This window comes from Varroa destructor, unplaced genomic scaffold (assembly GCF_002443255.2).
Source record: "Varroa destructor unplaced genomic scaffold, Vdes_3.0 BEIS01000001.1, whole genome shotgun sequence".
NCBI classification, from domain to species: Eukaryota; Metazoa; Arthropoda; class Arachnida; order Mesostigmata; family Varroidae; genus Varroa; species Varroa destructor.
Window position 1 is genome coordinate 46,653,986 of NW_019211454.1, and position 72,089 is coordinate 46,726,074.

General features: G+C 41.4%; 1 protein-coding gene and 2 long non-coding RNA genes across 7 annotated transcripts; 2 read left to right on the plus strand and 1 right to left on the minus strand.

Annotated features, from left to right (window-relative positions):
* The first annotated feature begins 6,899 nt into the window (after window positions 1–6,899).
* On the plus strand, window positions 6,900–32,321 carry LOC111255542 (uncharacterized). Of its 4 annotated transcripts, XM_086985069.1 has the most exons (4): window positions 6,904–9,396; window positions 23,589–23,659; window positions 29,016–30,429; window positions 30,811–32,321. In XM_086985069.1, exons 3-4 carry the CDS (start codon window positions 29,016–29,018, stop codon window positions 31,620–31,622), a joined length of 2,226 nt encoding a protein of 741 aa, XP_086841195.1. In that variant the 5' UTR covers window positions 6,904–9,396; window positions 23,589–23,659; the 3' UTR covers window positions 31,623–32,321. The 4 variants fall into 4 exon arrangements, with proteins under 4 accessions (XP_022673352.2, XP_086841195.1, XP_022673351.1 ...); XM_022817617.2 differs by lacking the exon at window positions 23,589–23,659 and having other exon boundaries at window positions 6,900–9,396; XM_022817616.2 differs by lacking the exon at window positions 6,904–9,396 and having other exon boundaries at window positions 23,260–23,659.
* Window positions 13,188–15,309, minus strand: LOC111255543 (uncharacterized). Of its 2 annotated transcripts, none has more exons than XR_002675542.2 (3): window positions 15,018–15,309; window positions 14,656–14,714; window positions 13,188–13,548 (listed from the first exon to the last, which is right to left on the minus strand). It is a non-coding gene; the product is annotated as an uncharacterized LOC111255543 (long non-coding RNA). The 2 variants fall into 2 exon arrangements; XR_015324881.1 differs by having other exon boundaries at window positions 13,188–13,560.
* Window positions 32,322–65,713: 33,392 nt separating the features above from the next.
* On the plus strand, window positions 65,714–67,387 carry LOC147758723 (uncharacterized). The gene is made up of 2 exons (XR_015318389.1): window positions 65,714–66,266; window positions 66,540–67,387. It is a non-coding gene; the product is annotated as an uncharacterized LOC147758723 (long non-coding RNA).
* Window positions 67,388–72,089: the final 4,702 nt, after the last annotated feature.

The window sequence follows — 72,089 nt, forward strand, 5'->3', positions numbered from 1 at the left end:
GCGAAATTCTAATAAACAAAAAAAATTCGCCTGACACTTGCGGTAGTGATAAAACAAACACGGTTTAAACTCTACCGCGAGCCGAAAAGAAAGTAGGCGGGACAATGGCGCCATTTTTGAGAGAAGCTGAATTCAATAGTAATAACGAGAAGCTTCCGACGTAAGTTAGTAGTAGTAGTACTTACACTGGACATGAGGGGCTATCGTCAACGGCAATCATACACGGCGTACGGCCTGGTAACGCTAGATCTCACCGCCATGCCCCAATTACGCCCTAAGTTCAGCAAAAGAAACTATGAATCTGTATACAACGCTGTGACTAGTTCAAAATTCCGCCAATTTCGCTTGTAATAGTTTTTAAATATTTTGTTCGTTAGCACCAGTATATTTGCCGACCATGTTGTGTGAATATTCAAAGAGGTATAACGCTTACTCGATCTTGTAGACAGAGTCGCTTGTTCTTCTGGTATAGCCCAATACCGCAGACAAACCTTTCTCAAGACTAACAAATAGTACCAGGAAAATATCACTTTCTTGGTAGCGTATGCCAGTTAATTAACGAAAGCCACTTGCATACACAGATTATTTCAGCTAGCGCAAACCCACACTGAAGCTTGGCTATGTCCATCGTTCAGCATTCGTTAGACAGAGTAAAGTTCAATACGATCAAAGTGGGCATTCAATTTCAAAGTAAAGCTCAGATCAGTTCTATACGTTCGTTTCCATGCCACAGGTAGGCAGTGTTATACTTTCAACACAACAGTACGAATTACATATCCTAAATCGATATTTATTACATAGCAAGGAGATAAACCCATGCAGAACAAACTTAGCACTTTGAAGAATTATCAATATACTCGCAGAAGATTGATGTAATTGATTGATATACACAAACGCTTTTTTATTTAAAGCATCCAAGTTCAGCGCTACTCTCGTGATTTGTATTCGAGTATTACGATTCTAGATAATTCTGTTTGTCCTAAGATCTAACTATCTAGCCGGAATATATATAGTCGTATACATAAATATACGACATCTTCTCACCGGACATACTACAAAAGTCTCATGCAAAAAAGAGATCAAAATATCAGTAATAACAGTGAGAGTTTACTCTTCTCGTTTAATAAAGGCTGCACTTAAAGTAACTGAGAAAAAATTGTTGGGTGAACGTGTCGAGCAAACTGTGATTACAATAGCCTCTTTAGCGAAAACTACACACGAATCCTGCGTTTGAAGCAATAATGAAGAATAGCGTAAGCTGGCGAAGCGCTATACCGCTTACTTAGATCGTTCCACCATCGAATGACCCATTAACGGTAAAGGAATTTTTCTTCTTTCCAAGAGCCTTGTAATCGACCTGAAACGATCCCGGACTCAAAGTTCATGAAATATTAAGTCTTTTATATTAAAGCTGGATACACATTTGGTACAGGCCAACGTACGTATCACTCGACCGTTTTCGTCGACCGTATTCCAAGACGTATTTTATGTTCATAGACTGCTTAATTGTCTATATATTAGTTGTAATAATTATGCATCTCAGCATCGTGTGCCCAGACTAAATCGAGATACGTGCATTATATCGTTCGTTTAGGTTTCTATGAAATTTTTAGACAAGCTACTCGTATTCGTCTTCGCATTTCAACGAAGAACTTTTCTCCCTTTTGGCTCTTTCATATCCAGTCAATGTTAAGCTCTTGCCATTCATCCATTCACTGGACAACCCGAAATTGGTGAATTATGCGAGCCGCTTGTAATCGGTGCAGTTGGTAACGTTCAATATCTTAACGATCTCTGTAGGCTGCCGACCCATAAACCAGTGATATTCCTGCGTCCCTTCGCCCTTGCGTTTGGCTTTTCTCGCTCCCTGTTCTTTACTCTCTACGTATACGATGTAAAGGACTTCTCTTGTCGTTTGAAGCAGCTCTCGAAAGCAGTCACTTCTTTCTATCCCGGTCCGGCTGGCGCAGCGGACGTGCAAAGAAGGACTAGCTCTCCATCTACTATAGCTAGCCTTCATTCTTGTCGTAGTCGCATTTCAGCGACGTGCACTGTCATCCGCCCCCGTGAAATCGACCACGGTGGGCATGGCAACGAGCATGCTATCCGGCAGTGGAAGAGCTTGTCGGGACGTGAGGCGACTACCGTGGGGCCGCCCGCGATCAGAACGATGGCGAAGTGCGCTAGTGATGGCCTAGTATCTTTACTTCTTGTCGGCGTTTTGCTTGTTCGCTCCCTTTCGTGCTTGGGACGCTCACGCCCCCTTTCAGGGACCAGTTCGCACAAAAATGGCAATAGGCACCGTGTGAAAGCTTGCGTGTGTATGGATGGCCACAACTGAGAGTTTGCATCTCAGCTGCCCGCCTATAGCAGCCTCAAAAGAGTGCATGTGTGCGGTTAGATCTATGTTGTTGACAGGTGTCGGAGGCATGCGAGGATGAAGTAATGAAGACGAGGAGTGTTAGAGAGTGAGAGAGAAGTAACGGCAGCGACAACGACACTTCGTAAGCTGTGTGATACAAATCTTCATTTCGTATATTCTTCCTACAGACCGCGTTGGCTGCAGAAGAGTAGATCTGATCCCTTTCAGTTCGGACGTAGGGGGGCGGGAGGAGAGCGGTCCAACCGAAAGGGTCAGCTTGACGCAATTTTGCAACAAACCGACAAAAAGGTATCCACTGCCTCCCAGGGTGTTTCTTTCCCAACGAAAATAGTGCTTCCAGGTCACCCGCATAAACGACTTCGCAATTGCCTAGCATCGCCGCGGATTATGAGCCAGGGTCAATGCACTACTGTTAAAAGTAGCCTAAGCTAGCGTTAAGCCTAATGGGTATGTGCTAAACTTTTCTAGCTACCAGGTGAACACCCTATATATATATATATATATATATATATATATATACCTATGTAGTGGAATTATGTGGACTGACGACTTCTTGTTTTCTGTGTACAGATACGGATCTAATTGATTTTTTTTGGTTGGCCTGTTAATCTGCACTAGTAAACGATCTGGAAACAGTTAAAAGCAAATAACGAAGTGAGGCATGCGGTAGATGGAAAAAGAAGTAATTATATTTACCGAATTCGTAATTTTGTGAAAAAATTTTGTCTCTTGCTACTTATTTCTATAAATTCGACGCTACCAAAACTAGCACTCTCACAATCAGACAAATCATGCCGTAATGCAGTGGTCTATGATACTGATAAGCATCCTTGATGCGCAAAGCGCTGAGAGCGGAGCTCTTCGTATTTGGGGTACTATGTTTCATGGCCTAACCTCAGTCCAACAAAACGGAAAGACAGATTTGGTTCGCGAATCAAATTCGGCTTATTTCTTCCCCCGCTGGGCCAGTCTGTTTCATGCCTGCCTATGGCATCGACGCCTGCCTTTGAAATAGAATGATGTCTTTCTAAGCGCCATCCGCAAGGGGAAAAGACAATCTGCACGATGTTTCTTAATGGAGCGCGATTGCAAAAAAAATTTGTGTTATAAGATTTTTGGTGATTTCACTCTTTCTGACGGAGTTTTGACGAGCTTGTTCATCTATTCCGACTGAACCATACGGATTCCACGCAGAATGTTTTATTTTTACGGCATATGGTCTACTACCTCAAAAGGTGCATTATCTTTGTCGTCGACCCAAGCAGGCGACCCATCCTATTAGGTTTTATTTGTGCGTTTGCATATTTATGCATAAATGAGCATTTAATATAGCACTTCAAGACAGGATTTTAACAAAGCTTACAAAATAAAGCTTACATGCTTCATCTGGCCGGGGCAATTCTGCGACAAAACTCGGTTAGTATAGACGCGACAACGGTTCAGCTGGAGGATCCAATCAACTTGCGTAGCACGGAATAATAACCTGTGCCCACGGTTTTACGCGCTGCTAGAGGATCTGCTGCCCCGTGTTAAAAATCAAACAGACACGTAACACCGCTGTTTTATGCCGACAATCTTATTATCCTTGGAAGAAATCGATTTTTCACCCAGCAAATTGTCGCCAGGTCTTTATTATAGGCGATCGAAGCAGGACCAATGACCAGTATAAACAATGCAAAGGACATGAAATGCCGTCGTGGAACCCGCCTCCCTATTATTAACACTCCGGATGTGAGCAAAACGGTCCCAAAATGCGTGACTAGTTTGTATACCTACTTATGATTTTATCTAAGCACGACCAAGTCTTCACAAATGCACAGCACGAACGAGCGATTGTGGTGAATATAGGTATACAAACTTTTCCTTAAGTGTACAAACAGGCTTCCCTTAAGAATAGCGCTAGTCTCTATTGAAATCAAGGTGGCTTCAGTAATTTTCTACGACTAAAAAACTAGATCGAAATAAACTTGCGCACCATGGAACTTAATCGCTCCTTTTTGAGCAACATTGTAGATTTTTAGCGACACGCTGCTATTTGTAGAGGATCTGAAGTGCAAATTCAATCTTTCCTTTACTCCTGACTACTTGGAGTTTGAGTATGTGGAAGAGGAATATGGTGGCGCTCGGTCCCGACCTTTGTAGCACAGAAGCGATGACCAATTAAACCTAAAGAGGTACAGACAGGATTTTGCAGTTTGCAGCATATAGATTTCACCACATGCTAAGGGATACATCGAGTTTTCATTTCATAGATGCTACGTACGTCTGGTGAAGATGTGGTGGAATATGCCTCAGGAATTATACGGTGTCATGCGTTGCTTCGTTGAGTAGTCTCTCTGGCTGCGCACAGAAAAACTTATAAAAATTAACTTCTTAAAAAAATACAAAATAATATTAAAAAAATATCAAAATATAAATGTATTTGTCTTCGCATATAATGTAAAATTTGATTATTGCCCTCGGTGAAGGCTACCGCTATATAACAAATCAACTACGACGCGCGAAATATACGATAATTAGGAAAGCTAAATTTCCATTGTTGACTCTTCTTCTTTGAGGTTTATTGATATACACAGGGAAGAGATAAGCTTTCATATACGTACTTTTTGCATAATGTCTGGCCGAGACGAAGCATTTTCAGTATTTTCCTAAGACAAGAATTAAGACCTTAAGACAAAAAATTTATTTCGTTAATGTTTCTCTTGAGAATTGCACCGGAGGCTGTATGCCTATTAGTGATCCAAAAAACTAGATTCGAGGAGATATTCATGTAAAAAGTCCGCACATTCGCGTTCCTCAAATACTATCAACTTCAAAGATTGTCTCCTTGCAAATTTTCGATTGATTTTGATAAATTACTTTAGGAAAGCTGATCTTTCCCTCCCGATTAAACGAAGAACATACCAGTCTTTGATCCGAGATACAAACGAATTTGATAAATCCAAATTCGATTGAAAACATTTTAAATTGTGTTAATTGTCCGAGGAATCGGCAAGTTGAAAAGAATAATCAGTCTCAGGAAGAAAAAGAAGCCGTTTGGGTAAACGAATTATTGATATTCATTGAAAATTTAGATTCAGATTTAGAAAAGACGGCGTGTATTAATTGCGTAACATATGTAGCCTGTTAATTGACGGTTAGTGACACCAGCTTTAATGAAACCAGTTTTACTGGCATTTAGCACCATGGGTCTGACATAGATGAACTTAACTATACCTTTTGCCAGAAACACAAAGGGTATATATTATTTGAAAGCATTGCGACAAAAGCCTAAAATTATAGGGCGATATTATGTGTTGTAGGGTACAGTTGGAGTGATTAGAATTATATTGGGCACTTATTTTTATATTCGCCGCCGCCATGGTGCCAAAATGCGACATTTTTTAAACATGGCACCGTATTTCGGCTAACACATACGTTCGTTTCTTGTAGCTGAAGTGCAAACAGGTGCTCATCTCAGGTCTATGAGGGCTATGGTAGAAACCAGTCAGCTAAAGACTGCTTAGCTAGGTCACACACGAGCAATGATTAAAACTAGTTGACACTTACCTGTTCCGTTCGAAATGGTAATCATATGTTGACACAGATATCAGCAGCTGTTCAGAACAGTTGCACCAGGACTGACAGGATCAGCTACACGAAGCTTTGCGCATGATCATTTGGTACGCAACATGGTACTTTTGCGTTTGAAATTCGCAGAATCAATACCGTTTGAAGTTCCAAACGATTTTTCTACCGATGATGTACGTCAGCTTCTTGAAAATCGAGGTGCCACTTGCCTGATAGGTACATTCCAAGGTCAACGTGAACTTGAGGCAAAAATGAGTCATAATTCGTGTCTCTACTGTCCCCTAGTGTTGTTTCATTACTCTTAATGGAAACCAGATGTATGTATTAGAGGATTCATGAAGATACTGTGAAGCTGTCGAACACCTAAAATGTTGGGAACCGCATTTGTTCAAGGTACTTAAAAGCGTCTGTATGACTAGTTAAAAAAAAAAAAAAAAAACAATGTATTTGCCATCTTTTTACCTTCAAACCTCTAATTTTACGAAATAGTAATGCTTAAATTGCTTACGCTGGTGCCGTTGGAAACCGAACTCTTTGAAAAGTAATCATCTGAAAAAGTAGAATTTGACCCAAAATAGGAAAATTACATTGCATTTTTTTTAATTTTAGCTTTATATCATCGAGACGTTGCTAATTTCTTCATCACTTTTCTAAACAGCTTTCGTGTATATATATATGTATGTATTGACTGTAGTAGATATTGCTGAAGGTTTCCTTAATCAACGAGTGTAGTATATGCTACTTGGTATTTTTTGCATTCTACATTAAACAGAATGTTGCAGTGTAATCAGGAATGCAGGATCAATAGCATGTAAAGCACGGCAGAAATTTATCAAAAAAAAGCAGTCATAGTATGTAACGGCATTTATGGATCAAAGATACCTGAGAAGACTGCTTTAAATTTCATTATAATTAACGATTGTCATCGAATTATATGCGCTTACATTGTTAATAATAAGTATAATTAGTGAACTTTATTGGCAGATAAAAAAGTATGAGAGAACATGGATGCGCCTGATCGGATTAGAAGCGGGAACCCCACGTTCTCAGCTTTCCATATTTGTCGCTATGCCACCCTATGCAATAATGGTTTTGTTACTATAATAATGCTGTTTCAACTAATCATCAGTCATCTTAATCCCTTGTTTTTGAAACGTTAATCGCTTGTCGTGAATGGTGTCGCATCCGATGGCCCTGTATATTTACAACTCATTTACATTTATAATAATATAATCATGTGGAAAATGATGCTTCAGCAGACTTTCCACTCTTGTCCAAGGGTGCATTTATTTCTGCAATGCTTTATGATATTCCAGCAAAGAATCCGTTTGAGTCACGATCTGGTCACATTAAAAAGGTCAAATGCACTTTGCTCGGTGCCTTCAAGCATCTCCAGATGTACTCAGTTCAGGCACTAGGAAAGAGTTTTAATAAAATCGCACATTTTGGTTACTCAAATAATAGAACATTGCATGAGCTGGTGATAACTTGGAACCTGTCAACCAAATTAGCTCGTTGTATCGCAATAAGACCACCGTCTCCTTAGATACTGGTACCGAATTACATAAAAATACATACAATAAAAATAACTTTATCCAGGTTACATCAACCTTTGGTGCATGAGTACACTAGAATTCCAACCTTCGCCTCCATTTTACGTGTAGCTGGCCAGAACTTTGTCAGTTTGATCGTAGCATGCCCGAATTTGTGAACGTTTACAGCACCACTTCCGCTGTTCACACCCATAGTTGGACTTCTTAAGTGGGTGGGCTTTCTTTTCGAACTTCCTTTCCTTTCGTTTGTTTACGTGCATGTCTGCGTGATTGACTCCGTCCACAATCCCTTGACCCCTTCCTCGTTGTGTTTTGGGAACTCATATGGAATGAACGTTGGCATCGGAGGGCAATCGGACGGCTCTCGGCAAGTGGCTCCTCTCCTTTGTAACGAACAGCCGAAATCCACGGGCAGACCTCCGTCTGGCCACTTATCCTCTTTCCTATTGCTATTCCTGCATAATATTGGCCTAAGAGCCCATAGGTACTCATGTATTATCCTGCGACGGTTATGTGTCACAGGTTATGTGGTCGTCCGACTCCCTGCCAAGAGTTTCTGTGCGGATAATGATGGCGGGAGGTATAGTTGGTTGTTGTCGCCTTCGCTGTGAAGGGCCAGCTCCTGATGTAGTGGTGCTTTGCACGAATGCTTGGTGGCCGGCGGCGCTCATTTGTAGCTTGCTGGTGTCTATCCGTGCGTGTTCAGATGTGTCCATACGTAGGTGTCTGTATGTGGATGTCGCTCTTTTCTTTCTTCAATGTGGGGTGTATAAAAGTTCAGCTTATGTCTACCAAGAGCGTTAGAGCGATATGTCATTCGCTCCGGTGGAGTCGCCGAAAACGACGACAGACAGAACCGATGCCAACAAAGAGGAGATTGTCATGTGTTCCGATAGCAGAGAGTAAGGCGGGCGAGAATGCTGGGTGTGACGCGGGAATCTTTTCGGCTCTGGGAGAGGGCTCATCGCGCGACGTTGTGTTGCAAACGGCCAGCAACGACCGTGGCGTCGTCTGGAAATAAACAACGTCTAAGGAACGGCGCTGTCAAGAGGGACAACAGCAGGAGCAGCGACGTCGACGGTACAGTAGCACCCCAAATAGTAATACACATCCAACATCCAGGCGCGCACACAAATACAGCAATTCCTCGAATACGCGTAAGCTCGCGGAGGCCTTCAGGGGCAAAACGACAATACACCTGCCATCATCGACACGCATCGTCCAAAGGCAACCACATGGCGGCGCCTGGGCAATGGCGGCAGTTGCAGAGCTAGTGGAAGAGGTTTGTCGATGTGATATGTGGCATCTGTATGGAGAGACACATGGTTGAAGAAGCAGGGGCGAAGAGGCAGTGGCCGACACAAAAAGAGAGTGAATGAGCAAAATGAGCGAACATTATTGCGGCAAACGACGTGTGGTCATTCTTACGGCGGGTGTTACCTCTAGTCCTTAGGATATACCTCTGTTTTCCTGTGTTCGTTGAGGACTAGTGAATTATGGCGTCAGCTGCAACAACATCTTTCACCACCGTCAGACGAGGCAGCACGCTGTAGGGCTACTATCCGTTTTCTTTCACTTGTATTCTGTTATTATGACAATTTATAGGCGTGTAGTGTTCCTCGAATGTAGTGAAACCTGGATTAGACAATAAGCCGCTTCAAGTAAAATGGAATTTTTATGTTGTCATGCGACATGATACTCAAATAAAGTTCAACACAAAACGAGTGTATCTTTGAAAATCGAAGAGTTCAACGGGACTTTTGTAAACGCCATGTAGGTCGAACCATACAATTAACAATGGGTGCCAACAAACTTCTAAAAAGGACTGCCTGTGCTGTGAATACGGTCCGCGAAGGCAATGAAAAACCACGCCGCCACCATCCAGTCTCGGTAAGCATTAATTTAACGTTTCAACAAACGAATCGTTATTTTTTTCCTAAATCGTTTACAGTCATTTTGAAAACACGCAGTCTCGTTTCATAGGTCACCCTAGAGAGAATTCTGCTACGATCTTGGTGTACGTCGCTTGCTATACATTATAGTTCCTAAAGAAGTTTTCTAAACTTCGATTACGGCATGATCTTTTCGTGAGTGGGCAAAAGTTACTCTGTGTCGTTCATGTACCAGGCGGTGGTACCAACTCGGACTAAGTAAATGAGTCAATATTCTCTCTGGAAGTTCGCCGACGAAAGCCCTTAGGACAGGTCCGTTATCTCAAGGAACATATCGTACAGTTGGTGGCTTGCTTTGAAACCAAATGGAATAAATAGCAGAATATTCGTTTATTCAAAGCCGTTGCTGGGTTCGGTTGCATCAAATCACAATGGGCCGATAATACCGTACTACCAAAAAAATCTTAGCTCAGACTGACTCTCTCAGGTAATGAGATCATTTTAGTACGTTTCAGTAGTTACTACCATACACAATTACCTCTTGTTTTTATGATGACGTTTCTGTGATCGCTAATGGGTTTGAAAGTTCCAAATATGTCAGTCCATAGTTGAAAGTTTATCTACATTGGACATATGGGTGAACAATGTAGTCATCAATATCTGTATTGCAAAACAAAAGGCAAAAATGATTAATTGCACACGTGTACAGAGCTCAAGTTGCCTCATCGATAGCCAACCTATGGATCCCGGTTGTGATGGGACGCGCCCCTAGTGGCATCTCGAAGACGTCCAAGACAGCGGTAGAAATGACTGGCCGTATAGTAGTATCTCGAGTTTCTCTTGATCTCAATATCAGGGACAGGACACGAACAAAGATCAGCAGCAAACGCAACCCGACCCTGGCCCACGTACGGCGAACGATATGTTGCATGCGCTGCTGGGTTAATTCATCACCACACGACAAAATGGGAGTATGCTTATCTACATTGGACGACTTTTATGGGCGGAAAATAGTATTAAGTTTCAGATTCAACGAACAAGCCAGCGAGAAATCGCTCGTTTAACCTGGCACGTTCCTATATGTTATTACCTGTACAATGATAAGATGTGTTTGTTTAGGAGACCGTTTGCGCTTAATGAGGCTGACACCTAATGATGTTGCGTGACCGAATGAAGAACTAACCGTATGTTGCGTTGAGCTCCGCAACTGATCTACCTTCCTGGAACGGGGGGCAGCCAGCCAACGTTTGCCACAAGATTAACGAAGTGCTGCATTGCAAACGCTTTAATACATCCTTCTTTTGACAATGTATTTTTCATAGGGGTTAGAAAGCATTCGCAACTGCTGATATGCTCGCACATTCATTCTAAGAGTGGGTCGCAACAGAGTAAGGCTCGCATATAGTAGTACACTGAAGAGCAAAAGTGGGCTTATAACTGAACTAAGCGTTGCGGTAGATTAAAATTAACTTATACTTAGTTTGAACTTGCATCCGAAAAATGGATGCTGATGATCCTCTTTCGAATATGTTCATTACGTAATATTCATGGCGTTAGTAGTTGCACTGACGATTAATCACGATTTTCGGGAATGATTAACGGTTTTAGTAGACTAGTCTACATAAAAAGTATTATTTAGGACAGAAGTGCGAGTGGCTAAGTAAATACAGGCAGGTCTATAAAAGAAGACCATAAAGAGATGTTGCTAGCAGTAGAGACCGCGTACACAGTAATGAACCTAGCGCGCCGAACCTTAGTTATAGTTCTGTGCGCCTTGGCAGCACACAATCGCTGTTAATGTGCTTACGTGTTGGCGGGTACACATGTGGATGTATGTGATTCAAATTATCCTGTACGGTAGTATATTGTCTGTTCCAGCACGGATTTCTTGACTCCAACAGCCTCTCAGTCCAGTCCCGGACATACTTGACGTATCATTGACGTAAAAGCCTAATTGCTGCTCGGCTAAGGCCAGCCGAATAGGTAGTTGGCCACTGTTTAGACTCGACTGGTAATTACTGGTGATTTCCATAGATTACTGGTGACTAGTTGGTTTCTTTTTCTTTTCAGCGTTGACCTTAGGTGTCGCTATATGTTCGGTGTATTTTCTATAATGGGTCGACTAGTCTAATACACAGCCATGTGCGCGCTCGGTGAACTCGAGCACAAAAAAAAATAGTAGACTCCTTTCACATGGGTGGCATAACTCGGATCCATATATCGTCTATTCAGACAGATGGAATCGGCAATCCTTAGTTTCTGAAACTACAGGACTCTCTGAATGGTGCTGAGTTTTTTTTTCTCTGTGACTGACTTATTGACAAAGTTCACCTAAACATTGTTCGTTTCATAAGATATAATTCACCTTCTATCATCTAGTCAGTCTCTATGACAAAAGCAAGAATAACGAAGCTAAATGAGTAACGCTCGGTGACATCCGTGCTTAGGTGGGTTTGTTTTTGCTCGCAAGTACGCTTGCCGTCTGATTGATTTGCTGCAACATTGAACATTTATATATAGAAATTTTATTAAAATATATATAAGCTGATTTCTTTTAGGCACCACTAGATTCTAAAAATAGTCTCACACCAGAAAACGACACGCGTCAGAATATGGGTAGAACTGAACAAACTGAAGGCCCGTGAAATGAGGCCTAGTAAAGATAGGAGATGCTGCGGAATTTTGAATGAACATCACGACTTACAATAGTCATTAATATGCTTCGATTTATAGTGACTGCTCCAATTCGAACAGTCGTTATTTGAGCAGATATTTATATATGAGTAGTTGTTTACCTTTTGATTTTTACCTTGAGTTCAACGGTATTGTTTACTTTTCCCTAATTGTACACTGAGTACTTCATGTACGACGTCCAGAACCACTGCCCGGCATTGCTATAGATAAACCTAATGGCGAATCTCCGCTTTCTAAACTGTGCATCTAGCTTTGCGCGAGTATGGCGTACATGACATGAAGCTAAAATGTCATGTATTGTTGTTGGAAACCGGCGCTAGGGTACCGTAAGTTTATAGGCTCACGGTGTCGCTCATATTGACAGGAGCGCAATCCGCTTGATTGCCTCGTCTAAGTGCATCAGTAATACGGCTGGTTGGGTAAACTCAGCATATAGCTACGACGAACTTTGCTGAGTACATTAATACTTATTGGGGCACCAGCTGATGCCTGCTAGACTAATATCAACCTACCTAGGACAGCAAAGTAGGCAGTGGTCCTATAAGGCGTTCTCATGAATAAGTCCTACCGCCAGCACCGTATCCGATCCGGCAGTTTATATGTAAACTACTAAACAGCTATGTGGTATTTGTATAATTCTACAATGCCATCGCCTGCGGGCCGAGGACCGCAGAGTTTTCGTTTGCCACGGTCTCACGCTCGTTACAGGTCGTATTGTAGGTTATACGCAGTGCCTATATTTAGCGATTGCTATTTACATGTACCTACGGTGACTAGCGGAAATTGACCTCTGTAAAGAATTTAATCTTATTGAATATCACTGATTGCATAAAGAACGAGGGTAGTTCATCTGAGTAGACTGCCATCAAATGAAAAGAGGTCACAAACTTTTGGCAGAGGGTCGTGGGGCTAGCGGCAGGTAGGAGTCTAAACGGATAAAAGTCATTTAGATTATTATTTATTAAGAACCAATAAAGTCATAGCGTACTCCCCACTATTTCAAGAACGAACTACACGTACTATCTCGGCTATATGTATAGCATGCTGCCGATTAAACAGGTTAGATTTGCAAAAAGTATAAGGAACAAACTTCTAACCAAAATGGGAACCCGAGAACTAGAAATAACAATTTTTAGAACCTATACTTCTTAACTAAAATGCTAAGTTGTGTGATTCCAGGTTAGTTTACATGTTATCGGTTTTGAAGTTTCATACATAAACAGGTCTTCCTTTGAATTTTGACACTCAATCCATCAACAGCATGGTTCCAATAATCTTCGAAGACAACGCATACGGGTTTACTTGCAGTTTGAAGCCATCATCTGTCCTTTTTGACACATATGAATAGGTAGGGAATAGCCAATCGATAAAAGATTTAACTTCTCCGACGAGTGACGTGCGTCCATTGTGAAAAAGGATCTGCTTTGAAAGGCGTCACCTGACTTGTTCAGGCACCCTGAAACCGGAGCTCAGATATGCATTTTCATCTTTGTACTCTTCGCTCTATGAAAACATGTTCCCTTGCTTGGGTATATATATATATATATGTTGGGGTATGTATATACGTATAGCAGAAGTACACTGAGCACATAAAAGTAAAAAAATTAGTAAAAATATAATCTCAATTGCGATATCTAAAAGTAGTTTCCCATTCAACATTAACCGGTTGCTACTGAGGGAAATGTCAGAGTACTGACGAATAGCAGTAGTGGGTGGGGTCATATTAGCCCAATTAACCGTCATCAACGATATGACTATCGACAAATATTTTTCCCCAACCCATAGCGAAAAAGAACTCTTGCCTCCTGGTTTTATAAGAAACACTTCAAACAAACAAACAAAGCCGTTGTTTCGTATTTTCCTTCGTATGCGCAATGTATTATGGAGCCAACTAGATTCATAACTGCTAGAAGAAGGCTGAGCCTTTTTAATATCTTTCCGTGACAAATTTACCTATAACTGCAAACAGTAGATAGTTTATTTTCTGTATCAAGTGAAAACATTTCGGTTTTGAAACAACATTGAATTATTATATTATAACCGACCGCTTGGCTGTTTGAAAAGCATATTGAACGTATCAATGAAAAATGCCACACCCTTAGACCTCCGTGAAACCGACGTAGAATTAAACACCCTCGATGGAATCTCGTCAGTCGCCTAATGGTAAAAAAAAACTAGATTCCTATAAATTACGTGAACGTTCATCCTACACTAAATCGTATATTTTCAAAAATGTAAAGCTTGAACCTCGATCAATTATTAATAAACATATACGCCTTTAATAAAGCACTTAAAATCCACATTTTACGATGTCGTTCACTGAATATATGAGTGTTACATAAAGAATTCTTTAACATTTGGCCCCCTGGTAGCTCCTTTCCAAAAAAGAATCGTTAATATTTGGTATTTAAGCTGTTGGGCACCCTTAAGGTTCTTGCTAAACCTATTTGGATTTTACTTCAATGAACTTATGAAACAGCGTGGCAAAAATATGCCATAGTGATAATTTATCAACGCTGAAATTTAAATCAGTGCGGGTAGCGTGCTTGTTAGTTATGCTTACCATAATAACGCATTCAGAGACGCGCATTAGCTCCACAGATCACGCCGTAGTCCTATGCGCTAATGCAGCAGTATGTGCATAAAAAGCAAGGAGGAGACGATTATCAGATATTAACAAATAAATAATTAAGGAAAAATAAGGCATTATTATTATTACAACTAATAGCTGCTTTTATGGCTGTCGGTTGTTTCATAGGTCTGATATGGAAACGCTAGATAAGTCTAGCAAAGCTTATTCCGGTCAGCTCCTGATGAAGGCCGCTTCTTGACGCTATATTTAGAACTAGGGGACTCCGGGAACAGGTGCACATAAAATAAATAATCGGTAAAGTTAGATAGAAAAATCAGATCAAAAAATATTACCGTATTTTTTGCACCCAGCGTCGAAGAGCAACACTCGTATTTGTTCCCTGTCAGCCTCTGCAGCTACTGGTAACACCGCGGCCGCCGTATCTGGATGCCCCTTTTTGCTGCTGAAATAGAGGAGCGCGAGACCATACCATACTGCAAGTGCTTCTTCGTGTGGCAGACACCTATTTTTTATTCTAGCCGCTTCTTCGCTCTCATCTGCGGGTTGGCCCCATTAAATGTAATCAAGCTGAATCGGTTCGTTTTCTTGGTGCGCTAATGAACTCAGCTAGCAGCACAAACAGTAGCAACGGTTGCAGCAATGGCGGCAGCGTCAGCTTGCAAGAGCTCTACCGAATTAGACCCCTCTTTTCTCTTACCATCGTTTTATGCGAATTGAAGCTTTGACGTTCTACCGACTTCACTCCGACCGAATGCTCTGATTTGCCACTCCTAACGATGCGTCCGTTCAACTTCCGCTCGACCTCCAAGAGGCAAATGAGTAACGGATGGTGGTTTCTTTCGTACTTTTGGCCTTACAGATGTGGTCGTCAAATAAGGGCGACGTTTACACTACTAGAGTAGAGAATTCTGCAGTCATGCTGACGTTAATACGACGTCACTTAAAGCAATTTCCAGATGTCCAGCTCTTAATTCGATGAGCTGTCGAAGATGTAAAAAAAATTATGTTTGTGCTTTCTTGCTGGCATCTATCAGCTAATCATTATATATATTCAGTTGGCGCTGTGTATAAACGTTGTAAATGTAAACGCTCTAGACGTTATCCTTGACCTCAACGCTGAGCAAAAATTCAGGTGCCACCAATCGACCATGCTGGCCTGCCGACTGCTGGCCAGCGTTCGAGTGCGAGATGCGTCAACAACAACAAAAAATCCGTCTTCTTAGTAAAATGAGATTTCGTTGAAAAGGTCCAATATTTATGAGTGTAAACAAGTCCACACTGGAATATTTTCAAGCTTGCAGATCGGGCTATTCGTGCTACTTTTACTAACATAAATGGTAATAATTTACAATTATGGTTGGAATAGATATTTACATTCCAGTGACTGTGCGAGTGGGTATTCGGCAAATATGTCCTAAGCAGTATATGCATATTGTGTACTCCCATTAGCAGGAGCATGCTTAATAGCATGGTTATTATCATTTTTGGCAGTCGACATAATTTTCGGTGAAGGCTCCTGCAAGCCACTTCCAGCTTTTACGGGCGTTAAAGAAATTACATCCTTCGGTAGTGCAAGCACATTTGCGAAGGCCATCGAATAACAAGGTCAACAATTCCGGCCTTATGCGGCCCAACGGGTCTCGGGAAAGATTCGTTGTAACGCTCGGAATGACTCCCATTGGAGACAGCTGGGCTGTGTGGAAGCGATTTCGCAGCGAACGGTATTTTCTTCTAGGCATCCAATGAATCGTTGACACTGGGGCTCGTCTGCACAAACCAGCCTCCATAAACCAGCCCAGCTAGCAAACTACCAAGGTGCATTTGGCTATGGACACGAGACTAGGAGAAATGGTGGCAGCAGTCATCAACATTTTGTCCTTACCACATCGCTAGTTATTCAGCACCTTATATCTGACGTACCTGAGGCGGGAAGCGGTTGTATGACATCAGAGGGCCTGACTACAGGCATCAACTTGCGATAGCTATCTGCTTCCTTGTAGCAGATGAATAACGGATTGTTTTTTTTCTATGAATTACATACAGCTCTAGCTGATTTACAACAACGGGATAAGATTAATCAAATCTTCAGATTAGAGTTACACAGAAGTATCAAATGTAGTTGTGGGGCACCTTCGTACGGACAAAAACTATGGTCTCTGCTTAGTTAGAAAATGAGTGACACAAAAACCCACGTGTAGGATGTCGTCGATTGGAAGTGAAATAGAAGCGTTGGGTTGGTCGTTCGCTTTTTATTTAGGTAAATTTGGTTGTAAAATTTTTCTATGGTACTTATGCAACGCATATGGTATTTATTATTATTATTATTATTTTAATTATGTTTTAATTATATTTTAATTATTATTTATGGTTATTTTAACGCATATGGCAAGGTTATTATATAGAATTTAAGCGCTAACGATACTGATTCTCAAAATGAAAAGCTCATCCAGACTGTGACCTCTACAAACTTCGGTAGAGTGTTTCCTCCTGCAATATTACGCTTTTTTCAGTGTATCAAGCAGGTGTTGCTAGTTATAACGTGTTGATGACAATTCAAGGCCTGCTGTGGCATATGAAGAACCATCCGTTCAAATTGTACAATTCATAAAATTGATGGGAGAAAAACACTCTGATCGAACGCAAAGTGGTAATAGTTGACGGAACCAAATGCTCGAATGACACGATGAACATCGAATACAGGCAGCAGGCTTCACCAAAGCAGCTGTAGCCTATTTTAGAGGCTGCCTCATCATTGATTTCATGGATTGCGTACGCACATTGCTACATTGCTCGACCTATGCGAAAACCGTTCTGCTGAGATATACCTGCCTGTTTGTGGTCGAGTCCTAGTGCAGGATCCAATATGTAGCGTGTAAATATGCTTCGCGGAAAAATTCTAGCGTTTCATCCACAAACGCAAGCCACAAACAAAAACGGCTTATCTAACTTGTATTTATGTTGTAATGGCCTGACTAAGGTTCGGATTCCTAAAAAAGTCGCCTAATTAACCTTTCCTCACGGAAGACTCTGTCTGGGAAACACTTAGGCGCTTCCAAGGTTCCTGGCGACCTTATGTAGCTTTATGAACTTTATTTTTCAAATGATTACTATAGTGTTAAGGCACTTGCGGGTCCTGAGCTACAATTAAATATAAAACACGCGCTAGAGCAATTTTCCTAATCAGATTTCAACGCTCCGCGGATTGCGGCAGTGATGGGTAAAGCTATATATTGACGCCAGCTGTGTTACACTGGTTAAGTTATGCATACATAGACAACTTCATGAAGGGGGTACTTTTTTACTTGCAATACATTTTACGCCATTTGTTTATTTAGAGGGACAGGTACATTATATTTCGCGGAACTTAATACGTTTCTATTGTACTATTGATATTAGTTTTGGTCCTAGGGATTTATTTAAAGCAACCCTTTTTGACCCCTGAGGAAGACTTGTGCATCCTAGATATGGCAGCATTTGTTGTCATTTTTTTTTATCTTTTTAGTAATCTGCCTTGAGAGCATTCTTATAAAGCATAATCTCACCTGGTCTGAGATCAGCAAATAGATAAGAAGCTTGCGAACTGAAATACAGCATTTTTTATGACACTGCTGGCTTGTAGTTCCGATCGTTTTAGCCGTTCTATCGAGGCGCCTTCTAGGACGTGTTTTGATGACTTGCATAGACGGTTTCCAGGTGGGGGGCAGGACATTTTGTTGCCATCGCGTTTTCCAAGCTCGAACTGGTGATCATCGTATATATATATATATATATAATCTTTCTTTAATAGGGTGCATGTTTCAATCAATAAGATCTACAGTCCCTGTAGCATAGGAACGACGGCAGTAAACTGGCCTTTCGCAAAATGTCATGATCAACAAGCTTCATGATCAGCAAGTCTGACAGAAAACGTTGTTATGCTGCCAACAGTAAATAGTCAATAGGCACCACAACGACAACCCTTATAATCATAGTTGCAAAGCTCTTTTTTGCAATACTCCCACTTACCATATGCCGGTCGGCTTCATGCGTTGACAATTCGTCGCAGCGCAAACTCCCTCTACAGGAAAGTCGCCTGATGGACCTCTAGCTGCCGATAGAGTCCTTGTTAGCCTTTTTGTACTGGGTAAAAGTCCCACCTAACCACTTCAAAGACAATTCTATTTTTAAGAGCTGTCACTATTGAAAGCTAATCAAACAACTCAACACTAATGGCAGCAACAGAGATTCCTAACTTCATAGGATAGATGCATATAGCATGTACTTGATATTTCTTGCTAACAGCAGTAAACAGTTATACAACTGAAATTAAAGTAATGCCATCAGGCAGAAATAGATGAAGATAAAACCTGTATTTCGCGGTGTTTGCTCATTGAGACACAAGTATTTAAAGACCCCTACCTTCGAAGAAAATATTCTCATCATTAACATAATAAGCCAAACCGATAGAAACGGCTGATTAATATTGAAGAAGTAACCGAAAATGCTATTCTCCGATGAAGTGCTTCTGGAGAGAGGTTATCATCGAAAAAGTAGGATATAACGAAACAGCGACGAGACATGTTCAGTTTTGGCGTAAGTCCAAGATGATGTCGAACGGAACAATCTAAATCGAGCGAGACAGCAATTTGAAACAATGTCGCTTCTTCCTGTGATATCCGTGCTCTCTCTGAACCTACGGAAATCCCCCAAATTAAGGCAAATGGCCTGTTCTTTATTTTCACCGCATTCGTAGATGTCTGTGAGGTAAAGCTAACTGTCGTCGACATATTCCGGTGGATCAACAACGTCTATTGACAAAATGAGTTTCGTTGCATTGGACACGTAAAAAGCTAGTGACTGTCTACTTTCGTCAAGCTTTACCTAAATTCAACTGGACTTCTACTTTTTAGGCCTATTATAAGAACGTAGTATTTAATTTTGAGACGGTTGTTAGCGTAAACATCGAAAACCAAGTTGGAAGATGAGAGAAAAGAAATTTCACTATGGAAAGTAAAATATCATGTGACTGAGGTGATTTTCTAGTGTTAATATAACATATCGTGATTATTTAGAGCGACGCGAATATACGTTACTGTAATGTATGAAATTATTTAGATTTGGTGTAATAAAAAAAAAAAACTGCGATATCTTTTTTCGCCATGTACGCAAACATGGTTTCTAAGGGCTATTCACACACTTAGGCCTTGTTATGTCATGCATGAGTACGCGCCCATTTTCAGCGGGAGCTTTTGTCATGCAAAGATCACTAAGTCCGCCCCCTTCTCTGGGCACCATTTGGATCAACAACCTGGTGACACAATGCCGCCCTCGGAGGAGACGAACAACAAGAACGCTATTATTTTAGTAGTAAAACTATATTTTACGAAGCTTCTTTTACGCTGCGAAGACAATTCGACACGAGCAATGGCACAACCTAAATTATCTACATGCGTACTGCTGTTACCGAGACTTGCTTCTTATGATCTTAGACGAGCCTTCTTCCATAAGCTTCGTATAACAACGGAGTACTGTGTATTGTAATTGTATTACGACGACATACACTACACGCCAAGTGTGATTAAATAAAGAAGAACTTGCAAAATATATGATGATAGACTTAGATTTTGGATTTTAATTAGCTGCTTTATTTTTTATAGCTATAGTTATATGGAGTACCGTTATAGCTAATGCTAGCTGGGCTGGTTGATACCAAATATTGCTATTGCAAAGCTACGTTCCTTTTTTATAATGGCTCAAAAGAATTGTTGTTCCTTTTAACTACGGCCATTTGTTTGCCATCAAAATATATATTTGTAATAAGAAATGGTACACTGCAGTTTCATAGGTTTTTTTTTTTGTACAATATGCACATATGTACAGGCGAGTGTTCGTCGACCGGAATGTGCCCTGCATACTCAATATTTAAATTCTACTCAACCGCGGCTTTAAGCTACCCGTGACTGTAAGAAGGTATGTGCGAAAGATAGAACTCGTGCGGACAACTCCAAAGCTGCTTAAACGCATTGAGGGATATGGAAATTACTTAGGTACCATATCATCACCGTCAGACTTATATATATATAATTCTTTAAGAGTTTTATCTGCGTAAAGCCAGAATGGACGGATGAAAGAATTGAGCAGAGGAGATTTTAATATCAAAGGCTCGTGGAGAGCACGAAGCTAGTCCGGTGGAAACCCCTAGACACTTACCAAGTTAAAGTTCTTTCGGATATGAACCGCGATAATATCTGTTCACCGAAGCATTTTCATATCGCACACGTGTCGAGATGTCCAGATCTCTCTTTGCAGTTCGGTAGATATATGTATCTGTGCAGTTTATACAATTATGTGAAGTTATTACAAAAAAACGAAAGGGGAAATTAATAGTTTCCAACATTTTACGTCTCTCTTATCGGGTATTGTTCACACACGTTTGAATTTAAGTCTTTTCGAATTGTAATTAGCGTATACATTATGTAAAAGTTGAATGAATTATCATTCAACTTCAAGCAAAGAGACCTTTGCTTTGTGAAAACGCATAAAAAAGCTTAACAAATAGCTTACCTTTTTCGTTACTTTGTAGGAAGTAAATTGGGCTGACCTGCAACTGCAAAAATAACAAAGTTGCCGCAAATACACATAATTCTCTTAAGACACACGCGGATTGTGATGCGTAGCAGCTTTATCGACAAATGTTCAACGGCGTACCTTGTTATGCCTACCAATTTCTGTTTCTCTTGCCCGATTCAAACGGAATTAAGATAAAACGAGATTTTTTTTTATATCAACAAGCGTCATGGACCTTTTTTTGGCAGGAAAGCGCTTACTCATAACATGTTTCTAACAGCCCTACTTGCATTGATGTTTAACACCCAGTTATTTCTACGTGGGTTAATATCAACTTGCTAAATCGGCTCATCAGTATGAGAATCAGGCAGAAGTACTCTGGCATGACTCGTACTCTGCTTTCACGTTTGTAGACAGCCATTAATATTTAGATAGATATTGATTTCAGGTTTTAGGTATGGCAAACGTGCGCGAGCACACCCTTAACGATGCGCCATTTTACCACTGCGAAATAATTATATAGTCAATTTATGGGTGTACTGCACGTAGTTGTTTTTTGTGACCGACAGCCAAGTCTTTCCTTCTGACGTATACAAGAATCGTATCCCTAGGGCTCCCCTTGCATTCGACCAAAGGCATTTGTCACAGCAGGCTTTTTGGTAACTTTTGTGCTCTAACTTCCATATTCTGCATACGTACCTTAGGTTATTTTAACTAACGAAAGCTATTGTGAATGTCATTTCTTTTATTTTGATCCCAAAAATATACAAGCTGTGCTGTATAATGATGTTAATTTGATACGGCGTTTAGATATCCTATTGATCAGCAGTTCTCTCACTACGACAGGCTTTTTATATCACAATAACATCGCGCCATTCCTCACTCGAATCAACAGGGCGGTGAGCCCAATGGATTGTCTCATCGTGCAGATCGTGCCGTAGCCACAACTAACTAGTGAACATATTGTCTGATGCTAGCCAGTCTAGGCCTGCCTACTTCGCATTTCTTCCTCCCGAGGTTCGGGACTTATTTATGCAGATTTGTAGCAGACAGCTGAAGTAGCTGATAGCGCAATATGCATATAGATGAGGAATTCTCTTTATGTTTATCAAGACCTATGTGTCCTCGTTGGGAACTCACAGGATTCAAGACAACTGCGCTTTTGTCACAGCGATTTGCAATCACCTTCCCATCCTGCTCCAATCACGACCGCACCCATATTTACGTCGGCTCTATAAGCCTAGCTCCCTGGGCTTTTAGTAGGGGCTATGTTCTTAAAGTCAATGGGTAACGGTCACTTACGTGTAGTTTAGGGAAGTTCACGTTTGACTCATTTTTGAAGCAGGATTTTTGCCCGACACTATATGGTTTGTGTTCTAATAGTTTATTTGGAAAGATGTCTGCCTGTGCAAGCGGAATCTTCGCTTTTCAAGGCTGTAACAAATGATCACACATTTTTTTGTTTATGAGAATCATTAATATAAGTCTTAACGTCAATTCGTTTGGAACCGTTTTTATCGTAACGACCAGTTCTTAGTACGTTCCACATAAAAAGCGCATTTCTATATGCTAATATACAGAATATATATACCCCTATAAACAATATAAATCTCTAATTGCTAGAATTCGCAAAAAAATAGCATGTTAAAGGCAACTTCAGACACATAGATTATGTTTGCCCAGGCAAAAACGTCCAGCGTAGGTTTATCGTTTCTGTTCAGGATAAGTTTGCAACAAAACAAACAGTTACATGCTTGCAAAATAATGTCAAATTTTAATATCTTCTTTACCAAACAATCGTTTCTCCTGTGCCGTCTGTACCCTTACCGCTATACCTTAAAAGCATGCGCTAAAGAAGCTTATACACTCCTGAGTGAAGCAGGATTAAGGATATTGGACGGAAAGGGCAATGGGCTGCATCGGTGTTAGGGGATGTGTCGCTGGGCAAATGCTCCTAGGGCAAGGGTAATTGAGAGAGGGAATATAGGGAAGAGCAAATGGTTCAGGACGACCTCAGCTGGTGGTTGGTTTTACGCAGCAGACTAGAAGGAATCTGAGGAGTGGTAACACGTTGAATGGAAGTAACGGACCGTCTAGAAACTGCGTGAAATTGGCGACCCCTATAAACAAAGCGTTTGCCGTTGTGGTAACTTGGAAATCTCCTCGAAAGTACATTCCTTCGCTACAGCGTACTATTACGCAGGACGATAAAAATGAGGAGCTTTGTGCGTACAATTTAGTTAATGCAAATGTTAGAATCCGACTTTTTGCATCGCAAAGTGTACTAGGGCATCTGTTTTGTATGATAACATAACGTTATATTGGATATTAAGACAAAGGGCAATATGACTTTACAGAACTTGTGCGAATAACATTCGAACGGATAACGAAAACAATTTCCACAGCTGCCGCCTATACGCGTTATGAGGTAAGTGATCATCATTGATAACTGCGCTTGGGCGACAAACTTTTTCCTTTTATCTAGTAATTTATCAAACAAATGTTTATCTAATTATTATTTTGAGAAGGGAATCTGTTCGACGAAAACAACAGCAATTTTCGGGTTGATTTCTGCTATCGAGCTTCGCGCCATTTTCGAAAAACCCATCAATCAATATGAATCTGTATGGTTGCTGGGACGTGCAATACGTAATAGCAACGTGCTATAGAACGTCACAGATGCTTTTCACTCGTTGTATAAAGGCTTCAGCGTACGTCCATTGCACAACCTACAAGTTCACCTCTCGTGAGACCATCGATACATAACAAGTCGTAAGAAACCTTGCACGAGATTTTTTGAGAACAACCTGTTTTCTAGATTTTATCCTTTATTACGACTACCACCAATGTGTTTTGTATCCAGAAAAAGTCAGTAGTCAAATAGGCAAGACCCCATGTACCCCCATCATTCAGTGACAAACAGGTTAATAATTAATTATATTCGATCCAGCCCAATACTATATTTAGCAAAGTAAGACTAGAACATTTCTTTCTTTAGATTCCCGGAATAAAAGCTCTTTTAATAAGCTATTATTATTATTATATATTACACATGCCCGAGGTTGCTTTACCATACATTCATATAAAAAAACTTATCTGCTTTAAGTGTGATAACAAAACGCATCAAGACCTCGATGACTTTAGAGACTCTCCGAGGAAGCTTGCTCTATTTGTTTTTAGAGAAAAATAAATTTTTTCTTCGCAAATTGAGCTTACAGACAATAGAAATTACCAAAATGATTAGCCAAACTTTTAGTCGGTCCTGCACGTAAATTTCTGCTCGTCTTAGGTACAAAAATTGTAATTGATTTTAGAAGAGCTTGTTTCATTGCTTTGTCGTAGACCAAGCGAGTTCCCTAAAGTGAGCACAAGTTTGGGATGAATTACATGAAAAACAGTAATTACCTTTGTCGGAGCCTTGAAAAAACGTTATTTTTGTAAAAAAAAAAATACGAAAAGTGTCTTTTCTAGTTTCTGCTACTTTTCTGTTATTATGCACTGTACCGCTTCCGTTCGTGCTATCACTGACCACTGGGAAAACTCTTTGCCGCGTTTCGTATTGTTCAGTCGGAATACGCCAAAGGAAAGAGCCTAGTCGGGGAGAAAATAGAGAAGAACCTTTCGTCCTAATTAAAAACTTTTCAGGCATTCCTGTGTGTATAGCCGCTAAATAATTGAATACTCAGCCGCTCTCTCTGTCGTGCTCTGAACGGCGTTGAGTTAAGCTGAGGCGAGACGTTCTTTTGTACCGACCACCCATGCGCCTATTTATGAACCGACCAGCATAGAAGAGCTGCGTTTGTACGCTAGCAGACAGACGGGCAGACTAAGCTAGCTGACTAACTCATATTTTTCTTTCGTTTTTCTTCTGTTTCCATTCACTAGCAATAGCGACAGCAATCCCATTTCTCCCTCTTTCTTTTGCTCTCAGCTCCACCGTCTCACAAACCCTCTAAAAATGTTGCCGGTGTGGCAGAAGACGCGCGCTGTTCGCATATAAAAATCGACGTTTTGAGGACAGACGACCGCCCGCGTTGCGCCTGACTCCCGACTAACACGGGGTGTTCTAGTACAGGCAAAGGAGTTCGGATGAAGCGTGCATAGGCCGGAGACTGGATAAGGTATACGACCACCGACAACAGGCAGATGTTCATAAGCTAATGTCGTCGGTAAAGCTCAACTGTTGGTACTTCTTCACGTTAAGTAAGAGGGAGCGAAGAATTCCACGCACTGTATACAGGCCAAGCAGCAGCAGTCCAGCAACGACATTGCGATTTTCGCGCAGCGTCCATTACCGTTGGCTTTTGGAAATAAAGAGAGAGCCGGCGTCGATAGTCGACTGGAAGAGAGGCAAGCCAAAACGCAATGAAACGTGGAACGAACTACATGTGCAATGAGCTAGCAGCGACCTCAGTGGGAATAGCAAAAGACGCAGCGGCAGTAGCGTTACACAGCAAAGTGGAACCGAGCAGCAACCGATGATGATTGTGATTATATTGACGGAAAAGCGGAATGTTGCACGCAAACAACCAACAAAAGCCTGCCGCCGTTGCCGCGATAACGACGAATGCTAGAAGAAGAGGGCGAAGATGAGAAGTTCGATAAGAATGATAGAGGGAAGAATGACGGTGGCGTAGATTCGAAGGTATTACGAACGAACGAATGTACCGGAGTGAAATAGAGTAGGACGTTGGGGAACAGCGACGACAACGGCCATGGTAACATGACCGGCTCTAGCGAAGCCGGTGGTTGTGGCGGGGCGGTCCTTGCAAAAACCGTTGAGCGTAGAGCTCAAAACGAAGCTAGATGAACAAAAAAAGCAAAGCCCCGCAGTAGAAAATAGTGCTACTTTCCAATGATGCATACCCCATACTGTCGAGGATAATATGACGATTATTTTTATGTTTAACGATATAGGGCTCCCAGTGTTTGAACGTTACCCAAACACTAACGGATGTGTGAAAGGTAGAAACTGCACGCATCCACATGGAGGTATGCGTGGGATACAGGAGATATTACTTTTATTTTCTCGATAAAGGTGCATGCTATATATTTATAGTGGCACTCCAGAGCGAAGCTTGCCGATAATAATTAGTCTTCTTCAGTTTAACAACAACGATACTGAATCGAATGAAATCTCAACTAGAACCTAGAATCTAAAATAGAACTAAAGGAATTACTATAGAATGTTTTCAATCGCAGTGCTGTGTGGTAGAAGAAATAGCTGTTGGTCGATAAAGGAATGAAGACAATGTATGCAGACGTCACAGATTGGATGCATAGGAATTTTCTTGGTATTCGGCGTAAACGTCTGGACATCAGCTTAATATCAGTACTCGAAAACGATACGGCTTATGGCTTACTTATGGAAAATTTGCAACGACAGTAATAATAGTGCCATCGAATTTTCCATAACGAAGCTTTAACATAACCCAAACGTATGTGCTGACCCATCAAAACCTCAAAGCTGCTATCTTCTCTAGTGTGATGTTAATAATAAGATAACCTTATGACCTCTATGAGATCCGGTAGCGTACTCAAAACATTCAAGCACGCACACTTTTACAGCCTTCGTCAGGGCAGATTCGTTCTCCTACGACGTACTACATACATGAGTAATCTCGTACGGGGGAACCTTCTACGTATTCATTTTTACCTCGCATTCGGTCGATATCGCACAATTGTTCCATGGCGTTTTTAGCAGATGCTACCCACCGCACCACTGCTGTTGCCGACTTGAACGGCTTCCGACGATTGCCGCTGCGATGTACAATATGTTTGCCAAACGCGCGATGTGGTACGGCGATGATCGACAGCTAGCGACGTCAATAGCTCTGCTGATGATTTCGATAACCAATATTATATAATCAGCAACAGCAGCTACAGCGAAACGCACGAGCGATACACGAAATGGGCATTCAACGTGTCGATCTATTAAAAACAGGCAGCCCTCTTGTTTTCGCTCCCGGAAAATTGTACCCTCCAGCGCTTTTCGGCCATTGACGAAAGTACGCCAGTCAACCGTCTCTATTATTTCGATGTTCCAGATTTCTCAGAGCATAGGCTCCGTGACGAATGTGAGAAAAAGGATTTGTGCTCAAGGTCAAATAGCTAGCCTCCCCCTTCTGAACCCATGGCTAGATGTGGTCTAATATCGAAAATCACACTTTGAAAACGTTGATATTTACTAGAATCATGTGAGCACCTCATTGCCATTTAACATGTTAAGCTATTTTGATTTTACATTGAAAAACTAGCATATCTAGACTTAGGTCTGGCAGATTATCTCTCGTGCTACTTTTTTATACCATCAAAAATTTCTTCCACTCCCTACCCGTGCGATCTTAAAATGGTTTCCATCGCACCACAGGCAATGATGTCCTTAGAGAAAAGGTAGCTGTCCTGAGATGTTTCGAACAAGCGTAGAATAATAATAGTAATAAAACGATATATAAATTTCGCACAGCTTAGCAATTATCGTCTCATCCACCATTAGCGAAATATCACTTGCAAGCTAGCCAACACTTTCCTAATCCTAGGTAGAATAAACATATAGAAAGTTATTTTTAGACATATATATATTTAGACGTAAAAAAGACACAAAACTTGTTTTTTAATACTAGAATATTTCGTGCCACGCTTACAGTAAGCTTATGCTAGTTTTGGAGGTTAGACTCTGTTTAAGCAATATGTCGTTCCTAATAAACAGCTCATGAATAAGCCTTGTTGATTAGAGAACTACTAGAAAGTACACTATTTGACAAATCTGGAACGTGTGACCTATCACACCCAAACAGTTTTAGGCAGTGAAAAGTACAATATATACGGTAAAAGTATTCCCGAGCACGTTTAACACTTGATTGCATTTGAGAGGTGCCTTACCAAGGAGGCGTGATACTATCTGCAGTCCGTTATCTAGAAGACCAGACATTGAAGATCCTTCCTCATTCCTCTTTCACAAACAGGTACTAATTACAGGCCGGTATGAGGCTGTAATTTGGTTTATCAGAAACGCAGTAGGCGTAACGATTCGCATTTTTTTTTACTGTGTCAGTAAAGCTAAATTGATTAGCCTAGAAGTTTCTATAATGGTTTATTTAAAAGTTCAATAATAACAGGTGGGTTGCGGACTAAAGTAGAGATCGGGATATATGGTTATATCTGACCAAATGGGGCGTGGAAGGGGTCCGTAGCTCATTAACAGCGTGCTTTGCTGACGTAATCAATTTCATTAGGAGGCTGTATATGAAATATCTGTATTGTTTCTGTGTGCTATTAAGAAGCAGTCGTTGCTGGAATGAGGCAGTCTCGTTGTGTGCGTTGGACATGATTCCGTATGCATTGCCACTAATCAATAATGGTTGGTTACAGGACTGTGTACACAGGTGCCTATATCGCCGGCGTTACCTTCCTATAAATCATTCTGATACACAGTCAAAATTGCAAGGGAATAAGCCAGCACCCTGTTAGTCGCAAATTCGGTCCGATGTTTGCGCACTCGTCGTCCTTTTACATTTAGCAAGAACGTTGGGAATGTTCGTTCGGCTTAAATGTCGAGTGGGCAAATATTTAAGATATACTCTTAGCTACGATAGAAGTTCTCCCCATTACCTTAAATCACCATATTTTATCGATCTATGCTGCTCGTCTGTATCATATGTCATATGCTTTTATATACTTAACTTAATTCATTGAATTTCTTTGTTAGTATTATTGAAGTCTATAAGCTTAAGTTATCATGCTTTAGCTAAACAATTTTAATCAGCGTTATCTTGTACTTGCAGATGAGTGCGGCTTCGACTGCTACGGCGCACTTCACAATGCGGACTCGTACCTGGGTTTGCTGTTCGGATCTGGCCGTAACTATTGCCCTCCTATTAATTTCGTTGGTGGCAACAAGCCCCGTTTATGGAGCGCGCATGTGCCCGCAAGGTTGCTCGTGCCGAAACGATGAACAAGTTATAGTGGAGTGTTCAAATGCAACACTGGAGATGGTGCCGTACACACTACATCCAAAATTACGCAGTCTCTCATTACGCGGCAATCGCTTACGCCAACTTAGCGGATCGTCGTTCTTACACTATGGGGAGCTACGGAATCTGGATTTGTCCGACAATCAACTGGTCGATCTAGGACGACGCGTATTCGCGTCGTTACGCGCTCTCGAACTGCTCGACCTTAGTGAAAACACGATAAGTGAGCTAAGTAATTCGACTCTTGAAGGTCTCATTCAGCTAAATCAACTTGACCTTTCTTCTAATTATATTGAATGTATTCCGCATGGCATGTTTGTCGGATTGTCCCAGCTACAAAGGCTCGATCTATCTTCAAATCTCATCAAGAATTTTTCTGATACAAACGTGTTTCGAGGCGCCAAAAAATTGCGTATTCTCAGCATACGGAACAATAAATTGAGTTCAATTCCAACCGATACGTTTCGACATATAGCTGACTTGGCTCTATTGGATCTAGGACTAAACGATATAAGTGAGCTAGGCCCAGAAGCCTTTCTGCCTTTACGAGCGTTGGAAGAGTTGCGTCTCGATGGTTGCAAATTACAGGCCATACAAGCGGGTGCCTTTCGGGCTTTAGGTGGCTTGCGGGTCCTTCATCTGCAAGATAACCAGCTTGGAGACACTCCTTCGGCCAGCTTCTCGGACATCCCTCTACTCGAAGAGATTGACGTTGGCCAGAATCCTATCAGCCGCCTTCGGGACCGCGCTTTTCAGCACTTGCGCCACCTGCGTACGCTCAGTCTCAGTGGGGCAACGGAAATGCGAGAGCTTGAGCCAAACGCTCTCATTGACAACCAACAGCTGGAACAGCTCAGCCTATCGTACAATGTTGTCCTCACTCAGCTGAACCCGGCAACATTTCGTCCACTATCTCGGTTGCGCAGAGTCAACCTGCGCGCCAATGGCCTAACCTCACTGCCGGTCGATCTATTTCCAGTGGCGTGGGAAGATCTGACTGAGCTTGACATTAGGGACAATCCGTTTGTCTGCAACTGTTCTCTTCGATGGCTCTTGACCAAACGCAGACGGCAGCAGCACCTGTCTCTGATTCAACCTCAGGGACTGGCTGGAACAGGTCCTAGCCTCACTATAAAAAATGCCCCTTCGGTCGAAATACTACCCGGATCACTTTTCGCTAACGAAACGACAAAGATTAAATGTAATGCTCCGCCACATCTTGCAGGTGCGTTCCTATCTATTACAGATTAGATAGTATGCTGTTAGAAAAAAGAATGGCTAAATCTAAAATGGAACAGTGTCAAGTTCTGAGACTAAAAGGCGGCTGGCTAAAAGAATAAACTTAGTTTTTACATACTATTTACGTGGTGCTTTGGCAGCACAGCCTTCTGAATGCCAGAACACTTTCAAGTAACTGACCAATACCTCCGTCGCCTAGAAGCTAACCAGCAGCGATCAAATGTCAAAACTAAGTTATTTCATTTCTGTCCTTCTGCCCATATCATCACATCGGATTGTCAGCGGTCCTGTTTAGGGTCCAGTAAGGCACACATGTTGGAACACTGAAGCAAAATATCATGTATATTCTCAATATTTCCTTACACAGGTAACTATCTAGACGCGGTAGAATCGGAGGAATCGTTGGAGTGTTCATACTGGCCATACGCGGTTCGTGTAAGTATACTTCGGGCCACCGTCGGCATCCTGCTGGCAGTTGCACTGCTTTCTACCACCACGTGTTACCTCCGAAATCGTAGCAAGGTAGGCGCCTTCTCGCTATCCTGCCGAAGTCGACTGAGCCCAAAGAGTTCTTCGCCTAGCAAACAGTTGGGCGGCTCCGAGTGGCTACAGACTGCGGAAACTGAAAAGGTCGAGTGTCTTTTCGCTCAGACCCGGCTCCCGTCCACCGACCAGAATCTGCAAACGGCCTCGGCTGCCGCAGCTGCCGCCGCTAATCAAGCGGAGATAACCAACAACGGCGTCTATATTTGCCAACTATCGGACGGCGGTGGTAGCAGTATTGGGTTTGGAATCGGGGTTGGAGCAGGACAGAGGAGACCAGGCGCTCTACATCCTCAACCCCTACGCTTTCTTCCTCAACAGGGCTTAGCCAGTCCGGACCTTCTTGATCTGTGCCGGAGTTCGCCGGAGCCCTCGTACAATTCCTTGGCTGTAGCTGCTGCGGCTACAGGTTACTCAAGCGTACCCCGACAACAACCATCGGGACTCACCGTTAAATCAACCACTGCTCCACGGCTTCCGCAAACATCGCAGACAGCGGGTCTCTCAACTGGCCGATTTGGTCCCGGCACCGCAGTGGATCGGGAATTTTTACCACCACTGCTGCGAAACAGCCATAGCCAACCAGCAGCTGCACACGGCGAGCAAGGCCCACCATTTTGTTATTATTTTGAATAAGCTCTTAAGACTAAAAAAAAGAAAACAATGATCATTCGAACAAACCTTAGCAGGTGTTTTCTTGCTAGGATAAACGATCACTAGACACGGTATCTTTTTTTATTGTAATGCATGTACAGAAGGATGAAAAATACAAATGCCACAAGGGCATGTCAGACAATTCGTCCAAATCTGTAAGAGTACGGCTAGAAACATGTTCTCTAGAGCCAGAAAACTGAAAGACAGGTTTGGCAGAAGTGCGGCCTGGTGTCCTTCACGTATGAAATCAGTTTTTTGCTGTCGCATGTGTATACGTTATAGGTAACGAAAATGGGGGATAGAATAAATGAGAGAAAACCACTAATTATGAAAGATTAACTAACTGCCCCATAGTGAGTTAGCATTAGTAGAACGCTCCCTACAATGTATACACCAAAAAACGCTCAAAACACTCGCAAACAAGAAGGCACAGAAAGGCATACGCTGACCATACGCGCACTTTGAACTTAATTTAGATATATATATATATATATATATATATATATATATATATATATATATATATAACAGAAGGGTAGTGGGGAACTCAAAGGTACATTATTCACGCTACGAAAAAAAAAGGTGTGAACCACAACAAAGAGCATAAATGCTGGTGTGTACATATATTGTAATACGCTTACGTGTAACATATTGAAAACAAGGTATTTTTGTACGTATACATTTATTTAGTGTTTTCCTTGATTTAGTATGTAGTATTAAGGTTTTTCTAGTTTAGAATGGTATTTGCTTTAGCGGAACGTTAACGTATCATCTTGAAATCAAGATTTTAGGTTTTATACTTCACAGGTTTGTCCACGCATTTTCATATGCGTGGCCAAAAATAAAAAGAGAACCTTCTGAAACGCAGAGTACTTTCGACACGTCCTCGACAACTTCACTATGAACACATCTGATAAATTGTCGCTTTAGAAAGAAGGTAAAATGAATATAACGTACCAACATAAAAGCGAGTGACCCGATGTGTAGGTAGAATCGGTTTCCTAGTTTTGCGTAGTTTCAGGTATTCTAGCTTCTCATTGAAGGGGCACCATTGAGCTCCTCTTACCTCGCTCACGGTTGACTAGATTTCAATGAGCCGTAGAAGCGTGATATGATCTCTGACGTGGCTTGCCTACTAAAAAGATCCAAACGGCACGCGGTGCAGGACGTGATTTAAAAACCGTATCGGTAATACGCCTATCGACGGTCACCAGCCGTACGGGGCTGTTAGGGGCAATAAATAGGCTTCAGCTTCTTGTTGTATACAAATCGATGTTCCAACGATATTAAAAATGTCGAGTTTGGAATGTGGTTTATTATATGACTTCCTGTTTGCCACATTTAGCCATATGGCGCTTTTAGGCCGGTTGTAAGTCAGTTTTTTTTTGAAAGAATCATTGACTTGTATTTTTGAAAGCACCCGTGTTCCATTTCAACAGGTATTTTATTTGCCTTTGTTGTGTCCCCGGTGTTCCAAGACATTGTCAGGAAACTTCGCAGGTCACCACAGTAAAATACCACAAAGACCTTTAATGATAGGTATGCTCACGGTCAACTCGACTACCATCGATAGATAACCTCGTTATTCTTAAAACTGTATAGAGTGTTGAAAACTTATGCTAAATAAAGAGCCGCACAATGCTTTGGTACGTGCATGTCGTAATGAGCTATAATGTTCACCTTCCTATTTTGCACAAGTTGACTAGGTTAGGTTGGTACGAATGTTGTATATTTGAGGCATGGTTCGAACAAAAATGACGAAACGTTGATTGAGGTACGGGTTTTGATGTTCATATAACGTGAAAGACACGCTCACTTTAAATAAAGTTATTTTTCCTCGATTGCTCTTCATTGCTCCGATGCAAGTTACCTGATGTGCAGTTGCTTTACAAATAAATAAACCTCCAAAAGCCTAAATCTAAGATATTATTGTGTTTATATTTTCGAACACAACTTACTCAAAAATAGAAGCTTATACATTTTGATTTGCTTTTAGCACGCTGTCAACGTATGGGACAACTTCGCTGGCGAGTTTGCTATGACCAAGACAACCCTGTTCCGTACAATATGAAATTTTACAATGGGTAATATGCTTAGAATGTTATTGCAAAAAATATGTTCCATGTTTCAAAGGAGTTAAGGGGTTCTTTTCAGATTCCTGTGGTTAATTAGGAGGTTAACGCACATGTGTACTGGCCCGTGGCCGATGCACTGATAAGCTGCAAGAAATGAAAAATACGCATACTAAACGATGTCATCCAATAGAGAAAAACGAAAGTCATGGCTGAGCGTACTCGCATCGGGAAGGTTGATTGGTCATGTCCATTCCTAAGGCAAATAACGAGAGACAAATATATGCGTCGTAAGATTCAAATCAATGGTTTACTTAATTCACGTTCATAGTTCCCATACGAGGCACATGTCAGCGTCCTACTGATGGCTAAATAAGGCGAGACAGAATTTATAGGCTCTCTTTAGGGGCAAATGTTCGTATCAAAACGGTTTTATCTAATTTCTATTAGCATAAATTTAGGATTATTTTATTGAAGTGTGCTACCAGAGACCGTACGGTATGAACTCACTTTCGAGTTTAGTTTACGAAGCCAATGATAATGACCTACTTCGACGTAGACACTGTCGATGCCTCTTGTACGTTCCTACACGCTTCAATCGAGTCATGAAGTTATGATTTCAAGCCAATGTGAAACACATCCTATTCTCTATAGCTAACAAGATCGTCAACGTTAAGTGGGACTATGTAGTCAACCCATGCTCGTAATGTCAATTTTTGGTATATTCAACCATTTTATTTATACTACTATCGACTAATGTTACTAGTCGCCCGCATTACTAGGGCCCGATATAACTAATTCGCTTTCCCCAATAGGCAATATTATCTTACAACGAGCATTGTCTGTTTTTTTACAATGTATATCCTTTACCGGTGAGACATGTGACCGATATTTCGCTCAACGGCCTGATAATCAGCAGGCGGTTAACGGCATTATAAGAAAACGTTAGTAGGAAGCAGGATTATTGCAGACGGTGGGAGGTAAAGCGTATTAAAGTCCACGCGACGCGTCTCACAAGGTTTTCTCAAGCTTCGCTAACACCCTAATCCTACAAGTAGGTTCAGAGCAGCAGGTTGTCCCTACGTTACACGTAATTGAATATTGTACTGCCTTTTCTTTTATACTCGTTAGCATTCTCTATCCGTGTCATAGTCGTCTTTAGCTAGTCATCCATCAGCTCGAACAGGCAAGATTGGCCGGTCTACTCATCGCCGTATGAATCGGGCAATGGTAGGGGAATCTCTAGAAAAATAATCAGATGCCCTTAGGTTGTACGCAACCGCTACGAATCAGCCCACAAATCTGCATCTGCGCATAACTGTCCTCAGCGGTTCTTTTTTTCTGGCGACCCCCGAGGTTTAGCAGAGTTGACCGGGACGCACGCTGCAGGTCTCTTGCTGCTGATGTTGATGCCTGGCTGTTAGCCTACTTTTCGTAAATCTTGGAATGATAAACCTGGACAAAAGAAACCTGCGGAAAGAAATCCCAATTGTTTACTACACCATACCCTAAATTCTGATTTTCTTGCAAACACGGTTCTATTTATTTCGCATAGTATTGCATAAACATGCTCCGTACGGTAGTTATGGTGTCTCTTCACTCAATGAAATACAACGGAACCGTTGTAGTTCGAATTAAATCATCACTATGAAATTTATTAAGATTATTATTATATATATATATATATATATATTAAAATTATAAGATAGAAAAATTAGCTCTGTTTTTCCCTTTGTACTGCACCATTCCCGTTCTGTCTTTTCTGGGCTGCAAATTATATTGAACTTTTATTGGTAAATCGCAAAACCCATATTGGCCAAGTTCCTTATTTCACCTATCGAAAACCCACCAGTGTTTTCTGTTACCACGATCTGAATTTTTTTTAATGCCACCGTGGCCGTCTTTGAGCCCTCGAAGAAGTCCTCGAGACAGATAACTACAGGCGTTCTGAATACTGTGCACCTACTGGATCATATACACAGGAAATGTTGAAAATTCAAGTCCTTTATTCCTTTAATTTTACTCTACCTCGTAGTGTGTTATTAGAACACGCTAATATTTTATTACCTAGTCATTCAGTTGTGTTAAATTCGTAATGGCCATACATGAACATGTACTTCACCATTAACTTTACAATAGTTCTCGTATTAAGGGCGCTTCCGATGTATATATATATACGATATTAATTCTATCATTGTAGTGTGGTATATCACTATTAAATAAGTTACTATTTTTGCACATATTACGTTATGGCTTCTGTCGTGTTATGCCTACAATATATATATATATATATAAATGGTTCGTGGTTCACTGCCTTCTCGAAGCAATAAGGCCATCAATAAGCCGATCGGGCTTTTACTATATGTATTGCCTCTTACCAATTTTTTTTCATTCTTTGGCCAACTTGCCCTTGGGGCAACTTCGTAACGGTTCTTTCTTTGTAAAGCTTTCTACCGGTCTTAACAATTCGTCGAAGATGATGTCTAGTGAAACGATATTAAGGGAACAGGGATTTCAAGCGCACGTAAGGATGGTCTTTGCTTCCGCTATTACGTCAGGCCCTACCGCTTTTTGACTGACTGCTGATAGTCGAGCGGTTAAACTATAATAAAAGTGATAGAAAAGTCAGCAATGGTTCTGTATAAAACACAGTTGTGACGTGTTTTTTCCTCCACGAAGCTCTTACTCACCTGTGCAATGTTTAGCTTTATTGTCATGTAAATAGAGAGAGATTAATGCAATTGCTCTGGGGCAGGTTAACGTGTTACGTAGAATAACATATTTGGTTCACGTCAGATTAATGAACATTCTGCAAAAAGGATAGTTGACTGTTACCAACTATTCGATTGCGTCTTTTGTCACCGAGAGGCTACAGGGTTATCGATCGCTGCCTTTCTAGGTAAGTACCAGGCTTATTATCTGGTCCTCAGCGAAGATTAGCATATTGAAACTTGTCAGCAATTTCCGCAACAGCGACTGTGGTGATGCGTAGACGGGAACAACATGTTGTGGACCACAAGCAAGACGATCTGACAACGAGACATAACATCGGTTGCATTGGCCAATGCTTAATTGCTGCTTGAAAATTGTTGAAAGTTATATTAATAGAAATTGTGCATCGTTGCCGATCGACCCACTATAGGTAACTCTCCACGTATACAGGTTGTTTGCGTCTTGTGTACCCTGTTCCATTGGACGTGTTTTTCTCTTAAATAACGGCAAGCCAATTTCGTTTGACGACTCACGGAACATATTTACCATTCTAAAAATGTACTAGGTACTTTGTCGCAAACCGATGTTGAATTTCTCTATAGAACGTAGATACTCGCATTGATATATATATGTATATAAAGAGTACCCTTGAATTATTCATGAAGGTACTGATCATGTTTGTATATAGTTAATCTCAAATAAACTACGACTTAGAATTTCATGACGGTTTAAGTTAGTCCGAACTTTTTGAGTGGTAGCTAACGTCAAATTAATTTTGATACATATGTATGATGTTTCCCTACTGTTGTATATGAACTCTTGTGTATTCGATGTGCTGTATATATACGCTAATTAATTGTACCTTGATATGAATTGATTCTAGCTGTCTTTTTTGTGATCATTTTTTTATCCCCTCGCCCGTCACTTTCCATTAGACTACCTTCTTCATCGTCAACAGTGTTCCAAAGACAAACATGTCTACAGTGGATATTTAATAAAGATTGCTTGCTTGCCGTCTAACAGACTGCCTCTAGCCTCACTTATCAGTACCCTTTTCCACGATGGTTGTCCGCCTTTTCGGTAACGAATGCTCATTACTGCGTTGTTATATGTAGCATACATGAGTCGGCATATAAAAACAATAATCCGGGAGTAAGTGACACATGGCAGAGCGCCGCTATCTTCGTTATAGCAGAAGGGATGTCGATCGGGGAATAGAGAAGAGAAAAAGAAGGGCCGTACGGATGATATAGTAGAAAGACTTATGCCGATGAGGTGAGGAGGGAAGGCAAGGAAGCAAAAGCAATGGGGGACAAAAGCTCGGTGATAGGCGAAGTGGTAAAAGCAAAACAAAAGTTTGTTCTTTCTTTCCCCCTGAACGTGTCCTTTTGCTTTTGCTATACGTGGTGTACGTACTAGCGAGCGTAGAAATTGTGTCGAGTTAGTCCACGCGTGATGTTCAACGCCCCTTTGCGCGCCTGCCATCCGAGAATCTGTGAATGTTTCATATCGTTTTAGCACCAGTGTTACGCTAGCGGCTGTTTTACGGTTGCCGGTGCTTGGTTTGTTATTTGGAATCGTTGTTGTCAGAGTTGACGACTTTGTTATGATAACAGCGGTTGCAGTCGTAATGAAAGTAATAGTTAACGAGACTTTCAGCCTGGTTCGTACGACCGCCAACAATCTGACGCACAGGAAGGGAGTCAGCGAAGCTAACCGTTACTCAGCTTAGTGATCGTGACGCGCCGTAGAAACGACAGTGTAAATGACGTTTTGCTAGATGGCAGCAGATGAACGATGCAACATAAGTTGCTGATGAGTGGAGCTACTAGACACCGCAGCCAGCCCCAGATTGTGACGTTGTATCATTTTCTCTTTCGCTGTTTTCTCTCCTCCGTTTTACTTTCCTTTTTGTTTTCATCTTTTTGCCGCAAACTCTTCTTCTTTCTAACGGTTTCTCATTCTATTGGTCCAACCAGTATCATGGCGTCTGTTCGCATCACTTGTTCACGATGACTTCTGCGTGCTTAGTGCTAGCCTTTCCTCGCTTGTCGTTCATTTTTCTTCTCATGGATACGGGTGGTGTTAGAACGGTCTCATACCGGAGACGGTAACGGTAACCGGGTATGAGAAAAGCAGCTGGAAAGCGGAGCTTGCAACAGAAACAGAACGAGGAATGCTTATTTGACTTTTCATCGTCGTAACTCGTTGACGTCGTCAACGGATGCGACGATACCACGATATGTTGACGCATATACTATGTTTGTACATGCTCAGATCGGAGAAGCAATGCGACGAGTGGAAACCTATGCGATCGGTGTGTAGGCTGCAAATTTACTCATGTCGTAAGAGCTTATTCCTTCGCCGATCATAGCCTGATTGTGCACGCCAACCCCAATATTTCATGGTCACGTACCATACAGTCACTCCCATTTTAGTCCAGTCATTGTCTCGCGCCATATCGTCGCTGGTAACCAGCACTTAATGGACGTTCCGGCAATACTTTGCAATAGGCTGGCGGCTCTTTTGGCAAAAGTAACCGCTGATTCCTGATTCGTTTCTCGGTCTTCCCTTGGAAGGACCTGGTAGGACTCCTGCAGCATCAGTACCAGTACACGCTGTAGCTAGCAGCACGTTTCTCCATAACCATATGCATGCGATGGGCCGTCCCCTTCACATATGCGCCAGAGAGCGTGAGATCTGTTCGTGCTAAGCCTATGCATCCGCAGGCCAAACATATGCTTGCTGTTTGACACCGTACAGTATGCTCCATACATGTGATAGTACAACGATAGCAAATAGCAGTGACGCAGTGTGATTCGAAAACATGCCTAGTTGTCGAAGCTTCCTTTGACTCGTCGCAGTGGGCGGATGAACGGCAAAACGGCGACGACAAAGACAAACAGCAGCAAGAGCGACAATGTTGCTGTTATTGTTATGCAGACAGCCGGACGTCGACAGGTAGGGGATGTGATGTCCGTGTGGGAAGCAAGCGCCTGGCGAACGCTTTCCTACTGCTGTTACTGTTCCATGATGACAAATTAATAGTACGCGGCGCACGCTTCACAGCCGCCGTCACAGTTAGAACTAGCTTTTCCTTCAGCCCCGAAACACAGGGCCGAGAACGAAGGCTACCGCTACGAGCTGGGACCCAAGCGAGAAGGCTAAGCGGGAGCAATCCGTTCTGTTCTCTTCAGTCTACCCTGATTTAGTTCTGTCGAGCATAGCACGTAGCACACACATACATAAAGACCTTCTGTTCAGCTTCTTCTGTTAGTGCAAGTTACAGCAAGGAGCCTATTCGGACACACGAATTGAGAAAGGCAATGAGAAAAGGCGCTAGGTAATACTCACATGCCTAATTCAGGCACAACCAAACGTAGATAGAAGACAATCCCTTCCATAGGGACAAAACAGGATGTTGATCTTGAAACCTATGGCGCCTCGCAAGAAGTTTGGTGCAGTAGGCACATCTGGGTGACGACGGCTGCTAGACGATGCCTGGCAGAGGAAGCTTCGGTCGAATATAAGGACCAAGCCAAAGATGTAGCGTCGACGCCCTGTCTTCCTCTAACTAGGCTTGTCGGCGTTCACTGTCACGGAACACTAGTGTGACTACATGGACGGCTGTCCGGGTTCCATACGTCCGGGAACGCATACCACCGAAACTGACTGTGATCTGCACGTACATAGTAAGAAGTGGCACAGTGCTGTGATCTTCGCGAGCCGCCGAGCTCCAATCCATAAAGTTTGCTTAACTGTGTTCGGTTAGTAAGTTGGCTGGAAATAATACTGAGTCCCAGGTTGGGGGTAAATCGAGAATCACTTACTGGCTGGATCAGACGGAAAAGTAGCCGTTCATTACAAAGCCGAACGAATTGCTTTACGCGGTAAAGCTATAAAAGAAGTCAACGGTCGATAATGACTGCCCTATTCTACCCTAATCCTGTCTGATATGTTGGAAAAAGCGACACAGAGAGAAAATTGCGAGAACGTCTACAATGAAACTGTGTAGAGGTGCCGAACAAGAAATACACTGCTTGGATAGCTTCGAAAAATACAAACAACACTACTTGTTGTCTAGGTCCTATGCTGTAATTTGGGCTTAAAAAATAGACTGCTCATAGGTGTGAGAAATAATAGCAAAAGAAAGATCGAATCAGTATATAATGAAATTTAGAATAGACTGGTGAAGCAGAGCAAATTCGAATCAGATATGTATGGACCTAAAGACCCAGTCGAGACGAATGCCTTGAATAATTAGTTGAATATATCTATTATATTGTTCGATCGTTTGATGATAGGGCAGTTAGACAATGGCTATGAACCAAGACAGCTGTCCCAAACCAAACATTTCAAACACAGTCCCAAAGTACTTCCTAGCTGTTGTAGATACGAGTATTATCAGATAGCGTACCTCGAAAACATAGTAGGTTCCTTATCCGGTAATGTGTGAATGAATAAGTTTATTTCACAAGCGCTCAATTGTGAAGATTTCGAATCTCCAAAGTTAGTGCGCATTTTTTTCGGTTCGTCTGCCATCAGTCCACTTTTTGACACATCTGGGCCACACACAGAAGCTAAGATAAGCCACAAAAAAAAGTAAATATTTTTGACCATTTGTTCCAATTTAATTGTCAATCCCTTCCAAGGTGTTATGTGACAATTAAGTTTGAATGAATGTCATGACCTTAAACCGAACAAGACTAGTGTTATCCTAATCCTTGTTCGGACTGTCAAGAAGCCAGCTCTAGGTAATGTGGCCTGGAGTTCGACGATTATTAATTAAGAGTGTCCTTGATAAGGAGCAAGTCAGGAGCTTCTTAATTTCGAGTGTGACCGCTTGGATTAGGAAAATAATGTCGCTCGTTATAACATAGGATCGCAACACGGTATTGATTGAGATGGGCGCTTAACTTATTTACATTTGGCATCGTTAATATCAGCTTGATGTTTATGCGGGAAAGCTATATGTTCTATAATAAATTATTAGATATGTGCATAGCAAAAATATAGTAAATGACCACAATCATCAGTAGAACGTTCTTACTAATGGTTTAGCGGATAGAGCACAAGCGGTACTCTTCTGAAATGAATATTCAAGTTGTATGGCAATTTATTTTTGGCTAGACTGCGTAATTCATATGAAGATACAGGTATGATCAATCCAATATGGACATAAGCCTCGGTTCCATTATTGCAACATAGTTTAGTTAAAGAAGTTACCGCGCTGTTATATACAGGCATCGTCACCATTTAGTTTAAACATGAACTCGTACTAGTAAAGCGGTCAAATGTATTGTCGGATAAAGCGTCGGAAGATTCGGAGAAAAAACAAAACAACTAAATAATCATCATGACCGAACCCTCCGCTACTCCTACCAAGTAAGAGATGGGGCTTTCCACTGAGACTATAAAAATGCATGCGCTAGCAGATATTCGCCCCTTAATACACTAGTTATGTTATTTAACATTAAAGAACTTCCAACATTAAAGTTATTATAGGCTTAGGGGGAATGTTTGTGTCGTCGATGTTTTGCTAGCAAACCAGCCTATGTATTCAACTAGGAAACACCGAGGAATCGTATACGCTTAAGGTTTTGGACGGTATGGGGAGGAACTCGGTTTTCACGGCTGCCATTATTTCTGGGTAATATTTGCCTAGATTCCAATTTAATGGGAGGTTTCTGTTTTTGCTCCGGAATTTCAGATTTGTCCTTTGCACGGTGTCAGGAAGATTGATCATTCCTTCAATTACTTGCAATGCGTATCTTGTCCGAGCGAGGAAGCATTATACGCTACATCTCTAAACAATTTAAGTATCTCAGGGAGATTTGTTGGAAAAAAGAATTGCTATCTAGAAGACCTGGGCTGGTTCACGCTGCCATGCAACATCGCAGTGAAGAATTATGCTTAAGCGTTATGCACATTAAACTGCCTTAGGATGGGTGCATTGAGTTTATGGTCAACACGGATGCTAGCAGTAAAGCGTAAAAGGTATATTGAAACACAAATCACCATTAAGATCAACAGCCAGTAACTATAGGAAGATTCGAGGATGCTTTCTATTAGCTACATCGTCAACAATGCATAATTAAAGCGTTCACTTACGAAAACTGTTAAGCAGATATACAATCATAGTAAATATCAACTTTTAAATATGGCAGAAGTGGTCGTGATGGATGGTTCTAAGCAGTATACAATGCCGCCCATGGTGGTCATAGGTGACAGACCGCCTTTGCTGGGATCGAAACAGCCGAAGCAGCTACCCGGAGTCAGGTTTAAAACCGTGCCAAAAATTTCCATGGCGCATTGTTAGAGAACGTTCCGTGTCAGCTCAAAATACTGGACGAACCACTGCTATTTATCACCGTATCGAAACTGCTTCAGATACATATGTGTTTGTAATATTTTGAAAATCAACGTTTATTTTCAAATCTCTCTAATTCCTTTTAAGATTGGAAAAAAAAAAAAAAAAAAGAAAATTGCTGCAGTATCATCTAACCAAGTCGACAATAAGTCAAGACCCAAACCTTCTGTTAAAGGAGCGTACGTTAGGCTTGCATTGTCGCACGAATATATCATGCTTTCATTTGTGCACAAACGTTTCATTCTATATTCTACGAACAATACTTGTGAAACGTTTTCACAGCTAGCTAGCCATAAAAAATACGGCCTGTATTAAAGATTGCGTAACGCTCACATAGCGCGATCAGCAGTCGATCTTGGAGCTTCTGACATTCATTCAATTAAGCAAAATCGAATGACACAGAGAGCACATCTGATGCTCACTGATATAGACAGCCGTCGTATCGATTGCAGTTCTCCAACATCCTCTTCGTTAATCATTTCGTCATTGAATTCTCGGCACGACTTCAACATCTGTACCACTATCTCATTCAATCTGCAATTGAATCTTGCGTCCTCACTCCGGCAGCTTCTCGTTCACCTCTCAGTCGATGGTTAGAATGTGTCGAAGCAGCTTGACCATCGTTTCCATCACCGAACGAAGACGTCGGCCGTTCAGAGATCTGTTATTGTTACAGTACTACTGAAGACTAACCGCCAATATTTCTGCCGCCGTTTCGATTCTAGTCATTACCTATGCGAATCTTTTGCAGTATTCTCAAATTCAATGATAGATAATCAGCACTCATGCCAGTAGTGACGACGAGGATGACAGATTTATGCAAAAATCAATTTTTTTTTTTTAAAAACGTTCCGTTCTAAAACTTTTTCTCAGGTTGCTTGATTCTTTTCTGCAAATATCAAAGGGACATTTTGACGCTGATGACACAGCCAAACTACGCCACCCGTATCGAATGTGCGATTGTACATGTGCATATACATAGTACATTTTACCAATGTAGCATGTAACTAAGTGTGGGAACGTCCTAGTCTTAGCTACAAAAATAATGTCTTATCGCAGCTGAGCTTTGCGACTTATCTAGCTTTTGGCTAAGTAAGCTAATTATAACGAACGACCTGAATAGTTTATCTAATATAGAAATTTCAGATGTCCGATTGCACATTAAAGCTTTAAGTTATTTATCAACTTTTGCTATGAGCCCAAAAGGCTCTTGAAAGACTGCAAACTGCGAAAGCGTTTTCAGACAACGATTTCAATCTAGATGACATTTACGTGCAACAATAGTCAAAATCACAACTTAATAAATTGTATAAATTGCAAAGATAAAGATTTCCTGATCGCCTAAAGCAAGCAATAAACGGCGACCACGATCCTTTAAGTCGATTTAAGTTATCAACCTTTTTTACTATAATAGCGCCTGCTGAAAAACAACTGAATCCCCCGGGGAAATCGGACAGGAACCGAATCATCCGATGAGGTAGCAGAGAAGTGGCTTTGTAGCGGTTTTGTAGACGTCTGACGGAAAGAAACTAGGTAGAAGTTTCTCGCTATAGGGAATGTTCATCGTCTCCCCGTTACGGGTCTTGATGCCTAGTAAGATGTGTTGCACCTTTAAATTTCTATCATAGGTACTAATGCAGAAAACAAACGGAACAGATATCGTAAGGAAACTGTTGAGTGGACTCATTCGCCATACCAACAGTTATAACAGGATGGCGTCAAACTTTCAGATAGAATTTTTTTGTTTGTTATTTGCGAATAGATTTTTTTTGCAAGTTATATTTCTACGAAGAGCTGAAGGCAACAGGATTAAGGTTAGTCAGGAACGATTGCGCGTAAAAAAATTCTTCATGACCAACTGGAACACGGCATAGACCCCAGTGGAACTAGCGACAAGGCTCAGAAGTCAAGTCAATTGTCGCTGTTGGCAGGGTTTGTTTTTTTTTAAGATGCAGTCAGCCAACGCTAAGTCAACATATCTTTATGAACTTCTATAGTTCCAAGAGCATGTGCGTGCAGTTGTATGCGGGTTCCATATGAAGAAATAATTTCTCCGATATTATCGGATTATTTGTGCTTTTTTTTGCCTTCCTATTGTTCCCGAGAGAATTGTAATGGGGTTGTTTGACCGTTCCGTTGCACTAGACCGTCTTAGGCTTAGCCATCCCGACTCTTACAATAGCCCGGCTAGCTCAATAAGGCTGATCGTTGCTCATTTTAGCGGCAAGCGCGAACATATATTATCGTCAAGGAAACATTACATATCTGTCTCATGGTGCTTAACCCATTACAAAATATTCTCAAACAATTGTTTACCAATATTGAGTGGCATATAATGCGTTACATTAAAGCACCATCACATAATCTACTTCGCGCAACATGTGGCCACAAGTCGAGATGCGAAGGTAAAAAATAACTTCTGATTATTTACACAAACCGCGACTTTCAATTCAAAGTTTCTTCCACCGCCGCACCTATTCTGATTTGGTGTCTACCGGCCAAATATCTCATGTGCTATCTATTTGCACGTGTGGCCATCAGAGACGTCAAGGCCAAAGCGGAGCATACGATCGTCTTCTGCGCAGAGCTTCGTTCTGAACATTCCAGCACAGGCCTTACTTGCGGCCTGCAATGCACTTCGTTGGTTGCACCAGCAGGTACCATTTGCTACGTAGTTGTCGGAAGCCTTGTCGGAAAGGAGTGATAAGAGGGGGCGGTGAGCTACGGACGAAAGCAGATGGAGGCGCACTTCCATTTCTAGTTGGTTGATTACATCTCGTTCTGACTGTTCTGTTGTATGTGTTCACTTTTTCTTTCCGAACTTTCTTTTGAACTTCAATCCTTACTGCGTTACGTTCGGCTACTTCCCATAAGCTTGTTCGGCATGAAAAGCCGACCATATTAGATAGTTAGCGTTTACGGTAGTACGTTAAATTTTTGAATGCACGTTAACAGAGTTATGAGTGGAGACATCGGTGACAGAGAAACGGGGAAATTATCAACAGGAAGCGCTCGTTCAGCCGCGCCACCTACGGGACTCTTTGATTACAGAAGAGGCTGAAGGCATTGAACAGGGCACTTGAGGAAAGGTGGTCGATAGCCGATAGCGGTTCAACTGAAAAAAAATCACTTCTGCTCAAGTAGGGACAGGCTAACACGCTTACTGCTATTCGGCAAAGATGCTGGCATTGTGTCAACGGTATCCGGTGAGAGAACAATACTATAAAATAATATGACGAGCAATTGGGAAGCTTTATAAATGCTGCCGAGTTTAAATTTTCAGTAGCGCCAAACATGTACCTATTACCATGGCGTCCTATACGCATTGTTAATCCAGTTGTGTTAGGGATGGTTCAACTTGCATAAGCTATCTTATCCATCTCTCGCTGTCAAACTTAATTACGTTTTTCGACATATAAAAATTGAACAAATTTTCACCGTCAGGCTAAGTATTCAATTTAGCTAATATCATAGAGTAAGCCATAAGTTGCTGCAGGCATTCCTATGATTTCCTATAAGAAAGATATTCCCTATAAGTACACCTATGCAAGCAACAAGCCAAGAGGATGCTTCGGCAGGTACATTGTACGTTTGCTGAAGTATGTTCGCGTCTACGGCAGGAAGAATCGCAAGTACCGACTGAGCACTATTCGTATTCACCATAACGCGTATTCACACAATCACTTAGTACAGCACAGCTCTTGTAACAGTCGCCAGTTTCGAGGAATAGACATAAAGAAGCATAAAGGAAAAGGTATTTCATTCTGTTTCTTCGATACCTTCGGGGGTGAACGGCTGTTTCCAGTCTGGCAGAGGGTGAGCTTGCACGCGTTTTGATCAGATCCTAGCAAGCCTCTTTTCGTTGGACGCGAAGTTTCTTCCCTCTGGCTTTTCTTCCTTTCAGTACTACTGTCTTCCGCTACAGCTGCCGACGCGTACCATTGCACCTCTGTAGGCACGAGCTCTAGCCGCTAGCTGTTTTTCCCTTGAGTTTTTCTCTCTTTTCTGCTATATCTGACGACTCTTACTTCCCTTCATGCAAAAGCTTTTCTTCAACGGACCCAGCCAGCCCAGTGTAGACGTCCCGGACCAAAAGATCTGCGTCTTAGTAGAGCTCCATACGGCTCGACTCTCACGGCCATTGCTGTCGCTCCCCAACCGTATAAGTTAGAAGAGCTACGACAGATAAGCGTTTTCTGTTTTTTTCAAGCCGTTTTACCTCAGCTTCATTTTTCCCGCACCGCAATTCCCCATTCACAATTCAGATCTACCTGGTTCCCATATAAAAAGGGTTTCGCGGCGGGAATAGCTGCGGCAGAACTGACGACGGCTGAGGCGGCAGTGGTATTGGTGAAACCCTTTCCGATCGTCAACAGCGTTAGAGGCGTAGCAGGAATATAAAAGCAACACCCACAGCCGTCTGAACGAGATGGACTCAATAGCGCACCACCCAAAACACATGGTGGGCATCTCTGGATTGGAGGTGGAAACCCGGCTAGGCGCCCTCGGAAAAATGCGCGCACAAGTTGACAGGGTACATTTGGTACATGTAAACACACAGGTAGAGACGCGGACTCACATCAACGACAAAGGTACGCTGATGTAAACGCTCATATGGAAAGCGCCAAACACGGCCATTACACTCAGTGGTGTCGTAATGCGGTATAATGGCGTTATGGTAGATGTGGTTAATACAGCGCTCGCATAGCCCTATAGTAATGATAGTAGTAACAGTCGTAATGACTGTACAAAAAGCAGTTGTAGTAGGACTGACGGTCGCGATTGCGTAAGGCAGAGGGTGAATCGGCAGGAGAGAGAGAGAGAGAGAGAGAGAGAGAGAGAGAGAGAGAGAGAGAGAGAGAGACGGGAGGGGGATGGAAATAGTAATGCTTAGGGCAACTTTTCAGAAGCTGCTGTTCACGGCGGCTCGGGAGTAGTAGTAGTGACGGCAGTAAAGGTGTGCTCCTCTTCCTATTTCGTCTGCTCGTTTATTTGATTGGCAGTGGCGGCGACGGCACCGCTGTGGTCTGGAGGGTCCCCCGATAGGCTGTCCTCTAGTTTACACTGTGCCACGTGACCCTGGCACGAACGAGTCAGCCAGCAGCAAGGATGGCTTACTGCCGTTATAACTAGCTGGTGGGTAAGTCGTCCGAGCTTACACCGAGCTAAATGCTTCAGAGGACAGATCACACAAGAAGAAAATTGGCAGAAGCATTCTGCGGGCGAGGAGACAGGTTAATAGAGGGCCAACCGGCGGAGGCATTTTAAGGGTAGGTAAGCGAACGGTTCGTTTTGAAACGGCAGTACGATATGAGCAGAAGACAGCGTTGGGAACTGTACGAGCGCCAGCAAGGCAGGCATACATACGCATGTATAGCAGCAATATACACGAGGGAGGAGCTGTAGCGCTGGACTGTATTACTTGAGCGGCGTCAACGGCTAATGCAGCATCACATATCTAAAGAGACCGACAGAGCAACAGACAGGCAGAGAAGCGAAAGAGAAAAAAAGGAAAGAAAAAGAATGCAATGTGTGGTGCAAACACTGCTGCTTGCCGCGAAATTTTGAATTAGTTGGTGGAAAAGGCAGCGGTTTCAAAAGAAAGTAGCATCTCATTAGCTGTGGCATGTTTGTAGGCAAATATGTGAATGTAAGTAATTATGTTTTTGGACTTTGGATGCAAGCTCTTTAAAATATGTCGCAGCGGCAACGGTTCTCATAAACTGATGTGGTTTCTTTCGCTGCTGCTGCTGAGCCCGCTGTTGCTTAGGGTATCATCGAATTCAACGGCAGCTTAAATGTTATTAAGTCTAAGTCTTTCTGTTCGTTTGTCAATAGGGTGACCTCATCTTCGCTTGCGAACTTGTATGACCGTTCAACCTTACAACTTACCCGGAAATGCTCAGTCACATAGTAACTTTCAGCTAACAATTGATTCGAGTCTCTTTAAGTACAAAACATTTTCTTTCGACGGTCTGCCTGAGCACAGAATTCTCTACTTTTCATTTTTCTGGAAGATCACGTTTGCAGGCATCGAAACAGACAATTCGAGTTTACTCAGTTATTCCGTAAACGTTGTAAAACGCTGAAACTGAACACTTACATTAAGTGTTCAGTTCTTTTTTTATTATATTTTATATGTATATATTAGCCGTAATGAATAAAGTTGCCTCTTTTTGCCTATATTGTGGCTTTAATTTTACTCTTCCTGATTCACAATTCTTAGTATATGGCATCGTAAACATTTAGACGATTGTCGATTAAAGAACGTAATAATTACGAAACGAAAAACTCGACATTTTGCCTTACGGCGATCTAGTTTCTCTTTCCGATATACTTTAAACGGCCATGTAGCTTTGAATAGACCAATGCTTATATGAAACGATGGGCACCTGCTGGACACGAAAACGACATCATGTACAATGGCAACGTATTATAGGCATAATCATATGGGCAAATCCATATGCATACTGTGCTGTAGCACAGTATGCATATGGATTCACACTGTTGTTACTGGATTTATGAAATACTTGTTTGTGCATGATTGTAAGGAAAATGTAGATAATTGATTTTATACTATTTTTAATCCCAGGAGATAGTTTTAGAATTAGGTGCATAGGATTAAGTTGGACCTACGATGCTGAGGAACTATTGCAATATATTCAGAGTATCGTACATATATATTTTGGTTTCTAATCCTGCTTTAATTAGTTGACTCAATCTAATTTAACAGGGATAAACGTTTTTGAAATATTTGAACAATTTTTGAAATATAAAAAAAAAAAAAAAAAACACACAGTACTATCATCTTAGATATTCTAAAAATCATGTTGATTTGCAAGTGTACAAGGTCACGAATTAAGTAAAATTAATTGCCAAGGGAGGAGTAGTCTTGCAACAGGATAAAGAAATCTCGTTGTCCATCGTTGCCGGGCCTATTCCTTTCTATATAGAGCTCTTTACTTGCTTTAGGCTGCCTAATAGTTGTGTATCTATACTTACGCAATTTTTTTTGCATAAGTAGTTACGGTTATTTGTCTTGTTATGCCTATATCGAATGAATAAACAACAGCAGGAGACGAATCTATATATAGCACATGGATGTTGGGTGGTTCAGTCGAACGAGATTTACTGCACCAAAATTCGCATGAGAATGTAAAGAGGGAACGTCTAAATAGGGAACCCGTAGCTTCACTTCTTAAACTATAGCCCATTGAATATACGCCACGGCGGCTTCCCTAATGAAGACTTATGGAGAAATTTAAGGTTTCCAAACGGTATACCTTCTATGCAGCGGCTGTCCGGTGATGGCAAGGAAGCTCGTGGCGTCTAGGTCGAACTCACGTGGTTCGTCCCTAAAATGTTCGGTTTCCCTATAAGTCTCCTATCTTCTCCTCATCCTGGTTTTTCTTAGGCACAAGCAGTTTTTTTAACGTTTTTTCATGCACCTTATGCCATTTCATACATCAGGCCATCCCTAACTCGCTGCTTAACCCAAATGACGTGCAAATTCCCAACATTGCACACTACTATCCTCTGGGCTGGCTGGCAAACCAGCCTTAGTTAGTCCCTGTGCGTCCCGGAAAACCGTGGCTGTTGGGGCAGCCTGTGGACAAGGTTGTGTGTCACGACGGTAGAGCTGGCGCCATGACATGGAAACTATGAAAATGGCACAAGGCGTCATTTTCCAGAGCCATTCGGCCGTCCAGGAAACAGATGGATTAGGACAAGCAAGAACGAAAGTATGCAAATTTAGGCACTTTGAGCCAACAGACAATTTCTTACAGGCCCCACGAATTTGGCTGTGTGTGAGTGCCTGCTCATTAAATGGTGAGTACCTGTGACTGTGTACGAGGCAAATATAGTTGAGAGCCGTGGAAAATGCCGCCGTAAACCACGTAAGACGAGTTTTAAAATAAGAACACGCTTCTGAGAGCTACGTGTATGCTTGCTACGTAAATTGACGCCAGTTAGCAGCCGACTATACCAGTAGCTGTAAGGAAAACGCTTGCTAACTATAAAAAAAAGACGAAAACACTCCATTTCTCCAAAGCAGCTCTTATTTCGTTAAGACTGAAATAGTGTTTGTCGCATAAAAAGTGACATTGGGCTAATTTCAGTTCGATGACAATTCAGGGGTTGTCAATATATCAGATTAAGATACATTCAAGTTACCCATGGGAATTCCTAGAATCGATATTTTTGTCACGAAAAGTATATCAAATAGTATCTTAAATATTAGCAACATGATTATCTAGTAGCCAATAGCCAGCATATGTACAAATATAATGATCTTCACGAGATCCAATGTATGTCTCTGTGGTCGTGATAAGTAGTTGCTGGAGGTCGAAACTTCAACCTTCGACTTGAGGTAACCGTCTAGAAGGTAACACTGACCGAGCTGCGGAATAAATTGCCCTCAGATTCGGACTTAATACCAATCGACAAGCATGATTGAGAATTCGCACTAAACAATGCAGTATTGTTGACGCTACCGAAAAAGTTTGACGCTTTTTTCTGACATGCCTGAAAAGCAGTTACGCACGGCAAGGGATCGCCATATAGGACCTAGCACCTAGAAAAGGGCATACTTGTACTTCTAAACACTGTCAACAAGTGAATATGACAGTTTACGCTTTCGAATGTTCTTTAGATATGCCACGATGTTGCTTTTGTTTGCTGACTTGTTAGGCAACCGAAAGTTCATCATCAGAACAGGGCTGACGTCGCAGACTCTCCAGAGATAACACGTATAGTTTGGATGATGGTGGAATTCATTTTTATTCTATCAATGTGCTAAGCTGAGATTTTCTGTTCTAAATGTACAAGTAGTATTCTGTAAAAAAAGAGACTGCCTCGTGATTAACGGGGAACTGGTGAGATAATGATTACTTGTCGGGGTATATTTCGAATTGAACTATGGCCTACGAAGTTCAAATAGAATTGAAATGCAGTCGATAAGTTCTCAATTATTAGATAAATTACGTTGAAATTTATAGCGTTGATAACGGTGTGGCCGTATCTCCGGATACTAGGTAACCGGTCATTACTTTCCCAATGTCCGAGCAATGCTGCTTCATTGTTTTCTTGTGACCTATAGAAATAAACCTTTTGCTCTTTCATCTTACATAAAAACTTTACCACAGTCTTCCCGCTATCCCCAACGTTTCAACATTTATACTGATCCTTGCGTTTTCTTCGCCGTTCGTCAGATTTCCAACACCTTTTATCCGTATGTTTTTTTCGTTATGCCGTCCGCTCATCGACGTGTAAGCTTACCTGCGGCTCCCATTAGAATATGTGCCCAGATTGGGGTACCCTAAAAATGGCGCTATTGGCTTCTATTGTCAACTGAATTAGACCTGGTGATACCGGCCCATGGCCCACTACAAAATAATGCATATTCAGGTGCAAGAGAATACTTATATTTTCTCTGTTATATTTCTTTCTATCTCAATTCAGTACCATATTGCGAAATGGCCTCTTCCGATTCGGACCGATTATGGCGGAGTAAAAAAGTGTGCAAGGACATAGACAATTAATAAGGGCCCATCGTCGGGTTCCCCTCAAAATTGACTTTAAGATGGGTATGTGTAAAATTGAAAGAACGGCAGTTTGAAGGGGAACAAGGATAAAAATATCTATTTCGTAAAAACTAACGGTTGCTACATGCATACTACCATCAGTTTCCGTAAGTAATTCCCGCGTAACTTGCATTCTATATTTTTGGAAAAAAATTACATAGAACTATGACATAAGCGAACATTAATTTTCGCAAAGTTCAGATTTTTATGGAACTCTTGAAGGAGGTGCTTGTGAAGAGTTTAGAGGGCTACAGCTACCATAATACGGCTTGATACAAAATGATTAACCTTTTAGCTACTTTGACCTTTTAAAGACGCCTTGTTGAGAAGTCTCAAACATTTTGATGTACATATATAATATATGCCAGCAACGAGATGTCTTGTTGATCGCGTGGTCATCCTAACTGTATCTAAATCTTGATGTCCTGTCGCTGTTTCACGCCAGTATCCATATATACGGCGCTGTAATAGTCGTCGCTGAGTAGTTATTGTTACGCGTTTGACCTGACCAGCTTCACTCCCATCGCGATAGGGTTCCAGCTGATGTCCGCGTTGGTGGTGGTGATGGTTGAATAACACTGAACTGAGTGGACACATTTCGATTGTACCGTTGGCGGGCCTTTTGCATATGAGGGAGTTGCTCAACGCTCAGGGACTTGTGGGGGCCGGCAGTGGGCATAGACGTATTTTTATTTTGCAATGGGTGGAAGCATGAAAGCGTTAGAAGAGTGGCCTCAGGGGGCAGCTGAGCAAAGACCGAGGCGATTCAAAACAGGCGCCACCAGTCAGCCAGGCCTTTTCACTTCTTGCAGCCTGCTATGCCACGTACGTCCCACAGGCGCTGGCTGCGTCAAATGTGGGTCCACCGCAGAAGAGGAACCGCAAGAAGGCGTCCGGAAGGGAATAAGATATCTCCGCAGCGAATCGCGCTATGCTGCATACAAGTGACGCCAGTCCTGAGAAGGGACGAGAAAGTAAGTTACAACGCGGAAAAGAAAATCCGTGAAGCCTGCGGTGAAGGCCGTCCGTTATATGGTTGTTCCATTTGAAGAAGATAAAAAAATTCTTGAGGAAAAAGCAGCAAGGAGAGACTGAATCAGAAAGAGCAGCACGTGATACTTGGGAGTGGAATATTTTTTCTTTATGGTAAAGCCTCTCTGGCTGCTATTACAGACGTTAAAACCTTTACACACGGCGAGAAGGAGAACGGCAAATAATTCAGAGAGGCAAAAGACGTATGGCTGATTTGTCTATCGTCTTTATTCTATTCACTAATAGAATTACAAAAGCGACTATTGTCATCAGCATTCGATTGTGGTCGCTTCTCGAGCCGTAGGTGTATACTTGAGGCATGTATTTCGTTTCCCGTCGAAAAACTGTCCCCTATCGAAGCACAACTCATACTTTTTGTAGGAACATTAGTCATAAAAAAGTACGTAACGGTCTTTCACTACACAAAAGACGCCGTAACTTCTATCCACTCTGAGAAACGGCGTAGAAACAGCGGGAACTCTTGTTTACTATCATTTCGTAACTTTGTTGAGTGCCAGGGCGCTTCATTATTTATCGACTATGATTTCCCAATCCATCATAGTACATTCACACAGTACTGGTATCTGCTAACCTCAAGGCTACGATCTAATATACTAAACGCAACTCCCACCAGATTTTCATGTTTATAATAAATTTACTATCTTAACTTAGATACAATGTCAACTTGACATCACGAGAAGCTCGATTCTATTTTAGCGAGAACTTCTTCATTCCAAATATACTCAATGTAACACGCTTAAAATTCTTGTGTTCGAAGTTTAACTCAAAACCATTCGTAGGCTGGAATGCTGCGAAGGCTTCGTATTGTAGGAAACACTGCAGTCTGCTAGAATACCTGCTTCACGCATTTGCACTATGTATATATGAAGGCAGAGCTGTATAAATGTATATGCCTACATAAACGAGATTAGTTTCCTGTTTAAACAAGCGTATACTTAACTAGAAATTTGAACTTCGCCCAAGGCTTTTTGTTGAGGCGGGCTTCAATCCTCTATTTTGAAAGGAGAAGCTTAGCTGTAAGCGAAATTTATTTTTCCTGTGACACGGTCCCAGACCGAAAATTCATGGGAGACGATGAACTTACCAAGTTAGCTATTAATATCCGCACTATAATTATTTCTGTCTTCCGCTTCATTCTCTTTCGTTCTGTAAGACCCTGTGCAGTAGCTAAGTTATTAAACTTAGCTTTTAGTATCTAGAACTTCACTTCTCAAATTGTTCAAAATATATGTCCTCTTCAACAGTACTAGATTTGCCTTAAGTCATAAGGTACTTTAAGTAAGATAACGTTATTAATCTTTTGCTACCTATGCGCAGTGCTAGTTAATTATTCAGTCACTCATACACAGGTTATGGCGTTAGGGATTTTGAAAGTAGTTGACGTTTTCATGTGCCTCTGCACTCTCTACGTATAAATCTTTTATCCAGAGTGTGCTAGGACTGCGTCTAGCAATTGACATTGAAAACACTTTATCACAGATTTAACAAAAATGCTCGACGTCATGAGAAATTCCTTGTAGCGTTTACGCGTTAAACAAAAACATGCTAGGAAATTAATCATCTTGCAGGACCCCTGTCTGGAAATGCTTTCAAATCCCACAAAATTCCTGCTGGCTTCGTAACTTTAAATGAGGCCTGAGTCTCAGACTACTCCCTTAAGACTAAATAACAAGCAGTGCAGCGCGAAGTATTAAATCGAGGAACCGTAGGGCTCTTATACGCGAGAATAGCCCTGTAGACCGGCCAGCTCGCAAGAAATGCTATAGCGATAAATAGTATCATTTGAAAAATCAGACGTGTGAAAAATATTACCTGTGTGAACGGGTAATTAATATTGAATATTAGCTTAAGCATGAGAAGAAGTACATCGGGCAGGTTACGCAAACGTAGTGTCCGCAAAAAACAAATACGTACGTAAAGCAGGAAAAATATTGTAGCTGTTCATTAGAAACTTGGTATAAAGGTACTTTTCCAAGTTATATTCATTTTTGTCGCTAACTACCTACATTATTATGAGGAAGTTCACTTTTTTACCATTTAAAATTTTCTCTGCTTCTGGAAGACGTTTTGGGATGTCGGCTATTCAAAATACCGTTATTTATTGCCAGTCAATCTTTTTAATCGCGAATAAAGTCGTAATTGCGACCTCATTCGCGATTTATAAATGGTACGACCAGAGAAATAAGTGACTATATAGATATATTATCATATTATAGAAATATAAATGGCAAAATAGATAGTTTTTTAGGTCGTGCGATTTTTGTTGATAAAAACCTTGCTTTAGGAATTTCAGAAAGGGAATCTCGATCTTGACGATCCTCCTTGTTCGAAACGTTGCCGTTAGAGTTCGAGCATTCTGTATATAAGGTGCATACTATGAAAGGCAAGTTCTGCTCAAAATAAAAAGTCGGATTAAAAAACATTGGCCTATAAAAAACCTGCGATCCTATTTTGATTTTCAAAGGCATAGCCGCAGGAAAAGGTTTAGTAAGTCAATTAAAAAGGCAACTCAATGGGTAACAAAAACAAAGCCCACCCTGGAACACCCAAAGCAAAAAGCAAGCGGAGAACACGTTGCGAGGCATCGTTCCGATATTCCTAAGCCTCTCGTATACACACACAAGTCTACTCCGAACAATTAAAAAACGACAATGGCTTTTTTAGGCTGTTTTGACCTTTAGCAGAATAAGGCTCATACATACAGTGCTAACGTAACCGGAGGTGTCATATACAGATGCAGCAGTAATCTTTAGTGCATCCATTATATTCTCATGATCTCGCGTCATCCAGCAACTATCTATTATGTCCTGCCTGCAAAGTCTTCACCACAGAAGACAAGAGTGACAAACTTAGTATTTTTCAAATGGCAAGATGTAAGTTGTTACATTTGCAGAAATCTTCGATGACAGAGATACGCACTGGCTCCTTTCAAGCGCTTCCTGCAGAAAAATCAGTAGTGCTTGAAATAATAGGATCATGCATTAAGACACCGTGAAAAACTTCCAGCGGTAATTAGATATAGATATGGGCAAGTCTATTTTATCAATCAAGAAGTTACTGAAAGTGTACAAAAATCGAAAATAACAGACTAAATTGAATTAAAATAACAAAACGATAGGTCACTGTCAATGATAATACAATTATCGATCGAAATCCAAAGTGTTCGGAGATTTTTAAAATTACTGATTGTACGATACTGCATTTTCACGTTAGCTTGTTCTTTACATAGATCACCTTAAATAAACATTATCAATACTGATTAACATGGCAGTGCTTAAAATGGCCTAAAGCATCTGCGATTCGCTGTAAAAATTGGGACTTTAGACCTGCTCACCTTTCTCTTTGTGTACCATATCGTCCTCATGAGGTTGAGAGAAGCATTCTCAGATTCTGCTTTGACTATCACAGAAAAACTATCGTTGTTTTTATTTAGGCTACTGAAACGGTTATACTTTAGGCCGCTTCAGTTTATTCCCGCATCTCTATTTGGAGCCGTATCGTTTTAACCCCTCCGATCTGCATTTCGATTGCCTTGGACCTAAAACCTGTAGCAAATCAGTATTGTGCGGCTAATCTACAAATCGTTAAAAGTTGTTTAGTGATAGGCATAGTTAGCTAGATCCGTTGTCAAGGTTGCACAGTTACATATCCAGCCTTCTCGTACACAACAGTTAAGGATCATGAGAAAACTTACAATGATGAAAAAGTCCGGGGAACGCTTCAACAGATTTGTATCAAAAACTTTTTGTAGGCACGTAATATTATAAAGAAGCCATGTTTCGGCTTGTCGCTTATTCTGTTCGTCCTAGCATAACTTTACGTGGAATTTGCCTAGCGTCGTGTAGCTTTTCATTCTGTACTCTTTTTAATTATTACCTAATACGAGCACCAAACACATTTAATTGTTGCAGATCAGGATAGCGGTGACGTCAACAATGTCTCCGACCCTGCCATGTTCTAACACGAATGTTTGTAAAACACCTAACGCAAGAGCGTTTTATCAATCTGTTCCCACTCGGCAAAGTTTAATTGTCTACATAAGCAAACATAATTTACGGACTATTAAAGATACGTTACATACAAATATTAAGATTGTCATAATAAGTGTCGCGTCGCTTTATTTAGTTCCTGAACTAATCACTTCAGACACAATGTGTTTATACAAACTATCAGATACGTAAATATCGCGGTACGTTATAGATGGCCAACGAGCGTTTCACGAGTAGGCACACAGATAATTCGTTTCGGACGTGCAGCAATAATAACCTTAGCTCAGAATTACAGTATTTGTCCTATTGTTCGCTGTGTTCAGGCTTGGTTAAGGGAAACGTCTACAATTTCTACGTCCATGTAAAGACGAAGTTGTTGTTCATCAGTTCGAAATACGTTGTGTTAATTGCGTTTTTAATGTACCCGTCCGTTACCAGCAGCCGCATTGCTACTTATGTATATGTCGAGTTTTACGCAAAGGGATTCCTTGGTCTACGCAAACAATCATAATTACATAAAGTATGTTTCTGACTCGTTCCAAGCTAAATATGTCATTTAGCATGGTATACAACCGTGGACTAAAGTAATTCGTAGTTTTTAAGGATCGGTCTAGTGTGGCACATGGGAAAATGTATAGGAAATATAAATGAAGCTTACAGCAGTCCTCAGACGCCGTTCCCCTCGATTGGTGGAACTTCGTTCTATTAAATACTAGCTTAAGTGTTGAGAATCCAAACGTAAAAACTCGCTTAGAGCCGCTGTTGTGTCGTTTCCCTGAGCAGTAAGGCAAAGGGTTCCCCTTGCAAACGTGCAAAAGTTCATGATGCAGTAATTAGATTTCTAATATGATAAAATTTGCATACGAACCATATGGCGATTTTCTACTCAGCTGTACAACTGGCATGAGAGAAGATTATTTAAATCTCAGACCCTAACATTCTAACATTAACAACTCTATGAAATATATACAGCAAGTGTTTATATAGTTCGCATACATAACGTACGGCGTCAAAAAAGTATCCAGAATTTAGCTCAATCACTCAAACCCCCCACTTCTCTCTTTATAAATAACTCCTGCCGAATTCAATGCACATGCCAGTCGTTTTTTCCAGTCCTCAAGGCTGTTCTTGAATTCAATTGTACATATAAATTCTCGAATAGACTCGCGCTTTTTTTTAATTTCTTCGATGGTTTCAAATGTTTCCTTTAAAATTTTCAAAAAAACGACAATTAAAGCATTGGCTTTTAAAAATATACCAATTTAAGTTTTTCAGCAGTACCATAATTGTTCATATTCTGAGACAAGTCCTTAAAATTATCTATATTTAGGTATAGCATCGAGGGTTTGCTTCCGTTGTCGTGCGTCCGGCTGGAATCACATGGGATTTGTTCAGCAGATCTATGAAACGGCATGACAACCATACAAGCAGCCATTAACCTTAATAATATCTTATTTTTTTTAATTTCTTATTTTCTTGATTATTAATATCTGGAAATGATTTTTGCAAACGTTGAGATTCGAACCAGCATGGAAGCATGTTTATTTGTTATGATGAGAGACGCGTATTAGTCATTCAGATCACGCCGTTTCGTTGTTATATATGTACGTCGAATTAATAAACTGATGCTTACTTTGATTTGAATACAAACAAAAGTATTCTTATTAGAAACTAAAGCAGTACAATACATGTTTCCGCTACATCAATATACAATATATATACTGCATTGTTAAAAAGGTCAATGGAATGTCGGAAAGGAAGACAAAAAAATGTTGTACTAGAAACACTCTTTTTCTTACCTTATTATCTAAACACGTATTTACGAAAAAAAAAAAACGCAAAAAGTGTGATTACCCGAATGTTCGCCTTTAAAATAACAAACTTCCTATAGTCTGCTATAGAGTTTCTTGGTTTTATAAACAACTTTTCCGCATTATTTGCACATTGAGGTATCGGATTGCTCTGCGTTGAGGCTACCCCGGGCAAAGACCTATTGCGTAATCTTATTGCCAACGCTATAAGCAACCTCAGCTTCCAAATGCTAGGTTCTTATCTACACGTAGATAACGACTAGAACGAGAATAACTAAAGAAATTAGACTGGCATCATGGGTAACGTGATTTTTCTTGCTATCGACATTTGTAAGCTCTGTGATTCGCAGCGCAAATATTTATTGACAGATGCCTTCCCACCCTGTTAGATTCATAAAGGCATAGATATTTTTCTTTGCATTAATAATATCTGAAATAACAGTAGTCGTCATAAATCATCCCTACAAAGTGTGTTAACATTTAATCACTTAGCGGGACAGGGGTAAAAATATGTCGCCTCGCATTCCGCAACCCGCTCATTCTGTGCCCGATTCTTCTACCACAGCCGAAAACACAAGCGAAAATGTTGGCTTTGCACTCTTCATGAGAGAGTGAATCCACTCACAATGCACAATGGCTTGGTTTACTCCACTTAGCAAAAAAACAGGGAACCAGATGCTAGCCCCAGAGCAGCGTCTGCTCAGTGCAAATTGCGGCGGGGGCAGCGGAAATAGCAAGCTAGGTACGGGCCCAGGAGGCCTGTTAGACTCGAGGCAAAAGGAAGTGGATAAAACATCACCAGCGGGTAGGCTCTTTTCTGGCTCTGTCGGTACTCGACGTACGGTGCCTACTTGTGCCCCTTGGTGGCAAAGGTAAAGCGGACTTTCCGACCCACCTCCGGTTCAACCATGGGCTCTATTGGTGACTGCGAACCAACAAAGAGTGGAGGTGTTAGTGTTTAATGATTCAACGAATAAGCTGCGTGTCATTGCTTACAAACGCTTGAACGTTAAAGCTATCTATAGACATATGAAACAAGGGTTTGTTCGAACCATTGCAGTTGCATTTGGAAGTTAGGTTTGTAGGGAAAGTTTCTGTTCGCTGTAGGAAGATCGGGATTGGTGTTCTGCTTAGGATTATTATCACCAGGACAACGCTGGCGATATTAGTCCTGATCAGATACTGCTAAGCAAAACAGAATAAAGTTTTGATTCAGCGATAGAAAATGTTGTTAAGGTCACACGGTAGTAGAGATCGAACTAACGTATTTGTTTGTCTTAACCACATGCACATATAAGTTGATCGGTAAGTTACTCGTGTAGCGACACTGCTTTATTTAGTGCAGTGAGATGTAAATCCAAGTCGGGAACAGATCCGAATTAAAATTACGTGTTTGTCATTCATTTTTGTGTTGGTAATTTGCGTTATCTAGAACACACGTTCGCTGGTCGGGCTGCGCCGTTTCCCGTTAAAAATACTCTTAGCATCGTTTCTATAATTCATACTTCGCGTCGAATAGATATCTTTAGATCAATGAAATGTTCGGTGACTCGCTCAATTATACATGCCATCTTTTTCATATTATTATAGATCAAATCGTCTTCTTACTATAACCGTTTACGTATACAAGAATTCGAGTAATATTAAAGCGCAGCTTCGAGGCCAAGAAGACTTAAGTGCTCTCGGAATTGAAACAGCCAACTGTTCCAAATGGAATAGCAGTAGTTCAATAGCTGTCTTTGTGCTAGAAGTACTCTAATGGACCACAACATATCAACGTTGTTGCTTTTTTACCGATTTTTCAAATACTTATATTGCGACTATTCCAAGCCATACACTCAAACTGTCAAAAGCATTCAGACTAGTTAAAAATAATATATGTATACGAGAGAGAGAGAGAGGGGGGGGGGAGAGAGAGAACTAAGGAAGGCTCTTTTATCCTGGAAGCCGCATTCTTGCTTATGTCCGTTATTTCTATTAGCCAGCCCTTGGGTCGTTTATATTGCGGATTTTCCCGAGATATTTTATCACAGTTTCGTGGCCATGAATAGAATTTTGAAAATATATGCAATCCGAAATCGACAAAAAATAGACGTATGGCCTCTCGCACTCAACCACACCATATTGGAACAAACGTATAACATGCATCTATTGTAAAATTGTATCCAGTACCTAGGGGCAATCTGTCCTCACTTTTTCTATAAATATACCCTTTCTCATCGGAGTTTTTCTCGTTACGCTCAGAAACAGCACATGCTTCAACGCCATTATTCCTACCCTCTCCTTTAGCGCGTTGGAAAAATCGTTGTGGCTATTAAAATGGCGCTGCCTCGGCCTTAGCGAGTATTGCCTTTTGGTAGCAAATCGATCGACTCCTGATTACTTTGCAGATATTCCACCGTCCTTCAACGTCCCGAGTCCTTTTCTGGACGTACGCAGCAGCCTTCAAAGCATACGAGTACCAGCAGCAGAACCAGCGCCGCCACCCAAATGGCTAAATTTGCATACCTACGTTCTCCCTGCTCTTGAGAAAAGTGTGTTCAAGAGAAACAAGCTTCCTGAAATAGAAAGGTACGTCTTCGCCAGGTCCTGGATAGTAAGTTCTTATCTCTGTCACGAGCGTTTTTAAGGTCTAGTAAATCGTGGACGGAATCGCTGACCTTATACATATGTGTATTAAACGTGTCACTGAAGAAAGAACTGAATCACGATGTGACCTAAAAGCCGATGGAACAGTGTAAAACTGTAATGATGTTGCTTATTGCCGGTTGTTTTGGACATTTCCAGTCTTTAAAATCATGCTTTTGAAGATTCAAGCGTCTTGTATTCTTCGCATCATGTCCCGATCCCTGATCAAAATTAAAGACAGGCTAAATCTGATGCGTTTCGTTACGGTCTCCGTGATCGTTGGTGCTAGCGTGTTTAACATAGGGAGACGCAGTAATCTAAGCTTTAATTTGGATGTTACTTTGTGCTGCGAGTAAGCGTCCAAAAGTAATGCTCAACGACAGAAACAGGCATTAAGCCCGAGACATTTATCATATGGTTACGATTTTCCCATATCGCTTGTTGACACGTTTCATCGGAACAATGTTTAACAGTTCACTTATCTGTGAGGTCGTTTAAGCAATCGCGTCCCGAGCATCAAACGAGCATTTGGTCTCCGATGATCTGACTTCCGACTCTTACAATCTCGTCTGTGGTGTCCATGTCTGGCGAAAGTATGGAAAGGGAAGGAGAAAAGGGTTTGGCCGATCTCCAAACAGTTCAACTAATAATACATCCGAGGGCGGAAACGGCGTGTGAGCGTCAGCGGTTAGCCAGGTGAAACTACATACATATGTAAAATAGTTGCGTGTTCCTACTGCGTTCCACCAATCAACACCCGTAAGCAGCTGGCCATCAACTATCCGTGTACAACTTTGTTTCGCTGTCCCTTCTCGTTGTGCTGTAGAACCCCCTGCTGTCATAACCCACGCAGCAGGACACTGAGTCCGTTGCTTTTAGGTCATCGGTCTTCGTTTGGAAGCGGAAGGCCCATCCATATCTTCCGGATACCTTCTACTCATCAACGAGCTATACATACCCACACCCTATACAGGCTTTGCTCGTAGCAACGAGAGGAAAAAATATGTCATCGATAACGACATCCTGCTCTTTTACGACCCTGTCTCAGAATTGTCTATCCAGCCCTTTGGGGCTGTGCATTAGAACGACAACCATCTTATATTTTCAGCTTTTAGGGTAATTTACGTGAGCCACTTGCTCGCGACGTATGCGAACAGTAAGATGCCTAATATGCGACGGGTGAGATCGTCAACTAGAAACGTTCAACGTTCCGTATATTGACGCGTATGCATAGCAATCCATTGAACTAAGAGTACGTGCTAATGTCGCATTAATTCGATTGTTTTTTTTTCATATAAACCTGTGGTAATAAGAATTGTTTCGACCTGTGTTGAAACAAAATGCATTTGGATGTATGAACTGATTGAAATTCGTCGTAGTGCGTACGACATCGTACCGAAGAAAGACATTAGAGAGGAACGCTCGCGAAAGTTGAACGCGTTCTATAACCAGCATAAAACAGGCTATGGCAAATTGTTATTATTATTGTTGTAATACAATTTAATGATTTCCGGCACATTCATGACGGCTGTAAATATTTATGACGGACGGGTCTGTTAGTAATGCGCACAGAAAAAAAGGTGGTACTGGTAGAAATCTATCGAGTTACGTTCGAGTGCCAACACATTCATAGTCCTCGTGTATGCAAGCCGTAATGATGATTTGGCGCAGTGGAAATCATTCTTGACGTAAAATCGCTACTACGTAAATTTTTCGAGTATACTACTAAATATTTATCGTTTCCAAGGAAACTAACAAACAATTCACATATAATGCTACATAATAGAATTAACAAGGAACAAAGTTCCACTAGACGAGGCACTTCTAAACATTTCTCCATGCATGCTTCAATGCACGACTGCATGTACCCAAACGGAGCAAGAATGCTCGCACTTTCAATAATGTGCTGTAAAAATTGATCTACAATAATCGCAGATCTTAGAAGGAGTTGTGAAAGGTCCAGGAAGAGATAGTGACAGTCAAAGCTACGGGTCAAGTTAGATTAGTAACTACGGCTGCCTTTACTGCCTTTTGGTGCTATTAGAAAAGTGTGCCTGTTTGTATTATGCCGTTGATACTGTTCAATAGAAATTCAAACGAGCGTAGTTGTCTACTTAACAACGTATTTAAGTAGCGTTTTGTTAAAAACCTATATCGATTACCTTTTGCTGCGAGACATAATGGCATCGCGTTTGAAACTGCAGACATACGGCCAACATCGCAACCCTCAATACACCCCTGATACCTCCGTTATTTAGCGCGTCCAAAAACTGAAATATCGCAGATTCGTCATGAGGACAACAAGTAACTTTTCAGCCGGTAGTATTTGGAGTCGCGGAGCGCGATTCATTATGGCTAATGTTTCGTTTGATCAGAACGGAAAAAGGCCTTAACCGAACATCCTTGCAGCGGACGGGATGAAGCTAAAGTCCTCATCATGCGACTACATCAGTTTGCTCTTCTTTCTTCGAAGCAGAATCTTCAGTTTGCTCACAGAACTCTACGCGGATCAGGTTGCCCAACGAACAGACGCATCCGTTTTCATCGCTATGGCCTCGACTGATTAAAGATGCGGTTAAACATAATTCATAAATGAAATGGCATCTGTTTTACCACGAGGTTTCTCCTTTGCGCTAGACCACAAGATCTTTTCAAGCTCAAATCAGTTGTATCGGTCGACACTGCCGAATTCGAACACAATTCGTTATATTGTATCGTGTAAAAAAAGTCATACTAAATCCTGTCTATCGGTGTTTTCTTTTTAGCTTGTAACTAATCACGGCTCAATGTAATTCAGAAACGGGATAGTTCTATCTTGTTTTTCATTTTGCAAAGGCACGCACGGTACTAATAATATCAATAATAAGGCCCGCGTGCTTCAGACAAAGGCAAACCCTGATTCAGCACACAAAGCCGATCATTAATTGCACTTAAGCTTGCAGGTCTTGTTTAAATAATTGCCAGGTAATTGTATTGATGTTGTCTGTTACAGTTCCTCGACTGCGATTCGCACGAGTGCTTCCGACAACGATGGCTTGGGTAATCTGAACGAGTATATTTTTGCTTCAATTATCCAGTGTCTGCAACAATGCGGAAGTATAAGCGAATTTATAAAAATTCTTAGAAATCTGCTTCACATACGCTCGCATGGTCATATTGTCTACAGAGAAGATTCGATGAAGATAGCATAGCAGTAAAGCGGGCTTTTAAAGGACCAAATTTAGAAGAGCTTACTGCGAAAATTATGTTGGACAATGAATCGCGCATGTCTAGGTAGCTAAATTATTACTTTATACTTGAAATTGAAGCTTTGCTCGTATATTTTTAATTCAATATACTAAAAAAAGAAAGAAGAATAAAGCAAAACACGGCTGAATGATCTAAAAGCGCATGTTCTGTAGAAGTCTTCATCTTCTAAGGAAAATGCTCAGAATATGCGAGCTGACAATGTAAATATAAATCACATATAGGATTTATATTCTGGCGCCTGCTGCCGTAGAGCTAGAATTGCTAGATTGCGTAAGCCAGCGGTACGTTGTAGTCTAGGTTCAAGCCCGGACATGGACAGATTTCGTTTCATGCTGGAAGCTAGCCGTCCGACGGAATGCCTAACGACGATACCGGACGTAAAACCCGAACCATAGAGGCCTGGTTGGTCAAGAATTCAATTATACCAAAAATAACCTGCACACCTAAATATAACCAAGTTTGCTTGTAATAAAAAGATATGAGATTCACGTCTATGAAGAAAAACTAAATGTTTCGATGGTCGGCATACAAATCGCATCCGATCGACGAATCCTCTTGCTTGTGAACAGTTATCAATGTACGCTTCCAGCACGCCTTATTTCCTATAGAGCTCTTCTTTAACATCCTCTATTCTATTTTCAACAGGGGTTACCTCGCATTTTACCGTTCCGTTGGTATTGGCCATGACCTACGAAACCACAGGCACAAACATATTTGCGGCCGATTGCACACGATTTAGAAGATATAAATGAAGTAGGGAAAAAGCGAGAGAGGAAGACGAAAAGAAGGAGACGGGAAAGCGAGTCGGCCAGCAGCTTGTGAATAAGTTCCTTTCGGCAAGTAGCTGATGGTTGGAATGTGTTTATAGAGGGATCCAAAACTAAGATGGCATTAGCCTATCTCTTTTTCGCGGAGGAGGGGGTAATCTGTCATCGCAAAAGCGACCGCCATTCTAAGACCCGTCGCGGGTTCTTGTACCCGCCGAAGAGACACACATTTCCCTCCTTTCATTCCTTATGTGGTATTGCTTCAAATACAGTCGTCTTGACCGGAGCTAGCAATAGAACTCGCAGAGGAACACATCAGAGCCGACGCAGATGTTTGCAAGAGGAAGGACCAGAGGATCGGCGATGAGGAAAGACCAAGAGAGGCGCAAAGGTAAACGCTGTTTTGCCAGCATTAACTTGATCACGAGTAAGCTGGTTCTCTCGAATACCCCTAAAACAATTAAGAGATGAGTACTACAATATTTGTAACGGTTTTGCGGGGAAGAAGCGCCCACCATGTTGGACGGTTGTGATTCGCTGTGCTATACGGTATTGCTCAAAATTTAAATACGAAGCTGGTCTCTTAAGTGAAGTAACTAGTTTCGAGATTGTTTTAAGTTACCTACTTGACTAAGTCTCGTATTTGCTGTTGTTTTCTGCGAAGCATGTAAGTTGCCCCAATAACGCAGAGCCATCACGGAGAGAGGCTGACCACGGAAAAGATCGATACGGTTTCCAGTTCGAAAACATTCAAAGAAATGAAGATCGTCGGCGTGAACCGCCAACAACCATTACTGACATAGTATATTTTACAGGAAAGAATATCTTTGCTCACATGAAGTGAACTGATATGAAAGACAATCAGGTTACAGCGGCCTCAGATAAAACTAGAAAAAACATTAAAATATAGGCACGTATGTCAATGACTGTTTTGAAGACCAACTCATACGATTGCCTAGCAGCATAGTTTCCACACGAGAAAAATGGCAATTTCTTCAACACATCGACTAGTTAACGTTACTAACTAATTGTGGGTACACATTAAAAATAAATTAATTTTTGTTTTTCAGCAAGTATAATCAAATGTAAGTTCGGCAAGCATGGCATGAAACAGTAAGATTTGTTAACCGTTCCAAACTGGGAAAAATCAATATCCGAAGGCTTTTTTTGCCGTCAGGTACGCATATAGTTCTGAGATGAATTAGCTGTAAATAAGTTTCAGTGTCGAATGTCGTGTACTAATAGGATACAGACTTGCCAAGCTTCCGACAAGGACAACTTTTTGCTGAGCTATAGGACGTTGCGTTTGAATATCTTATTATACTGTCGACAAATATATCGAAAATTCGGACGAGTCACCTTGTACGTTAGACAACGTCGTCACAAAGCAACTTCACTTAGGTACGAACACCGCTATCTATTGCATCATTGTTTTTTACGTGTATATTGAACGTATACGAAAAAGTTGAGCTACAATGAAAAATCACACAGTATTTTCAAATCAGTTTATAATTAGCGTGTGTTTCTTGCATAGAAATGGACTCCTAACAGGCCTGTGAATAGGAAGCAAATTATACGTTTAGTTACAACAACCTCGTCACCGTACCGCCTGTATTTATATTGACGCTTGGCAAGTACAGCTATGAGACATCAATAAAAGCTTTTCAAGAAATTTTCTCACTGGAAAATGTCACAGGACGTAGATGGAGCAAGGCGGAGCTGCTGAGTCATATCGAGACTCGCATTAATAGTACAAAATATTCACTGAATGTGCTAAATTTTTAACTAAGGCAACATATTACCTAAGTTTAAAATAAGTATAGATATGTCCTTGATTATATTATTTCGTTCTGGGGGGGGGGGGGGGGAGTACCCGAGAACACGTATGATTTGTATGCGTAAATAAGTTAGCGTTTTGTTAGAGATTCTTCTATATATCTGAAAAGATGACGGTCGAAGGATACAGTTAATGTTTTTGGCTTGGTCACAAAACAGGAAAGACTATTACTAATCGAATTCGACTTGCGCACACTCTTCTTTTCTTTTTATGGCTAATTGTTATCATCTTCTTTTATAGATTTATCTAGTGTTAGCTGAATCATACACGCAGTGATTTCAAGATAAATATATAATATGTGTAGACTTACAACAATTCACAATAGTAGAGTTTGCTGAAATCCCAACGAATCCACATTAGTTAAGCGAATCATTGCTTGAATAGATTGAATAGCCTAAAATCGATAACCTCATTCTGTGTGATAGGAGCACGACAGGCCAATAAATAATGCGTAGAGCGTGGACGGTAAAACGTACCAGAGTTACGCGTATGACCGTTCCGCCTATTTTGTCATTCCGCCCAATAAGTAGAAGATCTGACAAACCAATCTACACACAGGACGTTTTTAATCAGAGAGAAGACTTAATGAATCATCAACGAACGCTTGTGTTACAGAATCTATAGCTTCAACCCTCATTTTAGCATCATACGCAAGGCTGATATGGGTAAATTTTTTGAATTTGAGAAAGATCTGCGTTCGCGATTCAGTGTGGCTAATCGTAATTGGAATCTTATCATAAGACCACGGTGAAACCGCTCGTGGGAGTTATCTAAAAGACAAACTAATGTGATATCATTTGTGCGTGATAAATTAACTATGGAAACGCTAGAGCGACAAAGGTCTTACCATGGAGAGCACAGATTCTATTTTACGATCTCTCGCTAAAGCTCGTTAATGTGTGATAATATATCAAAATAATATCATCGGTTTCAAACGATCGAACTTCTGACCTTCTGTGTTTAAATGGAGTTTCTGAACGCCTTCCACTCAATCCGATTGCGACTACCACGATTGTTGAAGTCAGCCATAAAATAATGTTACTGACATCGAAAGACTTCAAGCAAAATAACGTTCGTTTTTTAGTATCAATTACCTTTTAAACGATGCTTCATCTTCTAGGTACAACCTATACTACGGGTTCAAGCGGTTAGGTAGGGTTTGATCGCGCAAGCCATTACTTAGCCTCACATTACGAGGCGTCCTCGTAAGCATTTCGATTGAACACTCTTCGTAGAAAACTACATAGCGGAAATATATAAGCAATGTACAGATAGAAGAAGTCGAAGATAATATATTATTCTATAGAAGTTTTTTTTCTATCAGAGGTGACTCTCGCTGGACGGATCATCTTTGAATCCATCGCAGTTTCGGATCATATCCTCCCATCTGGTCTCCATAGCACACAAATGTCCCTCTGTGCTATATAACTAGAGAAGTTTAGATCACGGTAAAATCTCCAGAGGCTTACACTTCGTATTCAAACCACAGTTAAGAATCTTGGTACGCGGGAAGTCTTGAGCTATTGTCTTAGCAGTAGGTATACGTTAACGTTGTATTCATATTTGAACCGTATGACACCTACATCACACATATGTCTATAATAGCTCATATGTGTTTTTCGAGGTGTGTGTAACATACTGATTTCTCTATGCAAAATTGCATCTGACTAGACTACCAATTACTATGATAGTTGCAAAACATCTGAGATACAATTAAAATCGGGTGTACGCTGCGGTAGCGTCGCTTGCCGCCGGATGGGAATTCGAGCGGCCGACCGATGAAAGTATAAGGAATTCCACGCTTCTCGAATATTCCTACCGAGGAGGGGGCATAGAAGGTGGTTGGCTCCTATCCCGTAGGATCGGGATAGGAGCAAAGCCGTGAGTTGTCTTAGCACCGGTTGGATTCCTTCACCGAAAGAAGGGCTCGTCCCATGAAAGCCAGAGACTGCGTCAGCTAGAATGTCATTATCAAACGCTGTAGTGCTTGATGCAAGCGAAGTTCTCCTGCCATGTTCGCACATTCCACTCGAGCAACAGGAAAAATCACCAGTATATGGTTTAGGTATTTCTATATTGTATTAGCTTGAAAGTATAACAAAAGATTAAAATAAATGGCGCCTACTTATTCAGACTAAGAGATTTTAAGCAGAAAAACGTGTATCATTCCGTCACTTGGTAAGTGCACACATCATTTGAGAATCAGCTATTTAAAACGGAAGTTCTAAAACTTAATTTTATAATTCCTTTTTAGTACGGTACTATAATGTATATTGTATAACTTCAATTGAAGCATCATATGTTGTTAAAGGTGTAGAGTAATCAGTCGGATCTTAAATTTAACTTAAACATACCTATCAAGTTAAATTTCAACGAAAACTCGTATGCGCGTTCGCGTCGAAATCGGAGCAAATTCTACTGTGAGTTTCACTCAATCTTTTATAGGTAGGTGAATCACTAACCGAGCTGAATAAATGATACAAATACGACTGTTACTAATGACTTTCGATATCTGGATACAACTGAATTTCTCATTAACACCATCTCAGTGTTTAACGTCACTAACGTGGGACCTTTTGGGAGGTCATCGGGATAAAACTACGGCGATCTACTTCATGCCGTCCTGGGTCACCATAGCAGACGCCGTGCTCTTAATGGCAGTCGCCACGCCCTTATCATAGAGTGTCGTCATTACGCCGTGCTAGCGGCAAGCAGCTAAGCAATGAGACGCCAGTCGAAGGAACTGCACCGGCCAGAGAGACTCGTAGCGAATCAAGCATGAAGGTCCCTGCGGTGTACAACGTACGACGTCACACTATGGTGCGAAAACTCTGCTGGCCGGATAGCAATGGCCACTCGCTGCTACTGCTCTGATCGTAAACGTATCTTACGAAGAGAACGACCATAAAATTGTCTATGAGCCAGAATGCTGTTTAGCTTTAGCGCTAACGTTAACGGAGCTCGCCGCTGCACATGACGTGGTCGTCACATCAAGACGGCACTCACCCCATTATGCCCCTTCCTACCCACGCGTCTCCAACGCGTTCCGCTTATCCTAGGTCTCTTGGATACTTGCTAGCTGGCTCATCATACTCTAGACGGCCTGTAGCTTGTAACCAGGCGGGACGGCCTTCAAAGAGAGTAGGCCCAAAGAGGAACAACGAGCAGCGAGAAAGGGACATTGAGAGAACCAGAGAAAAGCGACGAAGGGGTCCAGCTAATTTGGAAGGTGTAGGAGCTCGCCGGAGAGGGCCTGTGTTCAAACGCACACCGACGATGCATAAAGAACCATTCAGGGAGCGTTAAGCCACACCGACTAACTGGCCAGCAGAGTAGGCGCACGAAAACGAAAGTAGGGGACGGCAAGAAATGGCCCCGCGGGATGAGGAGATGCCCCTGATGGGAGAGATGCTTCACCAAAAGCTTCGTCGCGCGGAAACACTGAACGAATACTTTGAGGCGACTCGGGAAACAACGACTTACGATGCTTGGGAGGGACTTAGTCCGCAAAAAACCTTAAATGGATTCGACTTCAAAGCGGTAACAGCAACGGTGGTGTCCGACGTCGACGCGGTAAGCTGATTGCAGAAGCAAGGGGACTTTTTGTTTCAAGCTTGAAACACGTACCAAGGGTCTCCAAGCGGGGGCTTACGGTTAGATTGCTGCATTGCGCGACTCCTTGTTACAGCGTAAATCATCGCGTTATGATAAGGCATATATATTTAAGGCATATATGATAAATATAACCATGTCAATCCTTTTTTTTTTTATCAATAATAGTTGAGGGCGAAGCAGCTATGGAAAAGGGGGTGAAGGTTCCCGGGAGAAAAATATACGAATCGGCAGTCTGATGAAGGGCAGATAGCGTATTATCATACACTCAGCCATATTCCTATAAAATGTTCTGATTATAATTAAATGTGCAAGTTTTTCATTGATGCTGTAATCATTATTCGGAATAAGTCAAAGAAGAAAATATAGTCCCCCTGGGGCATATGTCTTAAGTTAGAAGTTGTTTAACAACTGCCAATGGTAATGATGTGTATGTGAAGTCGTTCTCAGTTAGGTAGCAGGTAACATCGAGTACGATTTTATATATTCAATTAGCATTGCAACCCAGCAACAGGCCAAAGGTCAGATTTAAGAAGTAACATTAAACGACCTTAACATTCATTGGGTATCAGGGCGTAAAAATGTTCTCTTTTAGTGTCAGTATTTCCACATGAAACATTCGGTTGACCATTTAAAATAAAATACATAGTGTCCTTATCAAACATTTGGCGTGGTGCAAAATGCCCCAGCGCACAGATGAAACAGCCCTGAGTTTTTTTTGATGCCATGTGTTTCGCTGTAATAAAACTTAACAGGAACGACTGT

Coding starts and splice junctions, on each gene's coding strand:
- LOC111255542 (XM_022817617.2), top strand. CDS start 9,304: ATGGGTGCCAACAAACTTCTAAAAAGGACTGCCTGTGCTGTGAATACG. Junction 9,397..29,015: donor GCCGCCACCATCCAGTCTCG/GTAAGCATTAAT, acceptor TTGTACTTGCAG/ATGAGTGCGGCTTCGACTGC. Junction 30,430..30,810: donor TGCTCCGCCACATCTTGCAG/GTGCGTTCCTAT, acceptor TTCCTTACACAG/GTAACTATCTAGACGCGGTA.